This window comes from Arachis hypogaea, chromosome 13 (genome assembly GCF_003086295.3).
Source record: "Arachis hypogaea cultivar Tifrunner chromosome 13, arahy.Tifrunner.gnm2.J5K5, whole genome shotgun sequence".
Taxonomy (NCBI): domain Eukaryota; kingdom Viridiplantae; phylum Streptophyta; class Magnoliopsida; order Fabales; family Fabaceae; genus Arachis; species Arachis hypogaea.
Window position 1 is genome coordinate 20,358,664 of NC_092048.1, and position 72,089 is coordinate 20,430,752.

A 72,089-nucleotide genomic window follows, 5' to 3' on the forward strand; every position below is an offset into this window, starting at 1 on the left:
AACAAGATGGTGTTGATGATTGTATCATGATCAGATCATCGATCAGACGATAATTATTAAATAGGAACAATAGAAACATGAAGAAAACTCTTTCCTGCGAAAGAGTTTAATGCAATAAATAAATAAATAATGTCTTACCAACATATCCAAGGAGTTAGTAATAATAATTACAAAAAATACATTAACTTATTACTATGTGTTGAGTCTAAAAATGATCTTATAGTAATTTGTGATGATAAATATTTAATTAATTATATTGATTGATTGATTAATAGCTTGACCTAATATATTATAAAATTTTAGCTTTAAAATTGATATAAATATTTATTTGGTGTTAAATTTGAAGAGATTGTTATTGCAAAAAATAAAAAAGGAAACATATAACAATAATGATGATTATGAACAGTAAACAAGGGATAGTTGAGAACATTGCAGTAATTAGAACAAATTTAGAAAGAATCATCCATTAAAAGTAAGATTTAAAATGATTATAAAAAAAGTGTGTTGCTGCTAAAAGAAATAATAGTATTATCTTTTAAGGAAAGATTTACAGGTGCATAAAAAAGGAAAAAGCATCTAGTTTTCAATGCAAATTAATCTACTGCAATAACTAGCATTAACTTGATTTTTGGATATAAGTTGAAGAACCAGATTTGAGAAAACTCAAGGAGAACAATTAGAAATCAAACATTCTATGATTGAATGTCTTTTTTCTTCACGTTAGTTTGAATTTTATATCTAGTTTCAAGTCATTCTAGTACTAAGAAAACGGCATATAATCTTGTGAGAGAATATTAAAAAAAAGAAAAATCTATAAGTGATAAATCTTAAACTAAAAAAAAAATACAACACAATTTTAGTCTTGGTTTGTTTTGTTTTTGGAAAGTTTGTTTGGTTTGAAAATTAGTTTGGGAAACACAGCATAATGCTTTGTTTGTCTTGACATTGAATCGGTTTATTTTGTTCATCTTTGTCTTTATTCTAATCTTGATATTGGTTATTATAATCTTGAATTGGATATAGTAAAATAATTTTGTCATTATTATAATAGAGACTAGACGTAAATCTCATTACACTTTGAATTTGAAATTAAACTAAAAAGTAATGCTAGGTAGACAAAAAAAAATAGCCAGAACTTATCTTATTTAGCATTAATTAATTATCGCAACAATTAATGAATACTAAATAAGGTAAGTTATGGCTGTTTTTGGCTGATTTTTTTTTGTTACCAAACATTTCCATAAACTAAAATACTTGTCAGATTATTTTCTCTACTTTCTTTTCGCTTATCTTATTAAAACCGAAAAATGTTCTATTTACTTTGTTTCACGTTTCTAATTTACAAAAAAATGCCTTGATTCAGATCCCCATTTCTCAAGATCCATAAAACCTTTACTATGTGCTAGTCAATCTTTGTCGATAATATATTTGGTTTCGATGCGTGCCAAAGGACACGAATGTTTACCCATTGCTAAATCATTGGTAAAAGCCTAGCAGTCGATAAAAATTTGTCATCAGAAATTATTTTTTTTTTTTTGAGAAAGTATGAGGAGCCAATGGAATATTTATACAATGTGTACAATAGAGGTTTAGGGAGTATTAGAGACATAATCATTAGTATTACATTTTTCCATCAGCTGAAGCTTTTGGGATGAGTGGTATCATGACATGGTATTAAAGCGCTAGATTTAAAAGGTCAAGAGTTCAAATAGTCCATTGTCTCCCTAGTGAGATCTTATAATTTATATTTAAGTAATTCAATAATAATAAAAAGAGTCAAATAATACCCTTACCGTTAACAATTTTTCTGTGACTTAAACATAGGAAATTAAATTAACGGTAAAATATTACACTATTTTAAAATAATACTAATATTCAAAGCTACAAGTTTTTTTAAGTCTTACACTACACACACTCATTGCACTCAATACACCATAAAAGATTCTATATTTCACTCTTGAGATTTAAACTCTGGTACAATTTGATGAGAGATCTATAAATCCTTCATCCGTGTCAAACCTCAAGCTACGAGCTTCTTAAACCATCTTGGTAACATTTCTTGGATACAAGGGCCCCTTCCAAATTTGCATCTTTTATATTTTGTTGAACACCCCTTCTTTTTCATAAACATTTCTGTTCAATTTCTGTTCTAATAAAAAATTACTCACAATGATAAAAGAGAGGTTGAATAAAAAACTATTAGTCACTCGTCATTTTAGAATCGGATAAAAATAATGTATTTATAAGAATTTCGATAATCAAATCAGTATGAGATTAAAAAATATAAAGATTAAGATTAAAAAAAATACTTGTGACCCAGTATTTATATCATTTAGTAGCTAAAAGAATCTTTTTTTAATTCTGACTCATTTGATAGAATATGTTCTTAATTTTAGACATGCCATTGTTAATGTTGTAAGTGTGATAAGTAGTATATGAAATTAATTTCATATTGAAAAAAAGTAAAACAGAGTGCGAAATTTATAAAATAAGAGATTCATTAACTTACTACTGTCCAACAACAACAACCCAAAATGGGAGCCGGACCATGTCAATTTCTAATTGCAAAATACTTTATTGTATGTACTTCCAAAAGAAACCATACATTAATAAAAATTTCACTATAAAAGTCTTAGTTCGCTTACAATGCCAAAATAGTTAAATTCAGCTTTCATAAATTTGGAAGTCCTCAACAAAATGTATCCAAAATACTTTTCAATTTCTTTTTTCAACAAAAGAGCGAACATTTCATAAATATAAAAAAGGGTCATCTAAAAAGAATATCATTTCATATAAAAATAATTGGAGCAAGATACATACACAAATTAAGCCATTGACATGGCATTTGTCTTTATTCGTGAATATTTGTGTAAAATAGACTCCTACAAACTTTAGTGGGTCCATGTTTCTTTTGGGTCATGATGATTGGATATGTCAGAACACATGATACGCGTTTCATTCCAAAACAACATCACCAACACACTATATTTATACTTGGAGGGTACTCTTATCTTTGTTGCTCTGATTTAATTTCTGCACTTCACTTTTTGGGTTAAGAAATGGTGAGAGCTCCATACTTCGATGCGAATGGAATAAAGAAAGGTGCCTGGAGTGAAGAAGAGGATAAGAAACTTACTGCTTATGTTGAGAGATATGGTCACCCTAATTGGCGTCAACTCCCAAGGCTTGCAGGTATTATAGTGTTTCTAATTAATTATTATAATAATCTATGTATCATTAGTGTGATTATGAAATCTTTTGATGCATTCATTTGAATTGCAAAGCTACGATAATTTGCTCTGTTAATTACATAGGTTTGTTGAGATGTGGAAAGAGCTGCAGACTTCGTTGGATGAATTACTTGCGGCCAAATCTAAAGAGAGGGAACTACAGCCAAAAGGAAGAGCAGCTTATCATGGATTTGCATAAACAACATGGAAACAAGTATGGATTTTATCTTTTATATTCACTAAAATTTTGTATCCAGATTAAATTTTCTTGCATTCATGTGCTGGTTATTATCTTTTTCTTCTTTATGGAGAAAATCACCACATAAAATATGACTCATTTAACAAAAATATTTAGAAAATAATAAAAAATTAACTAAAAACATTTTGTATTTTTTTAGCTACTGTTTATTTATTTTGTATTTTAATTATTATTCAATTAATTGAGTGATAATAAATATATAATTATAAACATTGCATATATAAAATTATGAATCTTAAATTAAATAAAATAATTTTTTGTTGCAATCTCTCTAGCATTATTATTGCTAATTTAACTTATTCAAGTGATGATTTGACACTCATTTAATTATTGTATGGGGTCTTTTAATTAAAGTCGCCTAAGTGTCATGAATTAAAAACTAGATAACATTGATAGCAAGTTTTGTTCTGATGTAGACAGACTCAACTAAAACCAGCTTAAATGAAATTAAATGAAATTATTATTTTAAAAAATAAAATAGAAAAAAAAACACTTAGCATAAGGAATATGCCCCTGGATTTCAACCATCATCCGAATGGTCGTGCAATAATTTTTGTTTATCCTACATAATCTTATGGCCCCATTTATTTAAGATGAAATATGAATTCAATTTAAAAAAAATATTAAAAAACTATCTATTTTTTATCATTATTTAACTTTTAATTCAATTTTTTTAGTTTAATTTTTAGTCTAATAATTCAACAATATATTTTATTTCATACTTTTAAATATTAATTATTAATTAATAATAAATTTTAATAATCATTTATCATTTCTCTTCTGTTTATATAATAAGACAAAACTTTTGACTCTGATATTGTTAGTCAATTTTATTTATTAGTAGCACAATAATTGAATGAAGTGCAATGTTGTGTTTTTCAGATGGTCTCTGATTGCTGAAAATCTACCTGGAAGAACAGACAACGAGATCAAGAACTATTGGCATAGCCACCTGAAGAAGTTCCAAAACTGCAATGTGAACAACACATCAAGTGATGATGATGATGATGATGATTTGAACAAGTCCAAGTCTTCTTCTCAGAATACCAAAGAACATGAAAGACCAAAAAGTGAAGTCCTTACTTTTACTACTGATGATGATAACGATGATGATTCACACCATATCTTGGAAAGTTCGTTGTCCAATGTGACAACCGAGTCTTCCTATTCATACACTGAAGAAGAAGAAGACAACAAGGGCAACAACAACAACAACAACGCATGGCTCTGCTTTTCCTCTGGTCATGAAGAAGAATCAAATAGGGAAGAAGATAGGTTTGCTTCGTGGGGTGCAACAACTTTGTTTGATGAGTTTGGTTCCAGTTTTTGGACTGAACCATTTATTTCAGATGATGCTTTTAGTCAAGATTACAATTACATTTTGTATGATAGAGAAGATCCTTTTTTCATTTGATAAAAATATACCCCTTTTGTTTGTTTTAAATTCCATTGAAACTACTGCCATCTGAATTCTAATTTCAAAACCTTATTAATCTCATTCGATTCTAAGAGACCAAGACTCCAATTGAAAATCTTAGTCATTCCAACACAATAATCTTTCTTAACTGAATAGATCTAATTATTAAAGAAACAACCACTTTTATCCATCCTTGTTAAAGAGCTATAATTTGGAAATGGTTACATTGACAAGAACAAACAAAACTCTCATGGTAAATAGAAAGCGTCTCTTTATTAGTTGATGTTGATTAGTAGCGCAACGGACCTTTCTAAATCATAGCCGAATATCCTCGTATGTAGATGCGCAGCTAAGATAGATTTGTAAGAACAAACTAAATTGAGTTGATCCAGTGTTATTAGCTCATTTGTCTATTTAATTAAGTATTGGGAGGTTAAATTTTAGGTGAATGCTATTCTACTCTCTTTAAATTAATATCTAAGTTATCTTTTCTGATGTGTCATATTTTAATTGGGTGTTTATTTTAACCTGAGTTACCTTCTCTACTTTTTCGTCGTCGTTGTGCCTCTCAAACATCACATTCTCATTGGTGTTTCGTTTTCACTTCCCAAATTATTCTTCTAGAAAATGTACTCCAACTTTCTCTAATTACGTTTACTCTTTCCCACTCTTTCGTCGTCATCATTATGCCCTCCCAAACATTAACGTTTTTCTCTTCTCAAATCATTCTTTTAGAAAAGATACTCCAACTTTCTCTAATTGCGTTTACTCCTCTCCATTGTACTCCTTCATCGTGGTCGTTACGCCTCCCAAGCATCACCGTTTTATTGTGTGTCTTGTTTTCTCTTCTCAAATCATTCTTCTAGAAAAGATACTCCAACTCTCTCTAATTGCGTTTACTTCTCCCACTCTTTTGTCGTCATCGTTGTGCCTCATAAGTATCACCGTCTTATTGGGTGTTTCATTTTCTTCTTCTGTCAGCCCGTCATCGTCTTCCAAGATATTATTAACTCATGAGATTAAAGTAACTCATGTTAAAATAAACACCCAATTAAAATATAACACATCAGAGAGAGTAATTTACATGTTACTTTAGAGAGGATAGGATAGCATTCACCTAAATTTTATTTTGTGTATATAACAACTATATTAACTAACGATAAATTCTTAAATGAAATTTTGATTCTCATTGAATTAGTCGTTGGCCTTCCAAAGAAAAAAATATCATAAAAAAATATTTGTACAAGCTAAAAATTAATTTTACACAGAAAAAGAGAATAAATAAAAATTTTAGACGGACAAACTAAATTTAGATATAATTTATAAAAAAAATTGAATATTTAAAGGGATCTTTTCTTAAATGAATTTACGTCTACTAAAATTTTAAAAATTAAATTTGTCATTAAATTAATAGAACTAAAAATTTAAAAAATATATATTTTATTATTTTTAATCTTTAAAAAATCGTCTTTTTTATTTGGTTGACTAAAACTAAATCGTTTGATGACCAGTTTCTTAATTAACCTAGTCAAATTAGGCAATTCGATTTTGTTTTCTGAAATCCTAGCCTCCACTAAATCAAAAAGATAAAGAAGGTATGTTGTAACTTTTTGAGATATATTACCATTTCACATATTCACCGGTTAATTTGGTATTGGAATATATATTGATATACTCAATCCATATCTCATTTAGCAAATAGATCAAAATTCATCTCACCTTTGCTTAATAAGAACTATAACTTGGGAATGGTTACATTTGGAAATGGGTGACGATATAAGAACACAGTTTTAAAAAGCTATTGGTGGGTGAAAAAAGAAAAGTTGAAGGATCTTTTCCAGGATTATACTCTGATCTATTTTATTGCAAAAGGAGTGTAGAATATATGAACGTAGATTTTGGGATGGATGGTCATGGATTTGGAGCTTGAACGGAGGAGCCATGTGTGAATGATGAGAATGCGAACTTTAATTTTGCGAGACTTGCACCTGATGATATATGCGAACTCCTGCAAATGACGTCGTTTTAGTTTTCAACGATATCGTATCAACTCTCTTTTAGTATAGATGTCTATCATTCTTTTCTTTTTTTTTTCTCCCAAAACAAGTGATATAACGTTTAGAGTTTATACCACAAATTTTAAATCCTAAATAGCTGGTAATCTTAAAACAGTTGTTGCTAATTCCCGCCTCCTCAATATATATGTTAAGATGTTATTATGAATATAATATTTTTTTTGATAATTTATAATAATATCTTAATGATATATTGATGTTAAATTACAAACGAACTTTTCATTTTTTAATATTTTTAATTATATAAAATATTTAAAATATTTTTTTGTGTTAATAATTAATAATATATACTGTTATTTCTAGCTCACTTAAAAATTATAGATAAAAAATAAAATTAAACATATCAATATATGATAATATTTAAGTATATTTTTATTTTTTTACTAAGATATAATTGTATATGCAAAACATATACACATATGTCTAATGAATATCAACTATATATTTTATCTAAAATGTATTTGATATACAGACACGACAATTTTCAATAAAATAACCATACTTCATACCTAGATAGTTACGACAAAATAACCTTCGAAGTATCATCACATGATAAAGATTTTTTCTCATATTACTCGTGGATATTTGATTGTTCTACGAAAAAATTATTATTTTGACTCCCAATAAATTTAATTTCTAACAAAATGACTTTTAAAATAAACTATGATATATTTATTTTCAATAATAAGATGATATCAATTCAACAAATTTACCAAATATAAAGAGATATATATACTCGAAAAAAGAATTCTATAAATTGGATATTATAATATTTTAGAGTATCTTTTATAATTTATTTCTTTGTTAAGAAATAAAAGATATTACTTTGATATATATCTTGTATAAATTAAAATAATAAAATATTTTTAAATTGAATTGTTATATATTAATTATGTTATATATGAATTTAATTAGTATTAGTTTACTCTCCACAACAAATAAAAATATATATTAAATTTTTATTTTTTGGAATTATTTATTTAACTAAGAAAGAGATAGTATAATAAGAAGACCATAAAGAAAGTGAGAGAGATTTGACAATAGCCACTTTCAACGTGGTAATTGCCTCTACCAGAGATAATAATTGTTCGTTGCTAAAACATGCGAAAAGTTTTTGTGGGTAAACTAAATACAAAAATAACTAATATTTTATAGAAATAAAAAATATATTGAGATGCCTGCTACGATGGAGAGGAAAAATAGTGAAAAGATGAAGATTCGTCTTTATAAGTTGTGACTTGATTCAATTATTCAACATACATTCAAGTTAATTAGAAATTTATTGATTTAATTGGTTTGCATGTACATACATTAGTTGGTAATTAAAGTAATTAGTTAATTAATTTTTAGATATTTTTAATAAGTTAATTAAGTTAATTGAGAAAATTGTTAATTGGCTAGATATGTATATATTCCCATAATGTAACTAATTGCAGTGATTCTTTTTTTCCTGTTTAATTCATTTTTCTCTAATTTCACATTCAAGAACCTTCTTTACATTCTCTTTTTCTTCATCTTAGTTCTTCCCTCCTCCTCTCTCTTTCTTTTCGGATTCTTTAACTTCTCAGCTTCATTCATATCTTTTCTCTAGAACTCACTCAACAGAAATTGATAAGAGCTCATCACTCCTGTGCACATTTTCATATAAGTAGTTAAATACATTTTTAAAAAAAATATTATTTTATTTTTAATAATTTTTTCAAATAAATTAAGCATTTTTATCATAGAATTATCTACAAGAATATATTAAAATTTAAAATTCAACAGATATAATATAAAACTTAATCTATTAGTCCTTTTTCTTAAATTTTATTTAAATAAATCTTTTTTAAGAATTTCGATATAATTGGTCTTTTTTTAATAATTAGCTCTTGTTATTGGTCTTTAAGATTAATTTATCTAATGAGTCACAAAATTTTAAAACAACCGTTATTATAAAAATTAACTCATATAATAAAAGAATTTAAAATTTTATAATTTTTTTTTCAGGTATTGATTACTCTTTTGTAAGTATTATTTTCATGAGACTCATAATCATAATATACGGGTGACAATTCTATTCTGCAGTACTTCACTCAGTGACATCTCGTTCGGCGTTTTGTTATTCAAAATCCTTTGCAAATAACTCTTTTTTATTGGTTAAGTCTTTATGAAAGTACCAATATAATGAACTACAAAAACTTACAAAAAGTATCGCTACAAAAACTAATTAATAACTCATATGGTGATAAAATCTAAAATTTTATAATACTCTTTCTCAAGTGTTTCTTCCTCTCCCAATATAAGACTCTTTTTCAGGTTTTAGTCTCATGACTCGTAACATTATATCTCTAATCTTAATTTGCAAAAGGTATGGGTTATCCGATCCTTCCCGTTAAACTTCCGAGCTTACTCTTCAGTCTTCAACTGTAGGTCTATTAATATAATAATAATAATAATTAATAAAGAAGGAGAGAGAGTAGAAGTGTCACGAGTCACGACTACTAAAAGGTGGTTTCAACCTATATTATTAGTAGAATAATATATACTAATGCATGCCTTTAGTTTTTTTAATAATGGATTTGATCAACTGCGGGTTCTATCTCTATCATCGATTGAATTATTTTATTTTGGAAAAGACATAGTGACCCGGAACGAATAAACATATGGTCCGTGTTCCATATTCTTTTTCCAAATTAACATTCTTCTTTTTCCAAATCAAAGGATATCCCTTACACACAAGCTAAGTGGGATACATATCTTGATCTTTATGTTCTTCCCATGGATCACGTTGATATTCTCATCAATCAATATATAAAACCAACTCAGCTAAATAAATAAATAAAAGAGAACAAGAGATATAAAAGTAAATTAACTCTTCCAGTAAATATATATTGATTTTTTTAATAAATTATATATAAATATAATAAAATAGATTAATATCCGACTTAGGCGGACCATACACTAGAATAAATCAATAAATAAAAGAGAATAAGAGATATACTAGAGGTGTTAGTGGTGTAGTTTGGATTAATTTTGAGTCAAAAACTCATCCATACTAATTTTACTTGCAGTGCGGTTTGGATGAGATGATTTAAAAAAAAATTCGATCCGATCGGATCGGATCCATTTTCAAGCGATTTGGATTGGATTGGATTAGATTTACAGTTTTGTAAATTAAAAAAATTAAATACATATAACAAATATCAACATCAAATTTTTAATAATCTACAATCACATAACAAGTCTCAATAATATCTTAAAAAGCCAACGATAACATAACAATAGAAATAAAATTATGGATTAGTTAAAATAAATAAATAAATAAATAGTATTTTGAACATAAAATATTTATTAAATAATGATAATATATGAATAATATATAATAAATTGAATATGTTATAAGTATAATTGTAAATATAATAATAAAATAATAATATTATAGCACATTGTACGGTTTGGATTAGATTAGATCGGTTGTGAAAAGTAGATCCAAAATCCAATTCGATCCAGCGGTTTGCAAAAAATAGAATCCAATCAAATCCGAATTAGTGCAATTTTAATCGATTTTCGATGTGAATTGAATTGAATATACGATTTAATTTAGATCGGTTTGAATTTGAATATCCTTATATATACGGAGCATTAGTGCATAAAGACAAAATCGACATATTAGATTGTGTAAAAGTGAAAACTCAGGTACAATTAACTTTATGCGAAGTTGATAACTGAAATTCATTAGATAATTTAACTAATTTAACTAAATTTTCATCTAACGACTCTCAACTATCAACTTTACGTGAAATCTGCACCTGTGCAAATCAGTGATCAGTCCTTTGTGATCAGTCCTTTTATATCTTTTTGTTTTGTTTGTTAGTTCTTTTTTGACAAGTGCAAATGTACTAGGCCTGATAGGCTTATACTATGTTGTAGTTTCTACTTTCTACTTTCTGCCACATTATACATTGGGTTTCGGTGGCCTCAATTTGTTGACATAAAATAGGGCCTTGGGCCAAGTTAAGAAGGGATATCGTTGCACTTAACCAGGCAAGTTAGGTGGACCAAAACGTTTGGACCCATAAAAGATACTCGTATATTTGCTGGTGCTTTGCACGATAGGATAAAGTTCGACATTAGGCTAAATTCTAATTTTGTTATTTAATGTTTGAAATATTTTATTTTTATTTTATATTTTATATTTCATTTTATTTTAATCCTTTGATTAAAATTATTTTTTTTGTCTAAAAATATTCTTTCCTTCATTATAAGTTTGTGTTATAATTATAGTGATTATAGCAGGAGTCGTAAAAATTTGAGAAAAAAAATGATAGAATAATTAGACCAAAAGGTTAGAAAAAAATATTTTTTTTAAAAAAAATTAATTTTAATTAAAAAATTAAACTAAAACGAAATAAAATATTTGTGATAAAAATATAACTTGTAAGTCTTAGAACTTAATATAAATGTTAATTGCAAAAATAGTATTTTATCCGCACATGATATAATGTAAGAGTAATTCTTGACCAAAAAAAAAAGTAATGCAAATTTAGGATATTATTATCATTAAATTTATGAAAAAAATTGTGGAAAAAATATTAAAAGTGACAATTATATTATATTTAGTTCATATAAGAAGAAATATGCAAAATTACAATATAAATAAATATAAATGATTAACATAGATTGGATGTAGTTTTTTTTTTATTAAAATTATGGTGACATCACATATTTTAAAATATTTCATAATATATAATATTCATTGTGAAATTTTGCATGTATACGTCATGATTTTCATAAACTATTCTTAATTCTAACACATGACAAATCAAGTTACAACTGGCCATTCGTAAAAGCTCATCTTGGCAAGTATAATCCAGTCATTGATAGTGTTTATATATCCTCTTTAAATTGAATTTAATTTTAATAGAGATAATAATATAAAATATTTTATATAATTATTTAATTATATTCATTTTTTTAAATAATTATTTATGTCGATCAATTTAAAACACTACAAAAAAAAGTGTATTTTTCTATGCTAAAAATCGACGGCTATCTCTTCCGTCGATATTTTTCGACGGCTTGCTGTCGATATTATCAAAAAAGATAATTAAAAATAAAATATTAAAATCGACAGTAAAGTCGTCGATTTTTTTGGTAATCCTTTAACTATCTTCTCATTATCGACACATTGTCGACGAGTTGTGAGCGAAAAATACTTTTATTTTAAAATCGACGAACGTAGCGTCTATTTTATTATTTAAAATATCGACACATTTTGTCGTCGATAAATTTAAACGGTCTTAATCACTTTTTAAAATTAAATGGATGGTACAGATTTAATGTATAAAATCGACGGCTAAGACGTCGTTTTTTTTTCAAATTAAAATCGACGGGTATACTGTCGATTTTTATTAATAAAATAAATTTTCCCCCACTCACTCCCCGCGTTTCCTTCATTTCCCCAAATTCACCATTTCAATTTTCACCAACCCTTATTTTACCCCTGAATTCACCTCGCATACTTCAACCTTCCTTCTCCATCACCGCCGCACCGCCGTCGCTCCGCCATCGCATCAGGATGATCTCTCCCTCCTCCTCTGCCTCTTCTCTGATGATCTCCACAAAGAATCAGGTTCTCTCTCTCTCTCTCTCTCTCTCTCTCTCTCTATTTCAAATCTTAAATTCACTTCAACTTTTTCTCTGTCTCGCGTTTTGGAATTTGTAAACAAAGGAGTTTCGGACATTGATTCTTAAAGGTTTTGAAGTAATTGGAGTGCTTGCTTACGGAGCCGGCGCCGACGCTCAAGCAGCAGTTCATGCTGCTCGCAGACTGAGGAAGCTTCTATACGGTGAAGAGGAAGGGGATAATCGACCGGTGATCGGAACAGTCGCCGCCGATTCCGGCGAGCTAAAATTTATCATGTCGGAAAGTGGAAAATCGAATAGCCTCAAAGAGGTTGATTCAGTTGTTGAAGAAGAACATTCGGAGAAATGTGTGGGAGAATGGTTGCTTGATTCGTTGTGAGTTTTCGATCAAGTTGCCAGTATATTATCCTCTCAAGAATACGAGTGGTTAGTTTATTCAATTTTTTGTTTCTTCTAATCTCTAAGTGTTCGTTTGGATTGGTGTTAATTTTGGTTTGCATGTTCTACTGGGGTTGTATTTTGAAATTAACTTCAATCAATTAATTGTTTTTGCATTGCCATGTAATAAAGCAATCTAGGGATTGGAAATTGGAGTTTGTGAGCTAGTAGCGTTAATTGATAATACTTTGATGATGGAAGTTATAGAGCACAGGACTTATGAGATGCTATCACAAGGGAGACATAAATGAAGCAAGGTATGTTCTGTAATTTGGCATGGATAGGATATTTCTTTTAACATTTACCTGTCTCTTTTAGAAAATACTATCACAAGGCTATTTTGTCTGCTGTTGTTAAGTTTCATAGAAGAATTTACATATTCTATTTTGTCTGCTGTTGTTAAGTTTCATAGAAGAATTTACATATTCAATCTCCAGACTTTTCCTGTTTATCGTTATGATCTTATCATGCATCTCTGTTATATGAAATATTTTGCTCTCTGCAGTTGAAGTTAGGAGATCCTTCAAAATCCGAAGCTGAATTCTAGGACCTGTGCTAATCAAACCATAAGCCATTGCAAGTTTTTCACTGTGATAATTTACTACACTCTCTTTTTCCTCCATATCTATGTTCTTCAGAACAACAGATACATTTGGAGTGTATCCAGCATGTTCTAGCTTTTCTCTCATCTCAGCAATCATTTCATAAATCTTTGGTGTTTCTGGATGTTCTCTATCTCCCGTTACAAATTCATGAATCGTTCCATGTACTTCAATGGAGTTGAAACCTGGTTCTTTATGAATCTCTGCATCCTTTATAGCTCTTTTTATATCAGCAACATTTTCCCATCTGTTTGATGCAGCATAGATATTTGACACTAGGACATTGTATCCACATTTTTTGGATTCTAATGATAGAAACTGTTTTGCAGCCCATTCAGCAAGGTTCACATTTTTGTGAACTTTGCAAGCAGCAAGAAAAGATCCTAATACGGCCGAGTTTGGCCTCATAGGCATGTCCTTAATTAGTTCTTGAGCTTTTTCGAGTGATCCTGCTCGACCGAGAAGGTCTACCATACAGCCATAGTGTTCAATCTTTGGGACCAAACTGAATTCATTAACCATTCTGCAAAATAGCCTCTTCCCTTCTTGAACCAATCCGGCATGGCTACAAGCATGAAGAACTGCAATGAATGTTATGTCACTAGGGATAACTCCTAGTGCTTCCATTTCAGCAAAGAGTTCCAAAGCTGAAAATTACCATGACCATGCATTGCAAAACCAGATATCATGGCATTCCACATAGAAATATCTCGGTCGTTGGCCTCGACGAATAGTCCATCAGCTGTATCTATGTCTCCACACTTAGAATACATGTCCACCAAAGATGTTTTCAGAACCATATCTGCTTTGGTTCCTTGTTTGTCTAAGTAAGAATGTATCCACTTACCCATTTCAAGTGATCCAGATTTTACACATAGCGAAAGGAGGCACACCATGGTTATCTCATTTGGTTTAATTCCACATCCAATCATCTGAGCAAATATATCAAATGCCTCATTTATACAATTAGCTTTCGCATAAGCCGAAATCATGGCACTATACATCATTAAATCTTCGTTCTTGGTGCTATTATCGAAAACAGATCTTGCGCTACTTACATTGCTGCATTTGCCATACATATCAAGAAAATGTTATGGGGGTAAGTGCTATTTTGCTCTGTGTCTCAATGTAATTTTTCTCTGATTTATCTGAAAATGTTATGGTTTATGCAGTTTCTGGGAGAAGTGTTTCTCTTGTTCAAGGTTCCTATGAATACTTTCATTATCTTCAGGATGGTTTTAATGATTCGGTAATTTCCATCTTTCTGCTCCCCAATGATTTTGAAATTACATGTCTTCTTTTTCATGTTGGCCTTTATTGCAATGACATATCCAAATACACTCCATTTATAATTACTGAGTAACTGGTTTTAAATTATCAGACAAAGATAATTTGGTTTTATTAAATGTGTATATGCTTATGTTATTAATTATTAGTCTATTAATTCATTTTATATAGGGCAGAATAATGTGCAGCTTATACCTATAACATAATAATCTATGTAAACTTTATTGACATGTGAGAATTTGATAGTTGACTCATTAAACTCATCTCTCTCATTCCCATCATCTTCAGACTCATCAGAATTTGTAGGTTTAGAATTTGAATTACATACAAGAAATCCAAGAAGAAAGCCACTTGGCCAAGTCATAGATCCCATAGTACTCTTAACTTTAGGGAGTAGTGCTTTTGGTTTAGGTACCAAAAGCCTCATGTTCATACTTTGGCATGCCAATGAAATCACATAATGATTATGTTTCCCCATGATAGTGGAACTAGACAATATTGTTGTGGAAATAGACTGAGCAGCAACATGATTTATCTGTGATTTCTCAGGGAACAAGCTGAAGGAACATGAATTTGATGTTCTTGTTTCTTGAGGCCTAACTCCACAGATGCTGCTACTCATAAGAATCTGATGAGCATGGCCTTTGAGCATAACATCATTTATTGAGTATAAGCTCATTGATGAAGAGCAAACACTCATCTCTTATTGCCATTGAGTTGAGCTTTGTTTTGGACATATTTAAATTTGGTGCAATTTTGAAGTGAAAATATATGGGAAATGTTGTGATTTGGTTTCAGATACATGAAGAGGCTAGGAAGTTTGCATATCAAACAGGGGTTAAGGTGGTTGTTGCTTATGGCGGAGCTCTAATAAACCATCAGGTTTCTTTTCAATTGTTTATCTTTTTTTGGTTCTCTGTTCTCTTTTACCTAGGATTAGTTATGCTACTATTGATGATATTTTTGATAGATGCTTCAATTTTTGTCGTAGTTGCTCCATTGAATGATCTATGTTCTCCACCTAATGAGATAGGGTATGAGTGTTTATGAAATACAGTTTCTTTGAAAATGTGAAGATGTGCTAATTAGCCATAAATTACCAATCATAGTTTGAGAGTATCTAAAAATTTTATAAACATGTCACTGTAGCCGCTGGTGTGCTTTTGTTCTTGCTACAAATTTGGCTGAATTGATCCAATTTGTAGGCTAGAGTCTAGATGCTGTATAGCCCATAATGTAATATCTTACATATCAATGGCAGTATAAACATTTAGTATCTGATATATATATATATATATCTCACTAATAAGTTATGAATTTTCCAGCTACGAGATCTTGAGAAGGGGGTGGACATTCTCGTCGCAACTCCTGGAAGACTGGTAGATTTGCTGGAGAGAGCTAGAGTTTCACTTCAGATGATCAGATATCTTGCACTAGATGAGGCAGATAGGATGCTAGATATGGGTTTTGAGCCACAAATAAGGAAGATTGTTGAACAAATGGATATGCCCCTCCAGGTGTAAGACAGACTATGCTATTCAGTGCCACATTTCCTAAAGAGATACAGGTTTATTCATTCTTTAAATTTCTGGAAGACCTTTTATCTATGTTAGCAAGATATGAGAGAGAGAGAGAGAGAGAGAGAGAGAGAGAGAGAGAGAGATCATATGTGAATATATCTGAATTATTGTTGTAATTTATGGTTGACATGCAGAGACTAGCCTCCGATTTCCTGTCAAGATACATTTTTTTATGAGCAAATACATTTGTTTTTATATTTAAAAGTTTATTTATCTTGTTATCTAATATTCTATATAAATTTTATTTCTATATTTAAAAGTTTATTTGCATTAATTGTTTACTATTTTTTAAATAAAAAAATAATTAAAAAATATAGCTAATAAAATCGACGGTAACGTTGTCGCTTTTTAAATTTAAAATAAAAAAAAAAACAAAATATAGACAAAGAATTTGTCGGTATCTAAATAATTAAATCGACGGCAGTTGTGTCGATTTTATTGAATCAAATATCGATAGAAAAGGCATCGATTTTATATAATAATATCGACGGCAACGTTGTCGATTTTAGTAAGAATGTAAAGTTATCAAACTCATATTATAGACGAAAATGGTGTTGATTTTATTAAATTATTATCGACGGCTAGGAAAGCCGTCGATTTTATTCGAATTTTGAAAAATCGACAAGTTTAATAGCGACCACCTCCACCGTTCATTTTGCCATCGATTTTTAATATTATCGACGACTTAGCCGTCGATTTTGCCGTCGATTTTAACGATGTTTCTTGTAATGAAAGTAATTATTTTTATTAATATGACATTACATAATTGATCAACGTATAAAATTATTTTATATTAATTGTGCATCAAATTAAATTATTAAATATATTGTAATATAATATATAATAATAATAATAATAATAATAATAATAATATTATGGTTGCTAAAAATTTTATTTAATATTAAGAAAAATAGAGACAAGATATATATTATCGTGACTAAAAGTTTACCACGAGTCTTTTTTTTCTAGTACGTGTTTTTAAAAATCCTTTAATAAAATACCTATTTTTTAAGAGCGTCGTGTTTGGAAAAAAAAATAAATTATTCTTCATATTAACTAAAAGTACAAATCAAAATTTCTTTTATAAGTTAGTATATATATCTAACTATAAAATTGTACCCTTATTCAACGAGTTAAAACTCATTTTAGCCTGAAATTTGGATTTGGCCTTAATTTTAACTTTCAAAATTTTGATTATCTAATTAATACCCCTAAATATTGGATCGTACCTCACGTTTGTTTTTATAGTTATTTCCGTTAACGGAAAGCTGATGTGGCATATTAAATTGATACGGTATGCATCTACGTAGCACCCAACTTGTCAGAATAAATGTGTGATGAGTGAATGATGTGGTAAAAAGTTGCTTTCACTTAATTTGACTTCTACTTAGATGTTAAAATCCTAATTTACATGGACTCATATTGAGTGAAAACAATTTTTACCACATCATTCACTCATCACACATCCATTCTAGTAAGTTGGGTGCTACGTAGATGCACACCGTGTTAACTTAACGTGTCACATCAACTCTCCGTTAATGGAGATAACTATAAGGACAAATATGAGACACAATCTAATATTTGAAGTGTTAATTGGATAACTAAAAATTTGGAGGTTAAAATTGAGGCCATCTCCAAATTTCAAGAATTAAAATGGGTTTCAACTCCTTATCCAACAGCAAAAGTTATCTCGCAAAGCATGATGTAGCAGTATCTTAAAAATATATAATATTAAAATTTTTTTAAGTATATCAATACACTAATATTTTAGTAAATTTTAATCATTGATCTTAATTATATATATTATATTTTTTTATAATTAAAATTAACAGTAAAAATTATTAAAATATCAATGTATCGATATACTTAAAAAAAATTTTATAATATTAGAGTGCATGTTATATATTAGTGATAATAATAATCATGAATTGAAAAATATTTGAAGATTCCTAGCTTGTAAAGAAACTCATGAATTATTTATTTAAAACGCAGATGAATGGCCGAAGGAAGGAAACCATGCAATGCAAGACGCAACCTTTGCCCTTTGGCAGCGTACGACTCTCTGAAAACTGAAAGCCTCTTTGGATTTCGTTTCAACTCTCGGCTAATTAATTCTGAAATTTTCTTACATGCGTGACTGACTGACTTTATTGTTTAAGAACAATTACAAGCATAAGAAGTTATGATTGTTTTTGGAACACGCATCTTTCTCGCTCCTAGTTAGTTTTCCAATGGTAAAGTATGAGGAGCCAATAAAATATTTATTGTATAATGGAAGTTTAGAGAGTATTAGAGATATAATTATTAGTGTTATTTTTTTCCATTAGTTGAAGCTTTTGGGATGAGTGGTATCATGCATGGTATTAGAGCGCTAGATCCGAAAGGTCAAGAGTTTGAGTCTTGGTGAACCCCAAAATCAGTTTAAACTTTTGGGAAGATGTTTATTATCGCTAGTACTCGGATGATTATTCTAGATAGTATGAGAGATGTTCATTTTGTAACTCAATAACCCATTGTACACATTGTACAAATAGTCCATTGTCTCCCTAGCGGGATCCTTTTCCAATAATGGAGACAAAGAATCCGAGCTACCTTGCGCATTTATTAAAATTTGGAGGCGAGTTAATAGTCAAAATCGTCACTAAAAAATATCTCAATTTCTATATTCGTTTTCAAAAGGCAAAATTAATCAAAATCGTTTTCGAAAGATGATGGACATGACCACGTTCATCTTTTCGTCATCTTTTTTGCTAAGGTGGTTAACGTTGGGTGACATGTTCCGTTAACTGTCAGCGTGACACACTAATAAAACGACATTGTTTTGATTCATTGCCCTCCAGGCCTTGATGCGACGTCGTTTAGTGTCCAGAAGAGATTCAAAATGTTGCAAAGCATCACCCCCTCTGTTAACAATCATCTCTCTCTGTTTTGCTCCAAAACGTATCGTCTCCCTCAAGCTATGCCCTAAGCCTTTGACCCAACATTTGAACCACGCCATCAACCTTCGTCAGTGTGGGAAGACGATTAAAATAGAAGAGGTATCGATACTGAATACAGAGTTGATCGTCTCCTGAAGCAACATTGATAGTGGAGGAAGCCATTGCGACGGTTAGAGGTAAGGATGAAACCTTTTTCATATTTTTTGAGTTATTCTGTGGCGTAACTCATGTGTTCCTCTGAGTCAAGGTAGGGTTTGGGGTGACTAAGGGTTTGTATGACTGTTCTTATATGATATGAGTGGGTCAGAATGCTTTACTTTTATTGGCTTTATGATGATTTTTTAGGTAGGGGTGTTTCATTTTAGTGATGGTTCTATTCGTTTGTTGCATGTTCGTTTTGGGTTTAGGGTATATTTTACTATGTTTTCCTATGTTTGTTAATTGGATTTTCGTCTCTGTTATTGTAGATGGAGGGTCCTCCCATGACATTTGTGTTTTACCATGGTAGATTGTTTAAAAAGTCTGTTGATGGAGACATGATATATGAACCTAACAATACGAATGTCTTGATGGGTGTTGATGGAGACACACTTGATGTGTTCTTTATAAGGGGCTACTATAAGGAGTTGGGATACATTGAAGCTGGAAACTGTTGGTGGAAAGCTACTGGAGTTCCCCTCTCATCCGGGTTGAGAAACTTAGTCACAGATGCAGATTTGCTTGCAATGTGTAAGGATTATAGGAGAAACCAACATGTGATCAATGTTTACCTTGAGAACTGTATTTTACAGCCATGTATAGTAGATAACATGGATGAGGATGTTGTCAATGTGGAAGCAGAAAGTAGCAAGTGACCCAAAACTTTTGAAAAAGGGCTATCATGAGCCAATTTCAAATTCAATATTTTTGTAACTTTAATTTTAGAAATTTATTTATTAAAGAAAATTAAAGCAAGTTTTGATTGATTGAATTTGAAATAAATTAAGATTATTATCCAATTTTATAATTATTTGATTATTTTCTATATTCAAATTAAAAAGTTGGTATTTGTGAAATAATAAGGATTTTTATATGATTTGGATAAAATAATTAATATTTTAAATATTAATACTGCTACTTTGGAAAATAAAGGATTTAATTATATTATTTCTAATTATTTGATTTGGGCATTTTATTGAAAATAATTTGTAAGATTGATGAGCAAATAGTATTTTCTATATACAATTAGTGTTGGATTTAACATGGGTTTCAATTATTATATTATTTCCAATTTCATTTGAAATTATCAAATTATCCCTAACCCTAATTTTTCAAAATAATGAAACCCTAACCCAGTGACCCGTTACCCGACCCGGTTCCCTTTCACCCCCCACTCAGCCAGCAGCAGCAAATCTTCCCCCTTCTCCAATTTGATGCACAGCCCTATCCTAAACACACTCATGGTTCCCTAAACCAGGGGAAGAGAAAGAACGATAATGGAAAGAAAGGGGGGAAGGGGAAGGAGGTCGCTGCCCAATCCGTGCCGCCATCGTCGCCCATCCATGGAACCATGAGCTGTGCCTCTGTCGCTGAGAGGAGGAGGGAGGAGGCGCGATGCTGGAGGAGCGCCCGCTGCGCCGTCGTGGGTCCCTTGCCGTCGAGTTTGAAGGAGCAGAGGAGAACGACGCTGGGTTTGAGGGAGGCAGAGGTGGTGTGGCGCGAGTTGTTCGCGTTGCCGTTCGCGCCACCGTTGCTGAGCCATAGCGCCGCCACCGCCGGGTCTCTCATTGCTGTGCATCGCCGTCCAAGGCAGAGAGAGTCACGATGGAGCTCCATTTCTGCTTCTCTGGTCTGTCGAGAGAGGAGCTCATGGGTGGAGGAAGGACAGTTGAGGGAGAGAACGCCGTTGAGTGAGGTAAACGCCTCTGCCGTGCTTCTCGGTCACTGGTGGTGGAGCCGCGTCGCCGTCACCCCTGGGCCACCGTTCCTGCTGCCGCCGCTACCTCGTTCTGTTATTATTGTCTAATTGATGTAAGGCATTTTGGCTCTGTTTGGAAATTGCTGCTACTTCTGGAATCCCAAATCGGAGAGCAGAGGAGGCGTTTAACCGTGTCACGGTTGCCGCCATGGGAATAGGTCTTGGAAATTACTAACAGAGCAGCTTGAGTCACAGTGATTCTGGCTGCCGAGGACGGTTCTGTGGGCTGTCGGGACCACTGTTGAAGTTTCTGTCCTTGGGTTCAGTCAGTATCCCTTAGTATAGTAAGTATCTCTGTCTTGAAACCTTCCCTGTTCATATCCCGTTATGTGTTTTAAGGTTTTCACAATAATAATGTCTTCTAGGATTAAGTTATCGGCATAGTTGTCAGAACCGAACCGGTGATCGAATCGGTCAGGTTACTGGGTCACTGGGTCACTGGTTCAACCGGTGGGTCACTGGTTGAACCGGTTAACCCGGTCCCACATAAGTAAAACGTATAAAATAGCTAAAAACTTAAAAATTAACAGTTAAAAAACATATCTCCAATAACATTTTAATAAACATTAAGTCTCAAATCCTAAAAATAAGTAGTAATACGAAAATAAACATAATGTGAATGTGGTAACATGGCCGAGGATTCATGAAGAAAAAGATGGGGTCCAAACATTTCAAGCCTGCCACTGTGGTCCCATAGAACATGCTGACATGAGCATTCATAGCCACAGAAACTATTTCATCAGCAACACAGCAAACAATGAGCTGAATCTTAATAGGTATGGCTCCCTACAAGTTGTTCCTTCTGGACATACTACCAAGTCACCTGTTTTCCACACACCAAATCACAATCTTGTTTTCTATCCCTTGTGAGTCTAACAGTCCTAATTGGAGCTATGAACTTTGACACCTTACTCAAGCTATATGTGACTGCAGTCAAAGGCTTAGCCAAACAAGTGCTTAAGAAAATAGGATCAAGGAATGTCCTATGTGTGCAAACATATATAACACTAATCTCCAAGAATAATGCACAACAACAATCCACTAACTACTAAGAATAATATACAACAGCAACTAACATATATAACACTATAACAGATAATCAACAATCAACAATCTAACAACAATGGATAATCAACAAACTAGACCGAAATAAAAAATAAATCAACAAACAAGAGAGATCAAACAGAAAAACATGTGGAAGTATTCATGTTCTCATCTGCCAACATACAGAAATCAAACATATGTGATTATGTGAACAATCAACAATCTCAAACAGAAACTAACATACATAATCAATCTACAATAATCAATTAATTCTAACTATCAGTACTAAATTATTGAAAATTTAATATCCTGAATAACTTCAAAAAATTAAACATACATTCCCGGGCTGGACCCTGGAGGGATGGAGGGACGAGCACTCGAGCAGAGAAGAGGGAGGCCGGAGGTGACGACTGACGACTGACGAGCAGGAGGCAGTAGGCGAAGAGGCGGCGACTTGAATCTTCGATGGACTGTGGACGTGCTTCTTGGCGGTGGTGAGTGGCGCACTGGTGTGGCCGTGTGGTTGCAGTGGTGAGTGCCGCGCTGCCTGAGGCTGAACGAGTCTCCGATCCGCGCTGGCGACGAGGTGGCTGAAACTGAAGCAGACTCTCTAGTCTATATCTCTCAGGCCTCAGCTCTCATGGAGTCATGGTGGTCTCTCATGGCCAAAAGGGTTGGGAAGGGAAACAGGGGATGGAGTGAACACGATGGGGGCTAGGGTTCCATTTCAGCAATCAGCAGCTTTAGTTTTTTTTTTTAATTTTTAATAAGAAACGACGTCATTTCAAGCGAAGGATAAAAAAAAAAGAGTTCAAACCGGTCTGGGTTAAATGAAACTCGCCGGTTCGCCGGTTCTGATCAAACCTGGCCGGTTCAATTCGGTTCGATCCGGTTCGATTCCTTATTCGGTTCGAAAGCTTACCCAGACCGGTTATGGCACCGGTTCACTGATTTTCCGGTCTGACCAACCGATTCGGTCTGGTTCTGACAACACTGGTTATCGGAGCCTCATGTTGCGCATAAGGGTTGTTTTTGCTGCCGGGGAAGTGAACAAGGCTGTGATGCAAGCTGCCGGTAACTTCGGGTTGAGGCGGAAAGGACTTTGTGAGACGCTTGGGTTATGGATTTGCGTTTTGAGGTAGGGGCGCTTTCCGAAAAAGTATATTTTTATATATTGTAATTATTACATATGGATACTGATGTGAGACAATGTGTATTTGGTGATTGTATCAGCCTTATGTATTGTTTGATTGTCTCGAATGATTATGAATGTTGTTTGGCTAGATTGTTGTGCGGTTTTGTGAAACGGAATGTTTTCAAGTTGATTCTTTTAAAGATTTGAGATCGAGTTCAATCTGTTGAGAATTGATTTGAATTGAGTTAATTTTCTTGATAATGTGAAAAGTCGAATTCACTTTTGGATCCAGCTTGTTTTAATTTAATTGACTTGATTTTGATAAATGATTTGTTGCTGAACCATTTCTTTAAAGCCTTGGGAATGAGTTTTATCGGCTGATAATGAAATCGATTTTGAAACAGTTTTCTTGAGATATGAAAATGATATGACTGTTGGATTTAGTTTGCTTTTAAACTGATTTCTGGATTTTGGACGGTTGAAAAGGATTGTGGAACGGTTTTGTCGGGACCCGAACCGGGTGGCAAAGTCCAAGTTTTAGGGGAGGTTCTGCCGAAATTCCGAAAGAATCCAGGACTTTACTAAAACGTTATTCGGAAACTCGTGAGTTAAAGATTTCTACTATGTTTTCTGAATTATTAAGAAATAGATGTCTTATGTTTCTGAAATGAATTATTAAAAAGGAAATTGTGATTTAGTCTTGTTTCTTAAGAAAAATATTATATTTCCCTTGTGAACAAGTCATTTAGATGAAACTTATTCTTTAAGGCTGTTTTAAATGTGAAAAGGGTTTATGCCTTTGAATTGATTTGAGGGTTTCAATTAGAGAAGTTTCAGTGACTTTGAAAGAACCTGAACGTCTATTGACAAGTTTCATTCTAAAATGTTTTGGGAAAAGTTTTAAGTACTCTTTGAGTTCTGAATGTTTGCAAGACTAAAACATTTTTGAGCAGTTGAAACGCTTTAGAATTTCCCATGGAGTTGAAGCTGGTTTTTGTTTAAGTAAAGGAAATGGCTTTGAAAAGAGTAATTGATTACATGACTCGGTTTAGCTTAGATCCTATTTTGTTACTCAAATCAGGAAGCCAAGGTTTTAATGATTTTAAGTGAATTTGAGGAAATGAGTTATGTTAATCTCCCCTAAAGACTTGAGACTTTGCCGAGGAAATTTCGTTATAAAATCCCGTTGTTGGATGGAGGATTTTGAATATTTCCAAATAAACCTTTAATTTCCATGGTTATGGAAGTTTTGGAAAGAGGATGTCGAGAGTTGCATTGTTTTAAAAAAGGACTTTACTTTGAGTAAAAGTGGCTTGTGAGCCTGAGATGATTTGAGAAATGAGAATTTTAAAGCCAAGGCTGGAAAGGATTAATTTTTGAATCCTTTTTTATTTCAAAGTAAAGTGGATTGAGAAAAAGTGATTTATGGCTTAAATGATGATTTTGCGAATTGATGATGTTGAATGGTGGAAGTGCTATTTTGTTATGAGCCGGAATGGCTGTGTATGATATTGAATTATGGCTGATTGCCGAATGAGTCATGAGCCGTATGGCTGACTATGAATTATGAATTTAAGCCGGATGGCTGAGATGGATGTTGATCCATGGCTGAGAATGAATGCATATATGCTGGGATATTGATAATTGTGATTTTGCACTTCCACTATCTGAAACACGAGTTCCCTGGAAGAAAGCAGTGGCTAGCCACCACGTGCTCCAAGTGGAGACTCGAGACTCTGTTGACCCTATGTCGTAAGTGTGGCGGGGCACTGTGAAAGTCCCGGATGACTTCGCCCCCGTGAATATACACCAGTGAGGGTGTTGGATATGGATATTGATTATAATCATGATGATGATCGAGAATAACTCGAGTTGGCGATGCGCGACAGAGGGACAGTCCAATGGTTAGCAACCAGGACTTGTCGGGCTGGCTTTATAACCGACAGATGATATCATCAGCCACTAGAACAGGCATGCATCATATGCATCTATGTGACATTTTTTGGGTGTGCATTACTTGGTTTGCCTTTGTGACTACTTGTGATTAACTGCTAATTGTTCTACTTGCAATAACTGTTTGTTTGTGCTTGCATCTTCCTATTTGTGTTTGCTACTGAGACTCTGTTGGACTGTGGTGATTGGTTGTTGGTTGGATTGTTTGGGTCTAGGGCCGTGGTTAGAATGAGATGGACCGATGGTTGGTTTCGATTTTGTGTTTCTGATTTGGAAAAGTATGAAAGGCTAATTTTGGTTCGGCATAGATAAACATTTTTGAAAGGCTTTTGAGTTTTTGAGAATTGAACAGTTCCTCTTTCAGAAAAGATTTCCAACTTTACTTTTAATGTAAATCGTTGTTTTTGAAAAGAGGCATAAGACGGTTATTAATCACTGGTACGGTTTATCTTCACGTATCATATTACAGTAATTCCCAAAAACCCTCTACTGAGAACCCTTTCGAGGATGATGTTCTCACCCCCTACATTTTTTTCCTTTCAGAATATGGACGCAGAAGTCACGAAGAGTTTATTTAGTTGTTGTTGACATGCTCTGTATTGATTTAGATTATTATTTACTATTTCCTCGCCTTTATCTTTATGTATTCTGTAAGAGGGATATGGATTGTATTGTTTAATACTTGTAATATTATTTATATATATGTGTGTGTATATATATATGGATGTACTCTTTATGAGTTTTTATAAGTTGTATGGTATCTATGGATGTACGTTATCGAACGAAAGTATTTTTTGGACCGGTATTGCGGTTTAAAGTTTTAAACAGGCTCATATTCTAGTATTAAATAGTATAAGAGTCATCGTAATGTCCGAGCTATCAGAGTTGCGCAGCCAGAAGCGTGAGCTTTGATAGTTAGGGCATTACAGCAAGCAGAAGAACTCTTCCCAAGTTAAGAAGCGCCATTCTGAACCTACCCAAATGCCCACAAGTCACCCTCAATCCAACAAACAAACCCCTCAGCCCACTAAACCAATTTCACAACCCAGTTTTTAGCCCAAAAAACCAACGATGAAGCCTAATTCTCAGCCCACTAAACTAGCCCATAAGTCTATCCAGACTACAACTCATCCCATGAAGACTACTTTGTAGCCCATCAAACCCCACCCTCAGCCCAAGAGGACCACCCCTCAGGGCAATACAGTTTCACCTCAATCCAATACACCATCTCAAACAGCCAAGAACTCACAAGGTAATAGTAATAAGAACAAAGATAGTAGCAGTGGTTGCAGACTGACCAGATCTGAAAGACATGTGAAAGAAGCTCCCATCCAAGAAGAAGACAGTGACTCTCAAGACTCATATGAGAGTGCTGAAGATGAACTGTATAGGCCTCCTAAAGTTCTAGGAGATAATCTGTATAGCATTGATAGTGATAGTGACACTGACAATAGAAAAAGTGGTGCAAGAAAGGACATCAAATCTGAGGTTAGAGAGAAGCATATGCCTTCTAAGACTAGATTAGGGGATAAAGAAATAGAAACTGATGACTTAGCTATGAGGGTTCTGAAGATGAACAAAGCTCTGACTCTGGTATGTTTACTTCCTTAGGGTTATTGGTTAATTGATTTATTTGCCAACTATTTAGGGTAGCTTATGTGTTGAATTTGTTCTTGGCAGATTTATATGAGAATGATGATGACCTTGAAGGTGCCTCAGATGCTGACTCATGGCATTCAGAAGATTCTGGTAAACAGTTGGACTCTGATGAGGAATCACCAACTGTATATCTTCAATTTAATGAGAAAACCAAGTTTGGGTTGTTGAAATTTGAGGTTAGTATGATATTTAAGTCAAAAGCTGAATTTATGCAAACTACTAGGGATTACACAATTCAGTGAGGTAGAAATATTTTATTCATAAAGAACGATAAGGTTAGAGTTAGAGCTGTTTGTAAGACTGAAGATTGTCCATGGGTTGTATATTGTGCATGTAACAAACAAGACGGGTCTTGGAAAATTAAAATTCTAGTTGATAGCCACACCTGTCTAAAAAGGAGGAAGAATAGAGCTACCACCCAAACCTGGACACTTAGTAAACTAGTACCTAAGCTTAGAAAACATCCCACTATGAAGCATCGAGAGGTTTACGACTGGTTTGTAAGAAAGTGTAATGTGTATTTGAATAGCACATGTATTACTAGAGCCTTGAAAGCTGCTAGAAAGGTTGTAGAGGGTGATGAAATAGCACAGTACGGGTTGGTGTGGGACTATGCTAATGAGCTACTGACTAGCAACCCCGGATCCACAATACAAGTTGATGTCATCCCCATGCCCGAGAGTCCTCCCCTGTTTGATCGATTCTATGTCTGTTTTGATGCCTGTAAGAGGGGGTTTAAGGCAGGTTGTAGACCTTTGATAGGACTAGAAGGAGCATTTCTGAAGACATTGCATGGGAGTCAAATCCTGACAGCGCGTGGACAAGATGCTAACAATCACATCTTTGTGATTGCTTATGCTATTGTCAATGTGGAAAATAAGGATAACTGGCAGTGGTTCCTGGAGCTACTTCACAAGGATCTAGAAGACTACAGAGAGAACAAATGGTGCTTCATCTCAGACATGCAGAAGGTAAGTATGAAATTGATACACGATAATACGTTCTAAGGATTGATTTGATTTAATGAAAATTATTGAGGGACTGTTTTGATTTAATGAAAATTATTGAGGGACTAACTTGATTTAATATCTCGTCGTGGGTTGTCTTCTCTGCAGGGTTTAATCCTTGCTGTTCAGGAGGTGTTTCCAAAGGTCCATCATCGATTTTGCATGTGGAATTTGTGGCGCAATTTCTCAAAGTAGTGGTCAAGCTGTGAGTTAAAAGATTTGGTGTGGGAATGTGCTCAATCGAGGACAACAAATGAGTTTAATAGAAATATGAATAGAGTTAAGTTAATAAATGAGAAAGCTTGGGAGTATATTGACAAATGGCCGAAAGATGCATGGACAAAGGCGCATTTCAGTGAGGTTTCTAAAGGTGGATAACATATGCAACAATGCATGTGAGTCGTTCAATGCAAAAATCAAGCACGAAAGGAGCAAGCCCATCCTGACCTTAGCTGAGGAAGTTAGAAGGATCGTCATGAAGAGTATGATTGACAATAGGAAGAAGTTACATAACTATCAAGGAATTCTGCCCCCTATTTAGCAAAGTAGACTTGAAGCAATGACAACCTTGTCTAGCCATTGGGCTCCTCAGTGGTCTAGCGATGAAAACGAAAAATTGTACGAAGTGCGTGGCTGGCCAACCAATATGGTTGTTGACCTGGGAAAGCACACATGCACTTGTAGATTTTGGCAACTTACAGGTAACAACTTCAACACTTAGATAAGTTATCTTCATTCGTGTTACACATTTTAATTAATCATTTAATTTGTTTGGAAAGGTATGTTGTGTATGCATACAATATCAGCAATACATGATAACAATGACAAAAGGGCTTAAGAGTACTGCCATGACTAGTTGAAAATGGAAGCGTATAGGAGGACTTATTGTTTCAATGTCAATCTAGTTAAAGGACAGGATCTATGAGAAAAAACACCACATTCTGCTCCAGTCCCACCCCCATTTAAACCCAAACCTGGAAGACCGACAAATAAAAGGAAAAGGGTTAAGGATGAATAACAACTGGGTCAAAGACAAAGATGAAAAGAAAGTACAACCCAATCAGATGTATGTACTGTGGTGAGATTGGCCACAACAAAAGAGGTTGTGCAAAGAAGAAAGCTGTGGATGCTGAGGAACATGCCAGGCAGATGTAGCTGCAACTGGCAGTTGTTGCTCCTATTGCAGATGGTGCTGACCCTGAAGTCAATGCTGTCCCTGTTGAACATGATAATGCTCCAGAAGCAATAGCACTGTTGCCTTCACTTCCATCACCCATCCAGCCTCCTATAGAGATTAACATCAGCCAATCTGAAAGCATTCCACCAACCCAAGATACACAACAGGTTGTATAATCACTACTCAATTGTAAAAAATATCACCTTTATTTTATCAGCTAACAAGTGCATTTGGTAATGGCTTCTGTAGGATCAAGTCGTAGCTAGGCCACCTAAATTACAGGTGATTAAAGCGAAAGCAAGAGCTAGATCCTCCCCTAAACCTACTGCAGCTGCACCAGTGGCTATCTCGGTTGAGACAATCAAAGGGACAAGTTCTGCAACTATTAAGAAGCTGACTAACTTTATGACTTTTGTGCCTACTCTAGGCTTCAAGCACCCAAGGAAGAATGATAAAACACTTTGATTAGAAAGCAATGTGTGGGGCTGCTTTAGGTTTTTTGTATAGGGCAAATGAAGTACCATATTAAACATTGTGGTTATCTATAATTTGAAAGTTGTATGTACCCTTCTCTTTTGGTGTAGCCTTCATTTTTAGGATTGGATACCTTCTGAATTTGCTGTGGTACTTATCTTTAAGACAATGTGACAATTAGCCTTCAATGGCATCACAATGTTATGACTACTTACTTTGATTACTTACTCTGTTTATAGCTTAATCTTATAGCAACAATGTTGCAATATTTCACAGTGCCAGTAATTGAGAGTTTGGACTTAATCTTAAACAACACTACTCAAACATCTATTCTCATTCAATCCATCTAACTCAATACACCATTACATTTCAACAGAATTGGGTTTACTTGGAAGTACATATCAAACAACAAAGGATCACATTAATTACAACTATCACAAACATGAAAATTATTAGCAGTTTCAAAGATCTAACTTCAGCTTCCAAGCTGCCCAATCTCCATGCCACCTTCACCCTCCATTCATCATAGTCACTTTCAACCTGCAAATCAGTTCTATAATCTTTCTTTGCACCACCTTCAACCACTGCTTGATAGTCATCATCATCAACCCACTTAAAGTAATTACAGTGACTGCCCTTCTGCAAATTGATAAATCAGAAAAGAAAAAACAATGAAAAACACCCAATAACACAGAGCAAGATGGAAAACCTTCAACTTTTTCAACACCACTCACCTGGTACCTTGGACATGCATGGAATAATCTATCTGGGTTCTCTGCTGTCCTAAATTTTTTTATCACAACCTTCAACCCGCAGAAATATGATTCCTCATGAGTCTTCCTCCTCATTCGCATTGAAGCGATGGAACTGTTACTATTGTGCGACGGAAACGACACACCACCACTACGACCTCCATTTCTTGTCTCCATCCTCCCGGCGACCCAACAATTCCAAGTTCTACCCAACTATATAGCCCTATGATTGTTGACCGTGACTTATTTATCATTGAATTTAGGATTAGGGTTCATCATCCAAGGGACTGATTTGAATTGTTTTAACATACTTACCTTGTCAGCAACAACAGCGTACACGTAGGCATCTGCCACGCTGGCAGTTAACGGAACATGTCACCCAACATTAGCCACCTCAGCAAAGGAGATGACGGAAGGACGAACGTGGTCATGTCTGTCATCTTTTGGGGACGATTTTGATTAATTTTGTCTTTCGGGGATGAATATGGAGATTGAGGTATCTTTCAGGGACGATTTTGACTATTAACTCATTTGGAGGCTTATCATTACTACCAATTTTATGTATGCGTGTTATCTATAGATATCTATCTATCTATTAGTTAATATTAGCTGTCCACCTGCGCGTCTGCGCGACAAACATGGAAGTAGTTATGTATCCTAAAGGCAAAGTTTGTATGGACACTTGTTAGTGTCAATAACAAAGTTTGAAAACTTATTTTCAATATTTATTAGAATTAATTCAAAGATGATAAATTTGTTGTGTGGTACATTGGAAAGCACTATTGTCGTATAATTATACAATAATGCTCCACATCCATATAAAAAAAAACCTATCTAAGCCATCCAAGCACTTTTTTGTTAACGCGCCTCCCCCTCCCCCAAGTTACGTGAAATACACATGCCCCCCCTCCCTCCTATCAACGTAACATATTTACGTAAACCTCTTCTTCAACATAAATATTCTTCTTTTTTTTCTCTTCTTCAACGTTAACGATTTGCATTGTAATTTTCGGATTTGCAACCTCTGCTGCTCGTCATTCTTATACTTTTTTCTTCTCTTCTGCTTGATCTTCTTTGCTGCTTGTCCTTTTTCTTCCTATTCTTCTTCGTTTTCTTCTTTGATTTTGTGGATTTATCTTCTTCATTTTCAGATTTCAATATTCTATCAAAATAATGAATGATTCAACTTCAAATCAGTTGAATGAGAGCATTTTGGATTATTCTTCTGAAACGAATCAAGCGGACGAGGTTTGGATTATTCAATTTTGAATCGAATTGAATGGAATGTAATTGTTAATTTGAATTGAATTGAATTGAATAGACATATGTGTTTTGAATTGAATTAAATGGAATGGAATTGAATTGATAATCTCTAAATTGTAAACACAGGTGTTTTGAATTTGATTTTATATAATGGATAATGTTCCGTTCATTTAGTACTATACAATTGATTCACCATAATAACGTGTTCGGTTCATTATGCAGAAAGCTGTTTGAATTTGATTTTATATAATGGATAATGTTTCATTCATTTAGTACTATACAATTGATTCACCATGATAACGTGTTCAGTTCATTATGCAGAAAGTTGTTTGAATTTGATTTTATATAATGGATAACGTTCCATTCATTTAGTACTATACAATTGTTTCACCATAATGGCGTGTTCAGTTCATTATGCAGAAAGCTGTTTGAATTTGATTTTATATAATGGATAATGTTTCATTCATTTAGTACTATACAATTGTTTCACCATAATGACGTGTTCTGTTCATTATGCAAAATACTGTTTGAATTTGAATTTATATAATGGATAATGTTCCATTCATTTAGTATTATACAATTGTTTCACCATAATAACATGTTTGGTTCATTCTGTAGACCAGGTGTGTTGTGGATGAACAATTTGTCCCAAATGTCGGGATGATTTTCAAGACACTAGAAGAAGCCGGAAAGTTCTACAAAAATTATTCCAAACTTGCCGGTTTTTCTATCAAAATAAGGAACACGACTCGGAAGGAAGACGAGATTAAGAATCAACTAATCGTATGCAGCAGAGAGGGGAGGTGGAAATTCAAGATATCTCCAACTCTTAATAGTCACTTTTTTTTGTTAGTCTTTATTGAATGGTCACTTTTTTTGTGTTTGATATTAGCTTTCTGAAATTCTTTATTGAATAGTCACTTTTTTGTTTATTGAATAGTCAATTTATTCTGTTATGTCAAAGAGTTCAGGTGTTTCTAAAACTGAATACTGATAGCAACATTTTTTTAAAATTTAGTTCTCTGCTATATTGATATATGCACTTTTTCGGTTCATCCAGTGTATTAATTTCAGTTCATTTGTGTTTTTGGGGCTCTTAATGTTTGATAAATACCCCAATTTCATTCACTGTGAACCTAGAATGAAATAGCAGCCAGACAGTTCCAACAGATATATACATTAACATCTCAAACCGACAAGACAAGGACTAATCCATCTTGAATAAGATATATACATTAATATTAGATTTTCAATAACATTTACATTAATATTCACATATATACATTGAAATAAGCAGTGTTTGTTTTTTTAAACAAGTTAAATAATATAGTCTTAATTACAACCAGTCAAACAAAGTATATCTTATTTACTATCTATATCCCGAGATGTGAATTTACAATAAGGGCTGGAGAGGGCAGCAGATGATTTTGGGAGTCTTATTGCTTCAGATGCCTGAATCACTTGGTCTCTGATTTTGGTGATAAATATATTTAATTTATGCATATGCTTACGTTATAGTGCGGCTTCTCCTTCTTTGTGACCATTATCTTCTTCATTTTTGCTGTAAGGACAAAAAAATTTGGTCAATACTTCACTCAATACACCGACAAGCACAAGCATGCATATTTTAATCAAGTGAATCAAAATTACCAATCCATTGAACCGAACTCCCTTGATGTTCTGAATAAAACGTGATAAACATGCAAACAGCTAGAAAAATATTTCTGCATGCAAAAGAACTCAACTGAACACATAATAATTAGGTGAATCAAAATGACCAAGCCCACTAAACCGAACACCAATCATTTGCTGAATAAAATTTGATAAATATTCAATCATCAAGTAAATCATTTCTGTATGCAAAAGGCCTCAACTAAACACACTAATAATCAAATGAATTAAAATAACCAACTCTATTGAACTGAATTTTATTGATGTTCTAAATAAAACTTGATAAACATTCAATCATCAAGTAAATCATTTCTGCATGCAAAAGAACTCAACTGAATGCACTAACAATCAGGTGAATCAAATGACAAACACCAGTGAACGAACACCAATCATGTGCTGAATAAAATGTGATAAACATTCGATCATCAAGTAAATCATTTCTGCATGCAAAAGGACTCAACTAAACACACTAACAATCAAATGAATGAAAATGAGCAACTCCACTGAACAGAAAGAAAATAAGAACACATTTCCATTCCTATGTCCTAGTTACGCCAAAAAAATGGAATCAGATTAAGTCAATCTACTAAACGAAGTAACTCAATTCAATAAACCTAAAATGCAACTAAGAGAAATGCGAGATTGGAAAATTTTAAATGAACAGTGGTTTTTATCATACCTTTCGCAATCCGTGTTTGGTGTGGCAAAATCGTGATCGTTCATTCCTTGGTAACGGCGTCAAAAACTTAATACGCACGTTCATAATTTTAGTTCTTTGTCACAACTTCGCACAACTAACCAGCAAGTGCACTGGGTCGTCCAAGTAATAAACCTTACGTGAGTAAGGGTCGATCCCACGAAGATTGTCGGCTTGAAACAAGCTATGGTCACCTTGTAAATCTCAGTCAGGCGGATTCAAATGGTTATAGAGTTTTGATGAGTTTGGAAAACTCTACTTTCAATTAAGTGATGATCAAACATTATTAATAAAACCAGTTGCAAAAATTATTGATATTAAATTTAAATTGATTAAATTAATTTTTGCAATGCAGGTTCAGTTTGGGCCGAAAACAAATTTCTGGAGCAAGCCCAACTACTGTCAGCCTTTGGTTTTAAAAATATATGTTGAATATGGCTGATTTAATTTTTATGTCATTTGGGCCAAAATGATTTTTATTGCTCTAAGCCCAAGTGTGTTACATGCTTTCCAATTGCTTTATGCATGTTCCAAATTTTATCAAGAAAGCAAATGTTATTATTGGGCCAAGAAACTTATTGATTATTGCAACCAAGCCCAATTCCATGAGTGTTACTCATGCTTTGTCCGAATCCATGAAGCAAAGAATAACAAATCTTCAAATGCTTCCAACGGATTCCATTACACTTCCTGAAAGGATTTCAAAGCTAATTTAAACATTGGGAATATAAGCAAGTGAGAGAAGATTGATTTGACTAAAGGGCATTATTGCTACACGCCAACTAAGGGAAGCAAAAGCAAGATATTCTTCAATTAATTAGTTTAACCACTATTGCTTTTCTTCAGACTCTTTCTTCTCTCTCACTTCTTTCTCTCTTCGGTTATTACACAGGAAACATTGGTAGCCATGGAAGAAAAAATGAGCTACCGAAAGGAAGAGAAAGCAAGCCTAAAGACCATCACAATGATGGCAAGAAAACATACTAAAATAAAAATGAGTTGTGGCTGAGATTGTCACCATTTATGGACAGATTTGGTGAGGTAATCTTGGCTTCTCCATGCTCAAAAAGGGAAGAAGATCTCGGCCAGCAAGGGAGATTCTTGAAGCATGGCTTGTCTTTGATTCTGCTCAACCACCACAGGAAGTAGCTAGAGTGGCGAAGTGATGGTAGAGGCAGAGATTGAAGCAGATGAAGTCATCATCATCATGAAGCATCAAGGGCCAGAATTCCATCTTGGAGAGCAAGCCAAGGATGGAGAGCTCGGATTGATGAAGGGTGATGATCAAGAAAGGACTAGAGGTAATTGCATGTTGGTTAATGCATGGTTATCTCTTCTCTCTCTATGTGGCCGAACCGGTTTTGTTGAAGGAGGAAGAAGTTGGTTCGGTTTTGGCTTCAATAAGTGGAGGCTCCCCTCTTCTATATTAAGGGTGGACAGCCACTGTTTGAAGCAAGGAGAAAATTTGAGAGTGCAAGGCACAGAGTTCTCAGAGCTACCTGAGCTAACAGTTTTCTCTTCTCCTTCAATGTATTCTGTTTTGTATTTTTCTGTTTAATTTTGTCATGTCTTGAGTCTCATGGAAAAGGCAAACAGTGAGGTTTGTATGAAAAAGCCATAGAGCGAAAAAAGGCAGAGAGTGCAAAATTAAAAGAAAAAGCCATAGATGTCTTAGAGTTCCTTTGTTCATCTATGTTGTGTTTCATGATTCTGTGGGAATCCCCTTGTAAGTTGGGTTAGCACTTTACAGTTTGTAATCTGTTTGATTATAGTGAAATTCCATCATTGTTGTGATGGAGACTGGATGTAGGCTGCACTGCACTTAGCAGCCGAACCAGGATATATCTGGGTGTAATATTCCTTCTTTCCTACTCCATTTCTGTTTTCTACTGCACAGGAGCAAAAACCAAAAATGTCTCATGCCAAGTGACGAGACAAAATGAAAATGTCTCGTGGCTAGGGACGAGCTAAAAATAGAAAAGTCTCCTCTAAATCCAGCAAGTGTTAGCAAGCAAAAAGGGGCTAAGATTCAACCCCCCCTTCTCTTAGCCACTGAAACCATCAATTGGTATCAGAGCTTGGTCTCAAAGAGATCAAGCTTTGCAGCTTGGAGCAAAGATCCTCATGGCAGAAAACAGTGGCGCAAATGTGGTGTCTTATAATCTAACTGAAGGTCAATCAAGCAACAGACCCCCTCTCTTCAATGGGAAAAACTATACCTATTGGAAGGAGAGGATGAAGATATTTGTACAAGCAGTGGATTATAGACTTTGGAAGATTATTCTCGAAGGGCCTTAATTTCCAACTACCACAAGTGCAGAAGGAGTTATTTCTCTCAAACCAGAAGCAAGATGGACCGAGGAAGATAGGAAGAAGGTGGAATTAAATGCCAAGGCAATAAATCTGCTCAATTGTGCTATCAGCTTCGAGGAGTACCGACGGGTATCAAGATGCACAACGGCAAAGGAAATCTGGGACAAATTGCAAATCACCCATGAAGGAACCACCATTGTCAAGAAGACTCGGACAGATATGCTAAATAGAGAATATGAAATGTTTTGCAATGAAGGAAGGAGAGTCCATTGATGAAATGTTCGAACGGTTCAATGCTATCATTGTTGGCTTAGATGCTCTGGGAATTACTCATTCTGATTCTGTGCTAGTGAGAAGAATATTGAGATGTCTCACAAAAGAGTGGGAAACTAAAGCTTTAATTATTTCTGAGAGCAGTAGCTTAGACTCCATGACACTTGATGATTTGAGAGGAAATCTTCTTGCTTTTGAAAATACCTATTTAAAAAAAAGATACAAAAAAGAAAGGAATTGCATTTTCTTCTGTGACTAACCCTCTGGATGATGAATCCAGTGATAACTCTTCTGAAAATGAGTTTGTTTTATTTGCAAAAAAATTCAGGAAAATGGCTAAGCTCAGAGGCAAAGGCAGCAGCACAAGGAGAATAAAGAAAGACCTTAGCAAGGTAACTTGCTATAATTGCAAGGAAATGGGGCATTTCAAATCTGATTGTCCCAAGCTGAAAAAGGAGGAAAAGCCGAAAAGAGGAAAGAAGAAAGGACTGATGGCCACATGGAAAGACTTGGAGAATGACTCTGATGATGATGATGAAGAAACCGAGACCAAGTCACAAACATGTCTCATGGCAGACCACATAGATCAGGTAGTCTTTCATAACCCTAATACTGAAGATCTCCATCTTATGATAGACCACCTTTTTGAAAAAATAAGATGTTTTCTGCTGGAAAATCAAGAACTTGAACAGCAAATTACCATTCTTAAGGCCGAAAACAGTTTTCTAAAAGAAAAAGTGAGAGAGGCCGAAACTGCTTGTGATCTTGTTGAAGAAAATAAGCAGTTAAGAGCCCAAGTTAGGAGCTGTGAAAGTAACCATTGTGTTCTTGCATATGTGGACTGGGTTGGGATTCTATAAATCTGAAAATTTACATTTTGAAAATATTGCTTCATCTTCTAATGACACAAGATTTCAAGATCCCACCTACTTTAACAAAAAGGCAACTCCAAGGTTTTGTAGATTATGCAATCGGAATGGACACTTTCCCATTCAATGCTTTTTCGGTGAAAGAATGGTTGGTGACAAGGTTTATAAAATTGTTTTTGATTACAATGGCTTAGGACATAGAAGATGGTTTAACGTAAAAGGATCCAAAAAGATTTGGATACCTAAGGCTACTTGAGCATTGTTTTGTAGGTGTGCCTAGCATCCAAAAGGAAGGAAAATATGTGGTATATGGACAGCGGATGCTCTAGGCATATGACCGGAAAGGCAACCTTCTTCATAAAGCTTGATGACTATGATGGAGGACTTGTCACTTTCGGTGATGATGCAAAAGGAAAAATTGTGGCTGTTGGGAAAGTTGGTAAAAACTTTTCTTCTTGTATAAATGATGTTCTCCTTGTACATGGCTTGAAACATAATTTGCTTAGTGTTAGTCAACTTTGTGATTTGGGTTTTGAAGTTATCTTTAAGAAATCTGTTTGTTTAGTTGTGTGTGAAAAAACTGGGAATGTTCTTCTTGAAGCTAAAAGATGCAACAATGTGTATGGATTAACTCTTGAGGATTTAAAGGAACAAAATGTAACATGCTTCACATCTTATGAATCTGAAAAATGGCTTTGGCATAGAAAGTTGGGACATGCTAGCATGTATCAAATTTCTAAGCTAGTCAAAAGAAATTTGGTTAAAGGGATCCCAAACATCAAGTTTGATAAGGATCTTACTTGTGACGCTTGTCAATTAGGCAAACAAGTAAAATCCTCTTTTAAATCAAAAGATGGAATCTCAACCAAACGGCCATTGGAAATGTTACATATTGATCTTTTTGGTCCTACTAGAACTCAAAGTTTAGGAGGTAAACATTATGGTCTTGTGGTAGTAGATGATTACTCTAGATTTGGTTGGGTACTTTTCCTTGCTCATAAGAATGATGCCTTTCATGCTTTTTCCACCCTTTGTAAGAAAATTCAAAATGAAAAGGATTTGAAAATTGCCCATTTAAGAAGTGATCATGGAAGAGAATTTGAAAATCAAGATTTTGAAAAATTCTGTGATGACTTAGGGATTTCTCATAATTTTTCATGCCCTAGAACCCCCCAACAAAATGGGGTGGTTGAAAGAAGGAATAGAAGCCTTCAAGAAATGACTAGGGCTATGTTATGTGAAAGTGAAATTCCTAAATTCTTATGGGCTGAAGCTGTGAACACAGCATGTTATATTTTGAATAGAACAATCATTAGAAAAGGGTTAAAGAAAACACCTTATGAGCTATGAAAAGGAACCCCTCCAAATCTTAAGTATTTTCATGTTTTTGGATGCAAATGTTTTGTGCTTAATAATAAAGAAAACCTTGGAAAGTTTGATCCAAAATCCTATGAAGGAATGTTTGTTGGATATTCTACCACAAGCAAGGCCTATAGAGTTTATCTCAAGGAGCATAGGACAATAGAGGAATCCATACATGTTACTTTTTGTGATTCTAACTTAATTCCCAGTATTGTGAAGGATATTGATTCAGATTGTGAAGAGGCTGGAACAAGTAAAGAAAATCCCAAATCTGTTCAAAGTGAAGAATCTGTCAACCCGATTTTGTCTCGTCAGATTGGAGGAGACATTTCCATTTTGTCTCGTGAACAGGCACGAGCAACTGAAACAGTGAGACCACCAGAAGACCATCAAAGTACTACACCTATCCGAAAGCCTAGAGAATGGAAATCTATGAGGGGTTATCCTCATGATTTCATCATTGGTGATCCCTCTCATGGTGTAACAACAAGATCATCCACCAAAAGGCAAGCCGAACCTAGCAATCTTGCTCTCTTGTCACAAATAGAGCCCAACAATGTCAAACAAGCTCTTGAGGATCCATCATGGGTCAAAGCAATGCAAGAAGAACTTGCTCAATTTGACAAGAATGAGGTTTGGACACTAGTACCTCATCCGGATGGTAAGAAAGTTACCGGTACTAAGTGGGTATTTAAAAATAAACTTGGTGAGGATGGACAAGTTGTTCGTAACAAGGCTAGATTAGTGGCCCAAGGTTACGATCAAGAAGAGGGTATAGATTTTGATGAGTCTTTTGCTCCGGTAGCTAGAATGGAAGCAATTAGATTGCTTCTTGCCTATGCCGCCCATAAAGGTTTCAAAATGTTTCAAATGGATGTTAAGTGTGCTTTCCTTAATGGCTTTATTGATAGAGAAGTGTATGTGGCACAACCCCCCGGTTTTGAACAAAAAGAGTTTCCAAATCATGTTTTCAAATTAACTAAGGCTCTTTATGGTCTTAGACAAGCTCCAAGAGCTTGGTATGAAAGGCTTAGTGCCTTCTTGTTAGAAAATCAATTTCAAAGGGGTACCACCGACACTACTTTATTTATCAAAGTATCTAATGATGACATACTTCTTGTTCAAGTTTATGTTGATGACATTGTATTTGGATCGGCCAACATTTCCTTGTGTGAAGAGTTTGGAAAACTCATGACTAGTGAGTTTGAAATGAGTTTAATGGGAGAGCTTACTTTCTTTCTTGGTCTCCAAATTAAACAAACTCCTAGTGGTACTTTTATTCACCAAGGAAAGTATGCAAAAGAACTTATCAAAAAGTTTGGCCTAGAAAATTCCAAAGCAATGGGTACACCAATGCATCCCAACACAAAACTTGAAAAGGATGATGATGGTCAAGATGTGGATGAAACAAGGTATAGGGGAATGATAGGTTCACTCATGTACCTTACCTCCTCTAGACCGGACATTGTTCAAAGTGTGGGTGTATGTTCAAGATTCCAATCTCACCCAAAAGAATCCCATCTCACGGCTGTTAAGCGCATCATTAGATATATTAAAGGAACTTGTGATTATGGATTATGGTATCCTAAATCTGATGACTTTTGTGCAGTAGGGTTTTGTGATGCAGATTTTGCGGGAGATAGAATGGATAGACGAAGCACATCGGGCATGTGTTGCTTCCTTGGAAGCTCACTCAACATGTGGTCAAGCAAAAAGCAAGCCACAGTGACTTTATCCACAGCTGAAGCAGAATACATTTTCGCATCTGCATGTTGCACTCAATTAATTTGGTTAAAAACACAATTAGAAGATTACAAATTAAAAATCAATAGTATACCCTTATTTTGTGATAATATGAGTGCTATAAACATCTCAAAAAATCATGTTCTGCACTCAAGAACAAAGCACATTGAAATTAAATATCATTTCATTAGAGAACATGTGCAAAAGGGAACTATTGATATTCAATTTGTAAAATCTGAAGACCAAATTGCTGATATTTTTACAAAACCACTCTGTGAAGACAGATTTTGTACCTTGAGAAAAAGTTTGGGAATGTTTGATTTAAGTTTCATTGAAAATTTGTAAATTTTTTAAACTCTGTTCAGTTTTGTCTCGTAGGTTTGGACGAGATAAAAACGCAAGCTTGATGGAGGAGCTTTGTTCAAGGGGGAGGCAACACAGATTTAAATTCTCCTGGGCCCCACCTAATAAATTCTGACCCCACCATGGCAGTTTAGTTAGTTATTCCTTCCTTGAAAAATAAAATCACAAAATCTCTTAGATTGTCTTTTCAAATCTAGTTGGAAGATACATGTTGTCAAATCATATCTCTTCCTTCCAACTAAATCCCTTAATTCAAGGAAAAAACTCCCTCTTTATCACTTTTTGAAACTCCCATTTGGATAATAACTGCGCCATTATGGTCATTAACCTCCCATCATCTCTCTCCAATCCTCATTTATTGCACCACTAACCTCCTTTCATCCTCCTCTCATTCGGCCCTCACCTCTTCATATTCAACCTTTCATTTCTCTTACCATGAAAAAGAAAACTGCACCTAGGAGAAGTAGCCGAACCCCCATTCCAAAAAACCCACCTTTCTCATTACCTCCAACCCATACACATATCCATTTCCATTCTACCTCATCCTCTACTCAGTCACCTCCTTCCAAAAGAACCGAAACCATGCGCCGTAAGGTGGTTGCCAAGAAAACGTCAGGGAGAGGCAAATCAGGAAAGGCCAAGGTACCAAGTGTTGAAGAGGAAGAAGATGAGTCTCACACCTCGCCCCCTCATTCATCACCGAAAAGATCCACCCCTCATGCAAGGAGCTCTCAGAAGAGGCAGAAAAGCTTTGTGTTGCATGATACTAATGAACCTGCGAACTTGGAGTCACTCGAATTCAAGAACAAGTTTCACAAGCCTCATTCACATTTCGATCCCTCTAGGTTCTACTCATGTGCATTCTATGAATTTCACAAAGAAGTCTTGCTGAAACGCCATCTCTGCCCTTCTTACTTGGTGAATATTGAAAAACTGGCCTCCAAAGGAATCAACTTTTCTTCTCTGTTTGATGCTCTGAAATGGACCCCTCTGGTTCACATTCAGAAACTGGTTTACCCAGGGCTGGTCCGGGAATTTTATGCAAACATGCGTTTGATTGAAGACTCAATCCACTCTTACGTCAAGCGTGTTTACATAACTCTCACTCCTCAAACAATAGGTGCTACCCTTGGGTATGAAGATGAAGGACCAAAAGTCTACATGGTTGATAAATGGGATGATCAAGTGGGAGTTACACAACAAGCTGTCTTGCAACACATCTGTGCAAACCTCTCAGGACTCGATGGATTGATCCCAACTCACAAATCCTTAGGCCCGGAGAACTCTCTCTTGCACCGTATCATCACTCATATCCTCACTCCTCAAAGTGGTTCTCACCATAGAGTAACAGTTTCTGACTCTATTATTCTGTTTGCTCTCATTACTTCTACCCCAATTTTATTTGCATATATTATGATACGTCATATGTGGGAAGCAGTAAAGAGTACAAAAAAGGCTAATCTTCCATATGGCATGTTTCTTACTTGCATATTTGAGTACTTTAAGGTTGATTTGTCTAATGAATCTGTTGAGAACAAGGTTTCCATGATTAAAGGAGGAGGAGTTTCTGGCAAGAAAGGGAAGCGATCTGTTCCCTCTGAACCATCTCTTAGCAATCTCGAGAGCCGTTCCGAACCCTCAGAGGTCACTCAATCTATCCGGGAAGTTCTCAAAGAGTTTCGTAACATGGCCAAGCTAATGTGTAAATCTCACAAGGCTGCCCGGAAATTGGAGTATGAGCAGGAAAGGGCTTGGAAGAAATGTCACGAAAGGATTGGTTTCATGATCAAAAGCTTTGATGATGACATGGGAACAGGGGATTATGATGATGATTCTGGTTCAGAGATTAATCTTTCTGATGATTAAAGACTGTTTCTTTACTTTATTTGATATTGGCTCCATTAGGCTCAATCTGTTTTTGTAGGAGCATGACCTGATACTCACTGCTCTATGACACTTTGCTACTCTTGTTATTTTATTATGGATATTTTGTTATGTTATTCATATTTTGTGCAGGTGCCCCTTGATGCCAAAAGGGGGAGGAAAATTAGTTTCCAAAATTGAAATTGGAACTAATGAAACAAGGGAGGATTTGCTGAAACAGGGGATGAAATTTTTCATATTGAAAATTCATGATCTCCCTTGTTTAAAGAAAGCATGTTACTGCATGTGTTTCACTATGGTTTCTACTGTTGGAAATGCACTTGGCATTTGGTTTATTGACAATATGTTTGTATTGATCATATGAATGCCTGATTGTTATGTCATTTTGATAAACATGTTTTGAAATAGAATTATTAATCTTATGCATCTTGGTAAACATGTTGGTTTGGAAATTTATTTTTAGCAGTTCCTTCAAATAGTTGCCATGTTTTGAGTGATCATATGTGATTCAAAAATATTTTCCTTACTTGAATAATACAGCTCTGATATCCTGACTGGAAAATATTTTAAATTTTTGAATAACTCTATTTTGTGGTACAGTTTGAGCAGTAAATCGGTTTATGATATCAAATGAGTTTTGATTATCAATTAAAACTGCTCATAAATCAAGCATTTAGCATCATAAAATATGCTAAATAACATTGATACTTGAAGCTTGATTTAAATGTTACAGGTTAGTGCTTCCCTTAGTAAAAATGGCATATATTAAGGGGGAGCCATGTGACATCTAGAAAGGGGGAGAAATTCAATCTTCAAAGAGAGTACTCATACTCAATTTAAATTTCTTCCATTTCAATTTTAATAATGTTTGTCATCAAGGGGGAGATTGATGAGTTTGGAAAACTCTACTTTCAATTAAGTGATGATCAAACATTATTAATAAAACCAGTTGCAAAAATTATTGATATTAAATTTAAATTGATTAAATTAATTTTTGCAATGCAGGTTCAGTTTGGGCCGAAAACAAATTTCTGGAGCAAGCCCAACTACTCTCAGCCTTTGGTTTTAAAAATATATGTTGAATATGGCTGATTTAATTTTTATGTCATTTGGGCCAAAATGATTTTTATTGCTCTAAGCCCAAGTGTGTTACATGCTTTCCAATTGCTTTATGCATGTTCCAAATTTTATCAAGAAAGCAAATGTTATTATTGGGCCAAGAAACTTATTGATTATTGCAACCAAGCCCAATTCCATGAGTGTTACTCATGCTTTGTCCGAATCCATGAAGCAAAGAATAACAAATCCTCAAATGCTTCCAACGGATTCCATTACACTTCCTGAAAGGATTTCAAAGCTAATTTAAACATTGGGAATATAAGCAAGTGAGAGAAGATTGATTTGACTAAAGGGCATTATTGCTACACGCCAACTAAGGGAAGCAAAAGCAAGATATTCTTCAATTAATTAGTTTAACCACTATTGCTTTTCTTCAGACTCTTTCTTCTCTCTCACTTCTTTCTCTCTTCGGTTATTACACAGGAAACATTGGTAGCCATGGAAGAAAAAATGAGCTACCGAAAGGAAGAGAAAGCAAGCCTAAAGACCATCACAATGATGGCAAGAAAACATACTAAAATAAAAATGAGTTGTGGCTGAGATTGTCACCATTTATGGACAGATTTGGTGAGGTAATCTTGGCTTCTCCATGCTCAAAAAGGGAAGAAGATCTTGGCCAGCAAGGGAGATTCTTGAAGCATGGCTTGTCTTTGATTCTGCTCAACCACCACAGGAAGTAGCTAGAGTGGCGAAGTGATGGTAGAGGCAGAGATTGAAGCAGATGAAGTCATCATCATCATGAAGCATCAAGGGCCAGAATTCCATCTTGGAGAGCAAGCCAAGGATGGAGAGCTCGGATTGATGAAGGGTGATGATCAAGAAAGGACTAGAGGTAATTGCATGTTGGTTAATGCATGGTTATCTCTTCTCTCTCTATGTGGCCGAACCGGTTTTGTTGAAGGAGGAAGAAGTTGGTTCGGTTTTGGCTTCAATAAGTGGAGGCTCCCCTCTTCTATATTAAGGGTGGACAGCCACTGTTTGAAGCAAGGAGAAAATTTGAGAGTGCAAGGCACAGAGTTCTCAGAGCTACCTGAGCTAACAGTTTTCTCTTCTCCTTCAATGTATTCTATTTTGTATTTTTCTGTTTAATTTTGTCATGTCTTGAGTCTCATGGAAAAGGCAAACAGTGAGGTTTGTATGAAAAAGCCATAGAGCGGAAAAAGGCAGAGAGTGCAAAATTAAAAGAAAAAGCCATAGATGTCTTAGAGTTCCTTTGTTCATCTATGTTGTGTTTCATGATTCCGTGGGAATCCCCTTGTAAGTTGGGTTAGCACTTTACAGTTTGTAATCTGTTTGATTATAGTGAAATTCCATCATTGTTGTGATGGAGACTGGATGTAGGCTGCACTGCACTTAGCAGCCGAACCAGGATATATCTGGGTGTAATATTCCTTCTTTCCTACTCCATTTCTGTTTTCTACTGCACAGGAGCAAAAACCAAAAATGTCTCATGCCAAGTGACGAGACAAAATGAAAATGTCTCGTGGCTAGGGACGAGCTAAAAACAGAAAAGTCTCCTCTGAATCCAGCAAGTGTTAGCAAGCAAAAAGGGGCTAAGATTCAACCCCCCTTCTCTTAGCCACTGAAACCATCAATTGGTATCAGAGCTTGGTCTCAAAGAGATCAAGCTTTGTAGCTTGGAGCAAAGATCCTCATGGCAGAAAATAGTGGCGCAAATGTGGTGTCTTATAATCTAACTGAAGGTCAATCAAGCAACAGACCCCCTCTCTTCAATGGGAAAAACTATACCTATTGGAAGGAGAGGATGAAGATATTTGTACAAGCAGTGGATTACAGACTTTGGAAGATTATTCTCGAAGGGCCTCAATTTCCAACTACCACAAGTGCAGAAGGAGTTATTTCTCTCAAACCAGAAGCAAGATGGACCGAGGAAGATAGGAAGAAGGTGGAATTAAATGCCAAGGCAATAAATCTGCTCAATTGTGCTATCAGCTTCGAGGAGTACCGACGGGTATCAAGATGCACAACGGCAAAGGAAATCTGGGACAAATTGCAAATCACCCATGAAGGAACCACCATTGTCAAGAAGACTCGGACAGATATGCTAAATAGAGAATATGAAATGTTTTGCAATGAAGGAAGGAGAGTCCATTGATGAACTGTTCGAACGGTTCAATGCTATCATTGTTGGCTTAGATGCTCTGGGAATTACTCATTCTGATTCTGTGCTAGTGAGAAGAATATTGAGATGTCTCACAAAAGAGTGGGAAACTAAAGCTTTAATTATTTCTGAGAGCAGTAGCTTAGACTCCATGACACTTGATGATTTGAGAGGAAATCTTCTTGCTTTTGAAAATACCTATTTAAAAAAAAGATACAAAAAAGAAAGGAATTGCATTTTCTTCTGTGACTAACCCTCTGGATGATGAATCCAGTGATAACTCTTCTGAAAATGAGTTTGTTTTATTTGCAAAAAAATTCAGGAAAATGGCTAAGCTCAGAGGCAAAGGCAGCAGCACAAGGAGAATAAAGAAAGACCTTAGCAAGGTAACTTGCTATAATTGCAAGGAAATGGGGCATTTCAAATCTGATTGTCCCAAGCTGAAAAAGGAGGAAAAGCCGAAAAGAGGAAAGAAGAAAGGACTGATGGCCACATGGAAAGACTTGGAGAATGACTCTGATGATGATGATGAAGAAACCGAGACCAAGTCACAAACATGTCTCATGGCAGACCACATAGATCAGGTAGTCTTTCATAACCCTAATACTGAAGATCTCCATCTTATGATAGACCACCTTTCTGAAAAAATAAGATGTTTTCTGCTGGAAAATCAAGAACTTGAACAGCAAATTACCATTCTTAAGGCCGAAAACAGTTTTCTAAAAGAAAAAGTGAGAGAGGTCGAAACTGCTTGTGATCTTGTTGAAGAAAATAAGCAGTTAAGAGCCCAAGTTAGGAGCTGTGAAAGTAACCATTGTGTTCTTGCATATGTGGACTGTTTTAAACAAAATGAAGAGTTGCTTAAAAAGGTTAAAAGACTTGAGGAAGACTTGGCCAAATTTACACAAAGTTCTGAAAGTTTAAATCACATCTTGGCTAGTCAAAAACCTCTTTATGATAAGGCTGGGTTGGGATTCTATAAATCTGAAAATTTACATTTTGAAAATATTGCTTCATCTTCTAATGACACAAGATTTCAAGATCCCACCTACTTTAACAAAAAGGCAACTCCAAGGTTTTGTAGATTATGCAATCGGAATGGACACTTTCCCATTCAATGCTTTTTCGGTAAAAGAATGGTTGGTGACAAGGTTTATAAAATTGTTTTTGATTACAATGGCTTAGGACATAGAAGATGGTTTAACGTAAAAGGATCCAAAAAGATTTGGATACCTAAGGCTACTTGAGCATTGTTTTGTAGGTGTGCCTAGCATCCAAAAGGAAGGAAAATATGTGGTATATGGACAGCGGATGCTCTAGGCATATGACCGGAAAGGCAACCTTCTTCATAAAGCTTGATGACTATGATGGAGGACTTGTCACTTTCGGTGATGATGCAAAAGGAAAAATTGTGGCTGTTGGGAAAGTTGGTAAAAACTTTTCTTCTTGTATAAATGATGTTCTCCTTGTACATGGCTTGAAACATAATTTGCTTAGTGTTAGTCAACTTTGTGATTTGGGTTTTGAAGTTATCTTTAAGAAATCTGTTTGTTTAGTTGTGTGTGAAAAAACTGGGAATGTTCTTCTTGAAGCTAAAAGATGCAACAATGTGTATGGATTAACTCTTGAGGATTTAAAGGAACAAAATGTAACATGCTTCACATCTTATGAATCTGAAAAATGGCTTTGGCATAGAAAGTTGGGACATGCTAGCATGTATCAAATTTCTAAGCTAGTCAAAAGAAATTTGGTTAAAGGGATCCCAAACATCAAGTTTGATAAGGATCTTACTTGTGACGCTTGTCAATTAGGCAAACAAGTAAAATCCTCTTTTAAATCAAAAGATGGAATCTCAACCAAACGGCCATTGGAAATGTTACATATTGATCTTTTTGGTCCTACTAGAACTCAAAGTTTAGGAGGTAAACATTATGGTCTTGTGGTAGTAGATGATTACTCTAGATTTGGTTGGGTACTTTTCCTTGCTCATAAGAATGATGCCTTTCATGCTTTTTCCACCCTTTGTAAGAAAATTCAAAATGAAAAGGATTTGAAAATTGCCCATTTAAGAAGTGATCATGGAAGAGAATTTGAAAATCAAGATTTTGAAAAATTCTGTGATGACTTAGGGATTTCTCATAATTTTTCATGCCCTAGAACCCCCCAACAAAATGGGGTGGTTGAAAGAAGGAATAGAAGCCTTCAAGAAATGACTAGGGCTATGTTATGTGAAAGTGAAATTCCTAAATTCTTATGGGCTGAAGCTGTGAACACAGCATGTTATATTTTGAATAGAACAATCATTAGAAAAGGGTTAAAGAAAACACCTTATGAGCTATGGAAAGGAACCCCTCCAAATCTTAAGTATTTTCATGTTTTTGGATGCAAATGTTTTGTGCTTAATAATAAAGAAAACCTTGGAAAGTTTGATCCAAAATCCTATGAAGGAATGTTTGTTGGATATTCTACCACAAGCAAGGCCTATAGAGTTTATCTCAAGGAGCATAGGACAATAGAGGAATCCATACATGTTACTTTTTGTGATTCTAACTTAATTCCCAGTATTGTGAAGGATATTGATTCAGATTGTGAAGAGGCTGGAACAAGTAAAGAAAATCCCAAATCTGTTCAAAGTGAAGAATCTGTCAACCCGGTTTTGTCTCGTCAGATTGGAGGAGACATTTCCATTTTGTCTCCTGAACAGGCACGAGCAACTGAAACAGTGAGACCACCAGAAGACCATCAAAGTACTACACCTATCCGAAAGCCTAGAGAATGGAAATCTATGAGGGGTTATCCTCATGATTTCATCATTGGTGATCCCTCTCATGGTGTAACAACAAGATCATCCACCAAAAGGCAAGCCGAACCTAGCAATCTTGCTCTCTTGTCACAAATAGAGCCCAACAATGTCAAACAAGCTCTTGAGGATCCATCATGGGTCAAAGCAATGCAAGAAGAACTTGCTCAATTTGACAAGAATGAGGTTTGGACACTAGTACCTCATCCGGATGGTAAGAAAGTTACCGGTACTAAGTGGGTATTTAAAAATAAACTTGGTGAGGATGGACAAGTTGTTCGTAACAAGGCTAGATTAGTGGCCCAAGGTTACGATCAAGAAGAGGGTATAGATTTTGATGAGTCTTTTGCTCCGGTAGCTAGAATGGAAGCAATTAGATTGCTTCTTGCCTATGCCGCCCATAAAGGTTTCAAAATGTTTCAAATGGATGTTAAGTGTGCTTTCCTTAATGGCTTTATTGATAGAGAAGTGTATGTGGCACAACCCCCCGGTTTTGAACAAAAAGAGTTTCCAAATCATGTTTTCAAATTAACTAAGGCTCTTTATGGTCTTAGACAAGCTCCAAGAGCTTGGTATGAAAGGCTTAGTGCCTTCTTGTTAGAAAATCAATTTCAAAAGGGTACCACCGACACTACTTTATTTATCAAAGTATCTAATGATGACATACTTCTTGTTCAAGTTTATGTTGATGACATTGTATTTGGATCGGCCAACATTTCCTTGTGTGAAGAGTTTGGAAAACTCATGACTAGTGAGTTTGAAATGAGTTTAATGGGAGAGCTTACTTTCTTTCTTGGTCTCCAAATTAAACAAACTCCTAGTGGTACTTTTATTCACCAAGGAAAGTATGCAAAAGAACTTATCAAAAAGTTTGGCCTAGAAAATTCCAAAGCAATGGGTACACCAATGCATCCCAACACAAAACTTGAAAAGGATGATGATGGTCAAGATGTGGATGAAACAAGGTATAGGGGAATGATAGGTTCACTCATGTACCTTACCTCCTCTAGACCGGACATTGTTCAAAGTGTGGGTGTATGTTCAAGATTCCAATCTCACCCAAAAGAATCCCATCTCACGGCTGTTAAGCGCATCATTAGATATATTAAATGAACTTGTGATTATGGATTATGGTATCCTAAATCTGATGACTTTTGTGCAGTAGGGTTTTGTGATGCAGATTTTGCGGGAGATAGAGTGGATAGACGAAGCACATCGGGCATGTGTTGCTTCCTTGGAAGCTCACTCAACATGTGGTCAAGCAAAAAGCAAGCCACAGTGACTTTATCCACAGCTGAAGCAGAATACATTTTCGCATCTGCATGTTGCACTCAATTAATTTGGTTAAAAACACAATTAGAAGATTACAAATTAAAAATCAATAGTATACCCTTATTTTGTGATAATATGAGTGCTATAAACATCTCAAAAAATCCTGTTCTGCACTCAAGAACAAAGCACATTGAAATTAAATATCATTTCATTAGAGAACATGTGCAAAAGGGAACTATTGATATTCAATTTGTAAAATCTGAAGACCAAATTGCTGATATTTTTACAAAACCACTCTGTGAAGACAGATTTTGTACCTTGAGAAAAAGTTTGGGAATGTTTGATTTAAGTTTCATTGAAAATTTGTAAATTTTTTAAACTCTGTTCAGTTTTGTCTCGTAGGTTTGGACGAGATAAAAACGCAAGCTTGATGGAGGAGCTTTGTTCAAGGGGGAGGCAACACAGATTTAAATTCTCCTGGGCCCCACCTAATAAATTCTGACCCCACCATGGCAGTTTAGTTAGTTATTCCTTCCTTGAAAAATAAAATCACAAAATCTCTTAGATTGTCTTTTCAAATCTAGTTGGAAGATACATGTTGTCAAATCATATCTCTTCCTTCCAACTAAATCCCTTAATTCAAGGAAAAAACTCCCTCTTTATCACTTTTTGAAACTCCCATTTGGATAATAACCGCGCCATTATGGTCATTAACCTCCCATCATCTCTCTCCAATCCTCATTTATTGCACCACTAACCTCCTTTCATCCTCCTCTCATTCGGCCCTCACCTCTTCATATTCAACCTTTCATTTCTCTTACCATGAAAAAGAAAACTGCACCTAGGAGAAGTAGCCGAACCCCCATTCCAAAAAACCCACCTTTCTCATCACCTCCAACCCATACACATATCCATCTCCATTCTACCTCATCCTCTACTCAGTCACCTCCTTCCAAAAGAACCGAAACCATGCGCCGTAAGGTGGTTGCCAAGAAAACGTCAGGGAGAGGCAAATCAGGAAAGGCCAAGGTACCAAGTGTTGAAGAGGAAGAAGATGAGTCTCACACCTCGCCCCCTCATTCATCGCCGAAAAGATCCACCCCTCATGCAAGGAGCTCTCAGAAGAGGCAGAAAAGCTTTGTGTTGCATGATACTAATGAACCTGCGAACTTGGAGTCACTCGAATTCAAGAACAAGTTTCACAAGCCTCATTCACATTTCGATCCCTCTAGGTTCTACTCATGTGCATTCTATGAATTTCACAAAGAAGTCTTGCTGAAACGCCATCTCTGCCCCTTCTTACTTGGTGAATCTTGAAAAACTGGCCTCCAAAGGAATCAACTTTTCTTCTCTGTTTGATGCTCTGAAATGGACCCCTCTGGTTCACATTCAGAAACTGGTTTACCCGGGGCTGGTCCGGGAATTTTATGCAAACATGCGTTTGATTGAAGGCTCAATCCACTCTTACGTCAAGCGTGTTTACATAACTCTCACTCCTCAAACAATAGGTGCTGCCCTTGGGTATGAAGATGAAGGACCAAAAGTCTACATGGTTGATAAATGGGATGATCAAGTGGGAGTTACACAACAAGCTGTCTTGCAACACATCTGTGCAAACCTCTCAGGACTCGATGGATTGATCCCAACTCACAAATCCTTAGGCCCGGAGAACTCTCTCTTGCACCGTATCATCACTCATATCCTCACTCCTCAAAGTGGTTCTCACCATAGAGTAACAGTTTCTGACTCTATTATTCTGTTTGCTCTCATTACTTCTACCCCAATTTTATTTGCATATATTATGATACGTCATATGTGGGAAGCAGTAAAGAGTACAAAAAAGGCTAATCTTCCATATGGCATGTTCTTTACTTGCATATTTGAGTACTTTAAGGTTGATTTGTCTAATGAATCTGTTGAGAACAAGGTTTCCATGATTAAAGGAGGAGGAGTTTCTGGCAAGAAAGGGAAGCGGTCTGTTCCCTCTGAACCATCTCTTAGCGATCTCGAGAGCCGTCCCGAACCCTCAGAGGTCACTCAATCTATCCGGGAAGTTCTCAAAGAGTTTCGTAACATGGCCAAGCTAATGCGTAAAAACTATGTAAAAATAATGCCAAAAAGCGTATAAATTATCCGCATTGTTGCTTGTCCCCAAGCAACCGAAAATCAAATAGGATAAAAAGAAGAGAATATACTATAAATTCCAAATATCAATGAAATTTAGCTCTAATTAAATGAGCGGGACTAGTAGCTTTTTGCCTCTTGAATAGTTTTGGCATCTCACTTTATCCATTGAGGTTCAGAATGATTGGAATCTATAGGAACTTAGAATTTAGATAGTGTTATTGATTCTCCTAGTTCAGTATGTTGATTCTTGAACATAGCTACTTTATGAGTATTGGCCGTGGCCCTAAGCACTTTGTTTTCCAGTATTACCACCGGATACATACATGCCACAGACACATAAATGGGTGAACCTTTTCAGATTGTGACTCAGCTTTGCTAAAGTCCCCAATTAGACGTGTCCAGGGTTCTTAAGCACACTTTTTTTTTTGCTTTGGACCTTGACTTTAACCGCTCAGTCTCAAGTTTTCACTTGACACCTTCACGCCACAAGCACATGGTTAGGGACAGGTTGATTTAGTCGCTTAGGCCAGGATTTTATTCTTTTAGGCCCTCCTATCCACTGATGCTCAAAGCCTTGGATCCTTTTTATTACCCTTGCCTTTTGGTTTTAAGGGCTATTGGATTTTTTCTCTTGCCTTTTGGTTTAAAGAGCTCTTGGCTTTTTCTGCTTGCTTTTTCTTTTTCTTTCTTTTCTTTTTTTTTTTTCGCAAGCTTTTGTATTCACTGCTTTTTCTTGCTTCAAGAATCAATTTTATGATTTTTCAGATTATCAATAACATTTCTCCTTTTTCATTATTCTTCAAGAGCCAACATATTTAACATTCATAAACAACAAATTCAAAAGACATATGCACTGTTCAAGCATTCATTCAGAAAACAAAAAGTATTGTCACCACATCAAAATAATTAAACTAATTTCAAGGATGAATTCGAAACCATGTACTTCTTGTTCTTTTGTTTTTAGAATAGTTTTCATTTAAGAGAGGTGATGGATTCATAGGACATTCATAGCTTTAAGACATAGACATTTAAACACTAATGATCATGTAATAAGACACAAACATAAATAAAACATAAAGCAAAATTTTTGAAAAACAGAAAATAAAGAACAAGGAAATTAAGGAACGGGTTCACCTTAGTGATGGCGGCTAGTTCTTCCTCTTGAAGATCTTATGGAGTGCTTTAGCTCCTCAATGTCTCTTCCTTGCCTTTGTTGCTCCTCCCTCATAGCTCTTTGATCTTCTCTAATTTCATGGGGGAGGATGGAATGCTCTTGGTGCTCCACCCTTAGTTGTCCCATGTTGAAACTTAATTCTCCTAGGGAAGTGTTAATTTGCTCCCAATAGTTTTGTGGAGGAAAGTGCATCCCTTGAGGCATCTCAGGGATTTCATGATGAGAAATTTTCTCATGCTCTTGTTGAGGTCCATGAGTGAGCTCTCTTGTTTACTCCATCCTTTTCTTAGTGATGGGCTTTTGAGATGAATCTCTCCATCTCCCATGACTCGGAGGTGGAAGCAATTGCCTTTCCTTTCCTCTTTCTAGAGGTTTTTCTGGCCTTAGATGCCATAAATGGTTATAGAAAAATAAAAGCAATGCTTTTACCACACCAAACTTAGAAGGTTTGCTCGTCCTCGAGCAAAAGAAGAAAGAAAGTAGTAGAAGAAGAAGAAGATGGAGGAGAGGGAGAGAGGTGTGTATTCGGCCAAGGGAAAGAAGAAAGGGTTGTGTTGTGTGAAAATGAAGAAGGAATGAGGGGTATATATAGGAGTGGGGGAAGGTTTAGGGTTCGGCCTAGGTTGGGTTTGGGAGGGAAAAGAGTTTGAATTTTGGAGGTAGGTGGGGTGTTTGGGGAAGAGAGGATGGATGTGAGTGGTGAAGAGGTGATGGGGAAGAGTGATTGAGGTGATTGGTGAAGGGTATTTGGGGAAGAGAGTTATGAAAAGGTGTGAAAAGGAGAGAAGAAAAGGGTGGGGATCCTGTGGGGTCCACAGATCCTGAGGAGATCCTGTGGGGTCCACAGATCCAGTGGAGTCAAGGACTTAACATCCCTGCTCCAATTAGGCGTGCAAAACGCCCTTTGTATGCAATACTGGCGTTTAACGCCAGACTGCTGCCTGTTTTTGGCGTTAAACGCCCAAATGTAGCCTGTTTTTGGCGTTTAACGCCACTTCTATGCTCTATTCTGGCGTTAAACGCCAGTCTGGTGCTTGTTTCTGGCGTTTAACGCCAGCTTGATGCTTCTTTCTGGCGTTAAACGCCAATTTGATGCTTCTTACTGGCGTGTAAATGCCAGTAAGCTCTTCCTCCAAGGTGAGCTATTTTTAATGCTGTTTTTCATTCTGTTTTTGATTTTTCAGTAGTTTTTGTGACTCCACATGATCATCAACCTAAAAAAACATAAAATAACAATAGAAAATAAAGAGATATAATTAAATAACATTGGGTTGCCTGCCAACAAGCGCTTCTTTAATGTCAATAGCTTGATAGTGAGCTCTCATGGAGCCTTACAGATGTTCAGAGCATTGTTGGAACCTCCTAACTCCAAACTTAGAGTTTGAATGTGGGGGCTTTGGTTGACTCTGAAGTGAGAGAAGCTTTTCATGCTTACTCTCCATAGTTACAGAAGGAGATCCTTGAGTCTTAAACACAAGGTTGTTCTCATTCAGTTGAAGGACCAATTCTCCTCTGTCCATATCAATCACAGCTCTTGCTATGGCTAGGAAGGGTCTTCCAAGGATGATGGATTCATCCTCTTCCTTCCCAGTATCTAGGATTATGAAATCAGTAGGGATGTAACGGCCTTCAACCTTTACTAGCACGTCATCTACTAGTCCATAAGCCTGTTTTCTTGAGTTGTCTGCCATCTCTAATGAGATTCTGGCAGCTTGCACCTCAAAGATCCCAAGTTTCTCCATTACAGAGAGTGGCATTAAGTTTATTCCTGACCCCAGGTCACACAGATCCTTCTCAAAGGTCATAGTGCCTATGTTACAGGGAATTAGGAATTTACCAGGATCCTGTTTCTTTTGAGGTAGAGTTTGCTGAACCAAGGCATTTAGTTCCTTGATGAGCAATGGAGGTTCATCCTCCCAAGTCTCATTACCAAATAATTTGGCATTCAGCTTCATAATTGCTCCAAGGTATTTAGCAACTTGCTCTTCAGTAATGTCTTCATCTTCTTCAGAAGATGAATAGTCATCAAAGCTCATGAAGGACAAAAGGAGGTTCAATGGAATCTCTATGGTCTCTAGATGAGCCTCAGATTCCTTTGGTTCCTCAAAGGGAAACTCCTTATTGGTCACTGAGCATCCCAGGAGGTCTTCCTTACTAGGATTCACGCTCTCCTTCTCCTCTTTGGGTTCGGCCACACCAAGCAAGGTAATGGCCTTGCACTCTCTTTTTGGATTCTCTTCTGTATTGTTTGGGAGAGTACTAGGAGGAGTTTCAGTGACTATTTTACTCAGCTGGCCCACTTGTGCCTCCAAATTTCTAATGGAGGACCTTGTTTCATTCATGAAACTTAAAGTGGCCTTAGATAGATCAGAGACTATATTTGCTAAGCTAGATGGATTCTGCTCAGAATTCTCTGTCTGTTGCTGAGTGGATGATGGAAAAGGCTTGCTATTGCTAAACCTGTTTCTTCCACCATTGTTAAAGCCTTGTTGAGGCTTTTGTTGATCCTTCCATGAGAGATTATAGGTATTTCCATAGGGTTCCCCCATGTAATTCACCTCTGCTATTGCAGGGTTCTCAGGATCATAAGCTTCTTCTTCAGAAGATGCCTCTTGAGTACTGTTGGATGCAGCTTGCAATCTATTAAGACTCTGAGAAATCATATTGACTTGCTGAGTCAATATTTTATTCTGAGCTAATATGGCATTCAGAGTATCAATTTCAAGAACTCCCTTCCTCTGAGGCGTCCCATTACTCACAGGATTCCTTTCAGAAGTGTACATGAATTGGTTATTTGCAACCATGTCAATGAGTTCTTGAGCTTCTGCATGCGTTTTCTTTAGGTGAATGGATCCACCTGCAGAATGGTCCAATGATATCTTAGATAATTCAGACAGACCATCATAGAATATATCCAGGATGGTCCATTCTGAAAGCATGTCAGAAGGACACTTTTTGGTCAGTTGCTTATATCTCTCCCAAGCTTCATAGAGGGATTCACCTTCTTTCTGTTTGAAGGTTTGAACATCCACTCTAAGCTTGCTAAGCTTTTGAGGAGGAAAGAACTTGGCTAAGAAAGCCGTGATCAGCTTATCCCAAGAGTTCAGGCTATCTTTAGGTTGAGAGTCCAACCATATTCTAGCTCTGTCTCTTACAGCAAACGGGAAAAGCATAAGCCTGTAGACCTCAGAGTCAACCCCATTGGTCTTAACAGTATCACAGATTTGCAAGAATTCAGTTAAGAACTGAAAAAGATCTTCTGATGGAAGTCCATAAAATTTGCAGTTCTGTTACATTAGAGAAACTAATTGAGGCTTTAGCTCAAAATTGTTTGCTCCAATTGCAGGGATTGAGATGCTTCTTCCATGTAAATTGGAATTTGGTGCAGTAAAGTCACCAAGCATCTTCCTTGCATTGTTATTATTTTCGGCCATATCTCCTTCTTTTTCGAAAATTTCTGTCAGATTTTCTCCAGAGAGTTGTGCTTTAGCTTCCCTTAGCTTCCTCTTCAGAGTCCTTTCAGGTTCAGGATCAGCTTCAACGAGAATGTTCTTATCCTTGTTCCTGCTCATATGAAAAAGAATAAAACAGAAAAGAAGAGGAATCCTCTATGTCACAGTATAGAGATTCCTTTATGTGAGTAGAAGAAGAAAAGAAATTCAAATACAGAAAGAGGGAGAGGGTTCGAATTTTTTAAGAAGAAGAGAAATGTTAGTAGATAAATAAATAATTAGGAGGAGGTGAGAGAGAAGAATTTTCGAAAATCATTGAAAAGAGAAGAAAAATATTTTTGTTTTTAATTTAAAATTAAAGTTAGAATTCGAAAATTAAGAAAGGAAAATAAAATTAAATCAAATTAACATTTAAAACAAATAGTTAATTAAAAAGGAATTTTGAAAAAGAGGAAGGTGATTTTCGAAAATTAGAGAGGAAAATAAGTAGGTAGTTTTGAAAAAGATATGATTGAAATAGTAAACTTTTAAAATCTAACAAAAAGTCAAGTGGTTAATTGAAAAAGATTTGAAAATCAATTTTTGAAAAGATAAGAAGTTAGAAAAGAAGTTAGAAAAGATTTTGAAATTGATTTTGAAAAAGATGTGATTGACATTTATTTTGAAAAAGATTTGAAAAAAATTAAAAAGATTTGATTTTTGAAATTAAAGTTGATTACTTGATTAATAAGAAACTTAAAAGATATGATTTTAAATTTTAAAGATTGAACCTTTCTTAATAGGCAAGTAACAAACTTAAAATTTTTGAATCAATCACATTAATTGTTAGTAAAGATTTTGAAAATATAGAATAAAATAAGAAAAAGATTTTGAAAATCAATCATAAAATTTTCGAAAAATATGAAGGAAAAATTGAAAAAGATTTAATTTTTGAAAAAGATTTGAAAAAGATAGAATTTTTAAATTGAAAATTTGATTTGACTCATAAGAAACAACTAGATTTTTAAAACTTTTTGACTAAATCAAATCAAATTTTCGAAAATTTATGAGAGAAAAAGGGAAAGATATTTTTTTTATTTTTGAATTTTAATGATGAGAGAGAAAAACAATAAAAAAGACTCAAAACATGAAAACCATGAATCAAAACACACAATGCATGCAAGAATACTTTGAATGTCAAGATGAACACCAAAAACACTTTGAAGATCAAGATGAACATCAAGACTTATTTTTTTGAAAATTTTTAAGAAAAGAAAAACATGCAAGACACCAAACTTAGAAATTTTCAAACTTTAGACACTAACAAATTGAAAATGCATATGAAAAACAAGAAAAGACACAACATAAAAATGCAAAGATCAAACAAAGAAAATCATCAAGAACAACTTGAAGATTATGAAGAACACCATGCATGAGTTTTCGAAAAATGCACAAATTTTAAAAAACATGCAATTGACACCAAACTTAAAATTTAACACAAGACTCAAACAAGAAACATCAAATTTTTGGTTTTTTTATGATTTTATTAAAATTTTTTTTGGATTTTTTTTCGAAAATTAATTGGAAAATAAAAACAAGGATTACGAAATTTTTTTTTTAATGAGAATTCCAGGAATCATGCGCTGTTAGTCTAAAGCTCCAGTCCAGGAATTAGACATCACCACAAGAAAACACGTTTTTTGCCACGCTTTTAAAGCGTGGCGAAAAGCTCAAAAAAGCGTGGCGATAGCTTTTCGCCACGCTTTTTGAGCTACCGCCACGCTTTTGAAAGGGTGACCTATCAAAGGGTGGCGGTTGCTCTATCGCCACGCTTTTTGCAGCCTATTGCCACGCTTTTTGTTTGCCACGCTTTTTTACAAACTGCCACTTGTAAAAGTGTGGCTATAGGTGGGAAATACGGCCACGCTTTTAAAGCGTGGTGATAGGCAGAGATATGGCCACGCTGTAAAAGCGTGGCGATAGGGTAGATCTGGCCACGCTTTTCAAGCGTGACAGTAGACCAAATACGGCCACGCTGTAAAAGCGTGGCGATAGGGTAGATCTGGCCACGCTTTTTAAGCGTGACAATAGACCAAATATGGCCACGCTTTTAAAGCGTGGCGAAAGCATGGTAGTAGAGGAGATTTGGCCACGCTTGAAAAACGTGGCGAAAAAGCTTAGATACAGCCACGCTTCCTAAGCGTGGCAATAGACAGAGATATGGCCGTATGGCCACGTTTTTAAAGCGTGGCGAAAAAGATGGTCAGTAACCTAATTCCCTTTTTAATCTTCATAAATATATAAAACCTAATATGAATTCATAGATAATTTTATAATTTAGTCAATAACCAATTATCAAGTAATCCAACTTTCATAAAATTGTCACCAAAATAAGTGTGTGATCACATAACAACATACACTAACAAAATACCAAAAGTGAAAATCATAACTACTCATGAATTCCTAATACATGAATTAGAATTCCTAATCAAAGTCATCTTCAAAATACCAAAAGTGTGAAATTCCTAATACATGAATTAGAATTCCTAATCAAAGTCTTCTTGTACTTCATGCATCATCATTGCAAGGTAAATTGTTTTGACCTGTGCCCTGCAAAATAAAAAACACAAATGAACAACTACAAATTGATTAGGCTTTCCTGGCCAGAGCACCCCAAAATCCATTCTCGGACTCATTCAGGTTCTTCATGGAAGTATATTCATAGGCTCTTGAATCCTATATTTACAAGTAATACCATTTTGAATAATCAGAATGGTGCACTAAAAAGAATGCGAGTTTAAGAGAAGCAAAGAGAATGTAGGCATATGCTAAACAAGCATCTTCAATCTTCAATGCATTGATATAACATATTCAAAAAAACAGAAAATGCATAATATTTTCAGTAGATGTACGTTATTTTCATCTGCTTTTTGAGCATGACAAGCTTGGAACTATAATTATGTGGACATCATCAAAGCAACTAAACAGCAGGCAGAAGCTTTAACATGTAGACTAATATCTAAATGGAAGAAGTCATCAAATGTATTACAGACATAAACAATCATAGTAGAAAAATACAGACATACACAAAAATATTACACTCTAAAAGACCAGAGACATTACTGGTAATAAAGTCTTTTAAGGAGTCAAAATAACAGAGTTCATATCCACAGTCCACTGCACTTTAACTTATCTCCTCTAGGTCCAGGCTGATCTCCATTTTCACATTGCCACTATTTATTCAGAGTTTCAGACCATATTGCAAGCTTTTTTATTTCTAATCCAGCGGTTTCAGTCACTGAATCTCCATTTACTAAATACTTTGAAGGCATTAGACATAAAATAACAGAGAAAATTGAATTTTAGCAATGCTTAAAGAAGTGCCTAAAGTGATGAGTGCCTCAGGAAAGCACCAAGTTGCACGCATGACATCAATAACAAATTAATAGATGTATTTAAATTTGCATAAACCAACCTTAATTACTGTCTTAATCCGTTCCACAACAGCAACAAAATGGTAGCACAGCAGAAGTAGAATTAGAGAGGTAGCAGCGTCAGCGAACAGCTACTCGGCAGCAGCAGATTATTATATTACCACAGGAGCAGCAGAACAAAGAAGTGGCAGTAGTAGTGGATAGATAACTATCGAAAGCCTGAACAAAAATAGACTAAGCCTTAAGTAAATATTAAAATATAAATATGTTTAATATTTTTTAGTATAAATAAATCATTTTTTAACAAATAAATTTTATTAGTAATTATTCACATATTCGATCATGAGATAAAATGAAACAATTATCTCTCCTCAAGTGGCTCCAAACATCTAACACTATAATAAGCTACATTGAAACCCAAACAACTAATTAAAAATAGCAAGAGAGTAGAATGTCCTTAAATGACCTAATTCATTTAATAGTATTTAATAGCATTCCCAATTTTAAAATATTATTTTTCTAAATCTATTTTTTCTTAGACAAAAAAGTGAAGGAATAACCATTTTTATCTAAAGCTTTTTTTTCTATATAAAAGAATTATACAACAAAACTTACTTAAGTTGGTCAAGTAATTAATTTATTGTCTATTTAAGTAAGTGTTAAAAATTTGAATTCCTTCTTATATATATAATAATCTATTGGCTAACAACAAATTTTAAAAAAAAATTTGTGACGAATTAGTTCTTACCCTTATAAATTGAAAGATGCTATGAAAAATAAAAAACTATATAATTTTATAAAAAAATAGAATGACATTATAATTATAAATATAAATAAATGATATAAAGGGAAAAGGAAGAAGAACAGTGGAATGTGGATGTATGTGCTCCAATTTATGTGGCGTGGAAAAAAAAAAGGAAACAAGAAAAAAAGAAAAAAGAATAATGAAAGTTTTATGTTCAGTGTGGATGAAGCTACTACTTTGGTCCAGGCTCCACACCTTAAAACTAAGCAATAAACTGCAAAATCTGTGACTAATGGCAGAGAAGACTGAGTAGGGAACGACAGAGACGAAGGCACCAGCAGGGAGGAAGGACCAAAGCTAAAACAGTGGAACCTCTTCAAACTTGTTCTTCTTCTCTCTCAATAGCTTCAGTGTTGTTATTGCTTGTTACTGCAAAAATAATACTTCCAATGTTATTCTATATATTTTCAGGCTTTTTTTTTTTAAAAGAAAAGAAAAGGACGTGTGTACTATACTTGAATTAACAATAGACAATATAATAATAGTGCATGATTGAGAAATGCAAATACAAATTCAAATGGCTGTTCAGAATTTCAGATTATATTAGATAATGGCAACACAATGCAAGCATCAGAAACCACATCAAAGTAGGCACACAATGTTTTCTATCACAAACAAATGAATAACCTCAATCTCTCAGAATTAGCAGAAATCCTTCTCACTGAAAACATCAATTTAATTTCTATTTACTTTCAGATATCCAATGTTTTAGGCCACAGTCCCATGTGCTTTTGTACAATGTGAAATTAATTTAATTATTTACTTAATAGTGAAAAGAAAATGAAAAACAAGATCCATGAATAATTGTTGCAAAAGAATCCAAGTACAATTGCATGATCACACAACAATTTCCCAATGCCAAGCAAATTTAGGCAAACACCCCCCCAAAAGAATCCAAGAATGAACATCATATATGCATGCATAGAAAGTGAGCAGAAGAGGAAATGCAAATTGAGAAATCAGCAGCAGCCAATGATTAAGGATGTAATGAGCATGAATGCATAATAAGCACAAAGAATCTCAACAAGGAAACGAGTTGCTAACACATGGCACAAAGCAGCAACACTTAATAAACAGCAGCAGTAAATAGCATGTTTCCCAGGTTCAAGCAAGCACCAAACAGAATTCATATGACTTAACCAGTTCCACAAACTGAAATCATTGCAGTTCATATAATATGGACCAAGCAACAAGCAGAGCAGAACTCAGCAACAACAAACCAAGAAAAATTAATGAAACAGTAACACTTCCACAGCATCTATTTTGGACAATGAAAAAAAATACAACAAACAACAATCACAGGTCCAGAATTCAACACCAAAACAGCACAATAAACAAGTTCATCCAGGACAACTTTCAGAGGAAAGACAAATTCATTCCGAACAGCAGCAGTAAACAAAACAAAACCTACATCCACTAACCAGTCCAGATTCTCTAACCACCTAATTCAACTAAACTAAATTAATTGAACTAAACAAGCTAAACAGAATGAGCTAAACCAGATTAATCAAACAGAAATAAAATCAAATGAGATGAAAGGGGAACCTGGAAAGCATAGAATTGGAGCAGGGGAAGGGAAGGGAAAACAGTAAAACAGGGTCTCGTAGTGGCTCTTAACAGAATCTTGGACAAGTGCCCCGAGAGTGCCATGCTGAAAAAGAATAAAGGTAACTAATTAGTTCAAATAAACGACATCATATCAAGTATTGATAAGTAAGACGATTGTATGAATATCTTAATATTTATTCACAAAGTCACAATCCACCAATAGAAATGACATCATATAAAGTCAGTAACTTAAAATCTCTTTAGGGGAAAGCTAATAATAAATAAGGCCATTAGAGGTGAAAATACTGTTTAGGCAAAAGGCAACAAACAGTGAGAATTAATGGAATACCAAAACCAGCAAGAAAACACACTTTTTATGTGACTTCAGCATCTTTCATCAGAAGCGAGTTTTTATGCAAAGTGTTTTAGGCAACCATATCATCTCACAGACGTACACACACACTGGCACATATAATCACTTAACAAGCATCAAGCGGAGAATTAAAAAGAAATAAAAAAAATGCTAAGATGCTGGTCTTAACAATGCAACTGTTTTAGGCTCCCAGGCCACCATTGTATTATTCAAGACACACAAACAAAGTGATGATGAAATAATGCTCATTCATCATCGTCCATACAAATTAAGTAATACTCTTAACTTAAAAAACACTGATCCACCAAATAAAATTAAAATAAAAAAAACTAGTATAAAATTAATGTTTGGTTCTAGTCAACTTCTATAATTCGATTTATCAGCATAAAACATGGTTTTGACTTCAATCATTCACAACTGCACAAGGAAGAAGATAGATTTCACTCTTTCTGACACCAACACGAGTAAATTACAGAAGCCTTGTGTCTCACGTGGCTGAGACATTTCATTCATCATCATCAGCATTCATCATAGTAGGAAAAAGACCATGGAATCCATTATTACCCGCGAACAACATATATTAACAGTCAACATAAGATATCGAAAATCAAAGGAGAATATAGTGAATAGAGTGCACCTTTGTGGCTTTCTCATTCCAGAAAAAAACCACGTACGTCCACAGCATCGCAAGCAACGCGTCTTCAGCATTATCATTTAACCAGGGACATGAAAATGAAAATAAAAAGGAACATGCAATCAGAGAGAACGAATCAGGGGAAAATGAAAATGAAAAGGGAAAGCCCTAAACGTAAAAACAACGGAAAAATCGAGAAAATAAAAAGAGGAAAATCGATCATACCTATGGAATTCGAGGGCTTGGAGGAGAAGAAGAGGGAGGAGCTTGCCGTCGCCCATGTTTGCTGGAGCTTGAAGGTGAACAGAGAGATCCTCACTGATTCGAAGAAGAACAAGAAAGAGAAGAAGGGTATGAAGATTACCAAGATGAAGAAGAAGTGGTTTCCATCAGTGACGAAGGCGAAGGCGAAGGGCGACGGGCGAAGGGCGACGGGCGACGGGCGAAGGGCGAAGGGCGAAGGGCGAAGGGCGAAGGGCGAAGGGAGGAGCTCGGACGGCGAAGGGCGAATGCGAAGGGAGGAGCTTGGATGGCGAAGGGCGACGGGCGAAGGGAGAAGGGCGAAGGGAGGAGCTCTTCGATACAGGCGAGTAGGGTTAGTGGCTTCGAAGGGGAAAGAGAGATTAGGGTTGGGGACCGGGTTGGGGACCGGGTTGGGGGCCGGGTTTGGGCCGGGTTTGGGAGCCGGGTTTGGGTCAACCGGTTTGGCCCATCTCGCCACGCTTTCAAAACGTTATTCTTGCTCTCTACGGCCACGCTTTTGAAGCGTGGCAAAAAAGAAACTTTTGGCCACGCTTTTAAAGCGTGGCAAAAGTGTACCAGCATATAGCCACGTTTTCTAAGTGTGACCGTAATGAAACCCTGTGGCCACGCTTTTAAAACGTCCTTGTTTCTATCTACGGCCACGCTTTTGAAGCGTGGCAGAAAAAAAACGTAGCCTTTTCTGTAATCAATTGCCACCCTCACAAAAGCGTGGCCGTTAATCCTTTTCGCCACGCTTTTGAAGCGTGGCAAAAAAAAATGTGGCCAAATCTCTAATCTATCGCCACCCTCATAAAAGCGTGGCCATAGACCACTTATGGCCACGCTTTTGAAGCGTGGCAAGAAAAAAGCGTGGCCATAGGCCTTTTTTCTTGTAGTGCATGGCTCACTAGCCAGCCAAGCTTTCAGTGAAAGCTTCGGTCCAAAACATTAGACATGGCCAATGGCCAGCCAAGCTTTAGCAGATACAAATCAGGCATATAACAGCTGGTTAGATGGGAGTCCAAGGACTCTTGCCATGATAAGTGGAAGCCTCAGTCCAAAAATTTAGACATGGCTTGATAGCCAGCCAGGCTTCAACAGATCATGAAGAAACTCTAGAATTCATTCTTAAAAATTCTGAAGTCATAGAATAATTTATTTTTGAATTTTTTTTTTGAAAATTTTTCGAAAATAAAAAGAATAAAAACAAAAACTTAAAATTAAAATAAAATTACCTAATCTGAGTAACAAGATGATCCGTCAGTTGTCCAAACTCGAACAATCCCCGGCAATGGCGCCAAAAACTTGGTGTGGTAAAATCGTGATCGTTCATTCCTCGGTAACGGTGTCAAAAACTTAATACGCACGTTCATAATTTTAGTTCTTTGTCACAACTTCACACAACTAACCAGCAAGTGCACTGGGTCGTCTAAGTAATAAACCTTACGTGAGTAAGGGTCGATCCCATGGAGATTGTCGGCTTGAAGCAAGCTATGGTCACCTTGTAAATCTCAGTCAGGCGGATTCAAATGGTTATAGAGTTTTAATAATTAAAATATAAATAAAACATAAAATAAAGATAGAGATACTTATGTAATTCATTGGTGAGAATTTCAGATAAGCGTATAGAGATGCTTTTGTTCCTTCTGAACCTCTGTTTTCCTATTGTCTTCATCCAATCCTTCATACTCCTTTCCATGGCAAGCTATATGTAGGGCATCACCGTTGTCAATGGCTACTTCCCGTCCTCTCAGTGAAAATGGTCCAAGATGCGCTGTCACCGCACGGCTAATCATCTGTCGGTTCTTGATCATACTGGAATAGGATTCAGTAATCCTTTTGCGTCTGTCACTACGCCCAGCACTCACGAGTTTGAAGCTCGTCACAGCCATCCCTTCCCAGATCCTACTCGGAATACCACAGACAAGGTTTAGACTTTCCGGATCTCAAGAATGGCCGCCAATAGTTCTAGCCTATACCACGAAGACTCTAATCGTGAATCAGAAGGCTAAGAGATACACATTCAAGCTTTCTTTCATGTAGAACGGAAGTGTTTGTCAGGCACGCGTTCATAAGTGAGAATGATGATGAGCGTCACATAATCATCACATTCATCATGTTCTTGGGTGCGAATGAATATCTTAGAGAAGAAATAGGCTTGAATTGAATAGAAAAGCAATAGTACTTTGCATTAATTCATGAGGAACAGTAGAGCTCCACACCTTAATCTATGGTGTGTAGAAACTCTACCGTTGAAAATACATAAGAACAAGGTCCAGGCATGGCCGAATAGCCAGCCTCCCTAAACGTCTAAGATAGCATAAGACTAATCAAAGATCCCTAACACAATAGTAAAAAGTTTTATTTATACTAAACTAGTTACTAGGGTTGCAGAAATAAGTAAATGATGCAGAAATCCACTTCCGGGCCCATTTGGTGTGTGCTTGGGCTGAGAATTGAAGCTTTCACGTGTAGAGGTCTTCCTTGGAGTTAAACACCAGTTTGTAACCTATTTCTGGCGTTTAACTCTGCTTTGCAACCTGTTTCTGGCGTTTAACTCCAGAATAGGGCAGAGAGCTGGCGTTGAACGCCAGCTTGCATCATCTAAACTCGGGCATAGTATGGACTATCATATATTGCTGGAAAGTCCTGGATGTCTACTTTCCAACGCAATTGAGAGCGCACCATTTGGACTCCTGTAGCTCCAGAAAATCTACTTTGAGTGTAGGGAGGTCAGAATCCAACAGCATCTGCAGTTCTTCTTGAGCCTCTGAATCTGATTTTTGCTCAAGTCCCTCAATTTCAGCCAGAAATGACCTGAAATCACAGAAAAATACACAAACTCATAGTAAAGTCCAGAAATGTGAATTTTATTTAAAAACTAATAAAAATATACTAAAAACTAACTAAGTCATACTAAAAACTATGTAAAAACAATTCCAAAAAGCGTATAAATTATCCGCTCATTGGTGTTCTTGTTTTTGTTTGTTTTTTCTTCTTCCTTTCAAAATCTTTTCGCGATTCTTCCTTTGAAATCTTCTCGTGATTCTTTTCTAATAGCAGTTTCCACAGAGAACACGAGTGAAGTTTGAGAGATTTTGAGAGAGATTCGAAGTTCTCTAGTAGCGGTTTCAATGTTGAAGAAGGAACGTTGTTTCATATTCAAGGCGTGAATGAATATGTTAACATTTCGGTGCTCTGGGCGCATATATACACGCTCATTTAATGGTATTGGATTTTTTTAGTATTGGACCAACTTGGATGAACTTGGATGAAAAATTATATGAATGTATAGCATGACTGATAATTATAATAGAGTAGTAAATTAGACAATATATGTAGGTTATAATTGGAAACTATTTATATAGTGAGCTTGTCGTTATACTTGTATTAATACCCACACAAGATAGCCGTGCAAAACGAAGATTATAATGACATGAATGTAAAATATATTTGGATATTATTTAGTGTAAAAAATAAAGGAGCATTGATATTGTTTGAAAAAATATATAAAATTTTTTAAGCAAGTAAAAAAGATTGTTATTAAATAAAAAAGAAATGCTATGAAATATTATGTTATATTATTATTCATAAGTAATACGGTCAAAATATAAATGATGTTCTAAATTTTCTACTATTTGACCTAAATATTAGAAATTAAAATAGTACTCTATTCTATATTAAATTACATTATATTACTTTTCCAAACACTAACAGTATTTTTTTTATTTTTCACACCAATTAACAATTTAAATATAGTTTATATTCACCTCATAATAGTATCTATAGATAAAAAAATATAGTTTATATTCACCTCATAATAGTATCTATAAATATTATTTGTTTTACTCATGCAGACGCGCGGATAAATTACTAGTGTAAATAGGAAAAGAGTAGCACATTCAAAAAAAGTATCAGTAATAATAAAAGTAATAAAAGTGATCAATTCAGGAATAATATGTTATATTGTTATTGAAAACTTTTGTTTTAAAATAGAAAGCATATAATACTTTCTCTTTTATATTTGTATCATGAAATATTGAGTAATTGCTAACTTGCATGAAATTTAAATAATTAAATAGGATTATAATAGAGAGAATGTATAAAACAAAAAATAATCTTATTAAATTGAAAAGAAAAGAAAAAATCTTAGTTGCTTTATCGTCAAATTGACAATTATTATTATTTTTGGGATAGGATTTTGGCCATGAGTAAATCAAGTACTTCCATGACATCCAACAAATACATCATCAAAAAAACAGATTTAAATTTAAAATGGTTAAAAAAATCATAGTTACTAATAAAAAAGATACCTATCCATTTACATTTTTTTTTTTTGTATAAGAGACCTATTTTATAAAAGTAGCAGCTAAATACTTAAATATTGAAGGAACATTTGTCTTTGGACTTTCTTCGATGTTAGGTCATTTGAAAAATCTCCTTTACTGAGATGTGAAAAAATTACAATACTCTTTTATAGGAATATTTTTTGTCTTTTCTGTATTTGTTGATATCAAATATATATATATATATATATATATATATATATATATATATATATATATATATATATATATATATATATATCTTTTTATTCTACCATATCCTTCTTTATTTTTAGAAAACTTAAATTCATATGTTTATCATAAAGTTGGCCAATAACTTTCACAATTTCACTATATAATGTTGAACATACAACAAAATCAATACACATAATTTTATGTTAACTTCTATATCCAATATTAGTCAAAATAATAACAAATCAACAAAAAAAATTAGCAATTATGACTCTTGAAACTAAAAATCTATAAATTATTTTGAAATAAGCCATTAAATAGAAACAAGTAGGCAATTTAAGCACAATCTTATTCATAAAAGCACAACTATTTTTTAGTATTCCATACTTGGAATTAAATTTTTTTTGAATTGGTCTTGGTTTATGATTTGGTGATTTAGAACTTCAATGCTCTAAATTGTCGCAAATTTTTTTCTCTCCCCTTACTGTGCATTCAGTTGAATTCTGAGTAATGAATTGCGTGTTTTATTCAAACTAGATGTGGGATATAATATTTTGAGCGGTAACGTGTGTTTTATTTGATAATTGGATGCTTGTATTGGATTGCATCTTTCAGTTATATTTGTCTGCATTCCCAACCAGCGTTGGAAACTCTCTAACTTTTGGTTTGTTGTCGGAAATCACCTTGCAGAAATGGAAAAAGCGGTACTACATCGTTCACAATTTTGTGCTTTTCTTTTAGTTTGTCACTTTATTTGCTTCTAATAGTTGCATCGTATGTTGACAGAAATTATTGGAGACAACATGCTCACCATGTTACATTGCGGATATGTTCAAAGATCTAGAAACAAACCAGACTCAATCAAAGCTAGAAAAGATAGAATCAATGGATCTTTGTTTCCTGAAGCTAGTCCTGACGTGACCTATGAAACAAAGCATAATGGTTTCGTTGGCTAAGTCCTACAAACTTGAAACAAGCACGATGCCTGTAGATGATGGAAACATTTGGATTAACGCTGAGATGTTTCAACGTGTTTTCGGAATCCTGCCCGGTGGTTAGTATAACTTTCTATATTAAACAACATTCAATCGGCTAAAATGCTTTCGATTTCCATGGTTTTTCATTTTTTATCCATATTGCACCGCTCATTATACACTAATTAATAAACCTGCATGTTGTAGTGGATGACTTCTCAGTTTTCGATTGCTGGAATACAGCTCATGTTACAATAAAAAAAATTATCGGATGAAAACTATACAAATTCAGCATTTTGTCAACAACTGTACTATGAATACTGTAAACAATAGGATGGAGTTCAGGAGGCATTTCATCCTACTCACCATGGCACATTGATACAATACTCGATGCTTCTGATCCAGGGAGATTTCGTCCTTTCATATTTTTAACTGGTTAGAACAGGTGATCAAGAAGTATCAACATAAAAACAACAAGTCTTGTGAAGGTTGCAGTTCGCTTTGCTGGTAATTTTTTTAATACAAAATGCCAGTTAATCTGACTCAATTATTGCATCCCAACACTTAAATTCTCTGTACTCGTGGTAATGGACAGATTGCTTAGCAGAACACAGGTGGGTATGCTTCAATTCTAATTTCGACACCATCTAATTATCCTTCTGCCTATCAAACATCTCGTACATCCTTGCTCTGTATCCCGCGGTTGTTATTTTCTTTACCCGAGACACTGCCTTCACTTGAGACTCCCGATAACCTTCACGATTACAATAAAGTAAATTTTGCACCTCATGACTCAATTTCGTATTATCATCCTCCAACTCAATAATGTCTAGAGATTCTTCCCCCCTAAAATCGAAAAACACCCTAATACAGCTGAACGGATCAAACCAAAAACATATCACAAAGGGAGATAAGCATCCACTATTCAACACCCGAAAAACTCTTCCAACATTCACTTACTCATTGATAACACCAATAATTCCAAATAAGAATATCCATGTTAATACCTAGAAAATAAAAATCTAAACAAAGTTGCAAAAAATCATGCAACATGGTGAACAAAAAGATTAAAAAAAACACATCATATGTTGAAGTTGTAGCATCATGCTAGCATAAAAGAATATCTACAACGATTATACTTAAATAAACAAAAGCACAATAATTCCAAACAAAAGTATCCATGTTAATACCCCAAAAAAATTATAAACAAAGTTGTAAAGAAATATGTAACTTATTGAACACAAAGAGACAAAAAAATACATCATAGATTCAAGTCCTCCCATCAGGCTATCATAGAGAAGATCCACACTAGTTATACTACTAATACACAACTTACATTCTCTACACGTTGAGGTTCATATTCACTCAAACATCGGACATTGACTTCGGTGGTCTTAGAATGATCACTTACATCATATGAAGTGTCATACGATCTTTGTTCACAAATTGATGAATCCAACGACGCAACACTCTCAACTCGCCTTCAGCGGAAACAACTACACCTTGCTCCTATGAAGCTGGAACGCTATGGCTCCATGAGAGGGGCTGTTCACGTTGATGCGCGTATGTGAGGGCGTTCGGTGTGACGATCAAAGGGCATGTACGACGACGACGACAACTACAGTGGAGTTGCGGTACGATATTGGTACGTATGATGGGTTTCTCTTTGACAAGAACGGTTGTATCATAAACGGGGTCGGAGAGTGGCTCTTCGCGTTTGATCGGTCTCTGTGGCGACACAGTGACGACGGCAAGAGAACCTGGAGATGGGTGAGAATGCGATCACGAGTTTAGGATTGCTGATTCTTTGAAGCGGATGTACTATATCAATCTTTATTTTAAATTTTGTAATTAATGATGGTCAATATATTTTTAAACGTATTATTTCTAATAAAAAATAATAATTAATTTTTATTGTCAAAACTTGACAGACTCTAACTTAATCCTAATACATTTTTCTTTTTTCTTTTTAAAATAATTTATCAATATCAAATTCAACCATTTCGACATGATTTTAAAAAGCACGAGAAAATTGGTTGTAATTCATATATCGGCTTCATGTATAAAGCAACATCAAATTATACCGTCAAAGCAAAAGTCTATGACCTAATTAATCAAATACAAGATTCTACAACTGATTAGTACAGTACTAATTTATAAAATCAAAAACAAAAATGGAATATCATTCCCATTATCTATGTGCAAATTTGAAGAATATACATGAAAGAATAAGATAGAATTTCAAAAACCTTAACTTTGCCGTTATTACTCCACTAGAAATTATCCAAAGTTTCCAAGACTCCATGGCACATATAACTTGGATTAAAAAAATTTATCAAGTCAAGAAAATAGCATCCAATAATTAATAGCATAGATTCTAATTAGGCTAATAGAGACTTGAATATCTCCTATTACTTTGTTTACAACCATTTTCGGAGAGGATGATCAACATCTACAAATGCTCT

At 35.0% G+C, this 72,089-nt stretch overlaps 2 protein-coding genes, 2 long non-coding RNA genes and 1 other non-coding gene across 5 annotated transcripts; 3 read left to right on the plus strand and 2 right to left on the minus strand.

Moving 5' to 3' along the window:
* The first annotated feature begins 2,967 nt into the window (after positions 1-2,967).
* On the plus strand, positions 2,968-4,933 carry LOC112735801 (uncharacterized). Its single transcript, XM_025785293.3, has 3 exons — positions 2,968-3,192; positions 3,315-3,444; positions 4,372-4,933. The coding sequence occupies exons 1-3, from the start codon at positions 3,060-3,062 to the stop codon at positions 4,901-4,903; spliced, it is 795 nt and encodes a 264-aa protein (XP_025641078.1). The 5' UTR covers positions 2,968-3,059; the 3' UTR covers positions 4,904-4,933.
* An 8,467-nt stretch (positions 4,934-13,400) lies between these two features.
* LOC112732905 (pentatricopeptide repeat-containing protein At3g26782, mitochondrial-like) lies at positions 13,401-14,728 on the minus strand. The gene is made up of 2 exons (XM_025781724.1): positions 14,308-14,728; positions 13,401-14,230 (listed from the first exon to the last, which is right to left on the minus strand). The coding sequence occupies exons 1-2, from the start codon at positions 14,726-14,728 to the stop codon at positions 13,401-13,403; spliced, it is 1,251 nt and encodes a 416-aa protein (XP_025637509.1).
* A 932-nt stretch (positions 14,729-15,660) lies between these two features.
* LOC112735802 (uncharacterized) lies at positions 15,661-16,686 on the plus strand. The gene is made up of 3 exons (XR_003168546.3): positions 15,661-15,818; positions 16,262-16,503; positions 16,651-16,686. It is a non-coding gene; the product is annotated as an uncharacterized lncRNA (long non-coding RNA).
* Positions 16,687-56,598: 39,912 nt separating this feature from the next.
* Positions 56,599-56,706, plus strand: LOC112738702 (small nucleolar RNA R71). Its single transcript, XR_003169647.1, has one exon. It is a non-coding gene; the product is annotated as a small nucleolar RNA R71 (small nucleolar RNA).
* Positions 56,707-62,880: 6,174 nt separating this feature from the next.
* LOC112732911 (uncharacterized) lies at positions 62,881-64,335 on the minus strand. The gene is made up of 3 exons (XR_011870356.1): positions 64,116-64,335; positions 63,894-63,955; positions 62,881-62,986 (listed from the first exon to the last, which is right to left on the minus strand). It is a non-coding gene; the product is annotated as an uncharacterized lncRNA (long non-coding RNA).
* Between the last annotated feature and the right edge of the window lie 7,754 nt (positions 64,336-72,089).

Bases quoted from the DNA above. Each gene is read 5' to 3' on its own strand.
- LOC112735801 (XM_025785293.3), top strand. From the start codon at position 3,060: ATGGTGAGAGCTCCATACTTCGATGCGAATGGAATAAAGAAAGGTGCC. The intron at 3,193-3,314 runs GTATTATAGTGT...TTAATTACATAG, and splicing joins TCAACTCCCAAGGCTTGCAG to GTTTGTTGAGATGTGGAAAG. The intron at 3,445-4,371 runs GTATGGATTTTA...TGTGTTTTTCAG, and splicing joins CATAAACAACATGGAAACAA to ATGGTCTCTGATTGCTGAAA.
- LOC112732905 (XM_025781724.1), bottom strand. From the start codon at position 14,728: ATGTATGGCAAATGCAGCAATGTAAGTAGCGCAAGATCTGTTTTCGAT. The intron at 14,231-14,307 runs GTAATTTTCAGC...CATTCATTGCAG, and splicing joins TTTTGCAATGCATGGTCATG to TTCTTCATGCTTGTAGCCAT.